Source organism: Ailuropoda melanoleuca, chromosome 2 (genome assembly GCF_002007445.2).
Source record: "Ailuropoda melanoleuca isolate Jingjing chromosome 2, ASM200744v2, whole genome shotgun sequence".
In the NCBI taxonomy this organism is placed as follows: domain Eukaryota; kingdom Metazoa; phylum Chordata; class Mammalia; order Carnivora; family Ursidae; genus Ailuropoda; species Ailuropoda melanoleuca.
In genome coordinates, this window is record NC_048219.1 from 150,583,387 (window position 1) to 150,655,115 (window position 71,729).

The window sequence follows — 71,729 nt, forward strand, 5'->3', positions numbered from 1 at the left end:
CTGAACTCGTCATGGCAAGCAAACTTGATTATATTGGACCACTCAGAGCCATCTCGGAAATTGTGAGTGTGATCTAATGTAGTTCATGAGCTATATGGTCTAGGGATGGGTGCTTGAACAGATGCTAGAAATTAGGAAAGGGAAAGCAGGTGTAACCAACAATGTCCTCTGAACAAGTTACCTGAGGGAAATTAAATCTTTTTATTAGGAATTTAACATTCTGGATTCATTTATTAGTTACAAGAGTCTGTTTTGGATTTGCGTTCAGAGCAGTCATGATATTTGGCAGATTTTAATGTTAGGTAAAAATAAATCAGAAAATAATGCCATAATAACTATCTGCATTGTAGTCTTCTGACTTCATAAACATTTAACATGATGGATAGGCTGATGGGGTTGAATATTTGCAATTGAAGCCGTGTAGTTTTGTTTCTACTCATTCTCCTAATACTTTTCTAAATAGAGGTAAAAATCATTGACTCTCAATCAAAATGTGTTGATTTGCAAAACTTTTCTCAAAATCAGAAGAAACCATTATTAATTTTTTGGTGGGCAGAGCGTGGATGGGAATAAGTTGAAACAAGAGTGTGATTACTGCAGTGCTAGTGCTAAAAGTTTTGGATTTAAAGTATGTCCCAAGGTCAAAGGTGCTGTTACTTTGGTGGGTAAGATCTTACATAATAAGGTGCCTGTCCCTTGTTTTCTCTCTATCTCTCTCTCCCTCTCTCTCTCTCACACACACACACACCCCAGTAATTTGAACCATGATCTCGAGGAGACTAATTTTTAAATATTATTTTTTTCTCCAGAGAATCTATGGGATTTTAAATAATGTGAATGCTATTACCTAGAGATGGAGGGTAAAATTAACACTGAAAAACTATTTTAAAATAAAAATGGATCAATCGATGATAATAATTATTTATCCTTGCTTCTCTGAATTTGACTATACTACCTGGTCTTTTCTTTTGCCCAGTCTTTGAGGACAGTGTCTACATTAAGACAACAGCTCCTAATTTTCTGGCTCTGCTTTGCTTCAAGATAATTCTTTTCTTTATAGAGAGTGGTTGTGGCAGGTAAATCAGTTCCCGTAAGTACAGTCTCCTGAAATGAAGGCAGGTTCATTGTCCTCTCTGGGGGCAGCACCAGCCAGTATTTTATTATCTTTTCCAAATCATGACACGCAATGAAGTGTGGAACTGATAAAAGATGAATTTACTTTAAGGTCCAAGAGAGAAAACATAACAGAAAATGAGAAGTTTCATCATAAATGCATCAATGAAGTTGCCCAGGGAGACTTGGTGATGGTGAAACTATCTCATAGCCACAGAAATTGCATCTCACCTTATTCATGACTGACACTCTAATGGAATCTCTGACTCTCTCAGCATAGTGTCTGGACCTGCTTCATTTTCTCTTTCAGGTGCAAAGAGGTGTTTCTGGTTTGACCCATTGTCCCAAGATAGGCAGAGAGTTTCTTTGGCACTGGCCCAAAGGACAATAGGGAAGCGATCTAGCTAAAATTACATATTGATCTCCCCTTCAACCAGCATCATTTCCAGTTAAATTACCCTGCTTCTTCCTGAAGGGATGGCTATGAGTTTTCAAAATGCACTCACCCAGCTTCTTAGGTGATAATTTTTCCTCTTACAGTCTTCTGATTTAAATTCTGATATATTTAAATAACTGTTATTTTCACAAAAAGAATACCAATTTTAGAGTGTTGTAAGCACAGACATTTGATAAAAAAAACAATCCTATAAGTAGGACAAATTAAATATTTGCTAATATAAACCTTTGGGAAAAAATTTCATTAGTATGGGAAGCTTGAGTCTTCTTCCTTTTTATTCTTCTCTCCTAGCACATTTACCTACAGTTTTTCATGCTGCTGAAAAATTCTCCTTCTTTATGAATTTTTACTAATTTTTAAACCTCTTGAGGCAGGAAGCAATGTTTATGCTTGTTTTCTTCTTCTTCTTTTTCTTTTTTTTAACTTCAGATGCACAAATTTGAATTAATCACATTCTTTGGTTACTGGCACACTTTCATTAGTCTTCCCTGATTGATACAGTAGGTGGTCAACAAATAGTGTTTATCATTTGAATAAAGTCTTACTGCTTCAGAAGCTTCTCCAATGTAGGACATGGATAAGAGGATTGAAAATTGATCATAACAATTTCCTTTACCACACACATCAGAGGTGATTGACATTTCCTTAGTGAGTTAAAATTGGAGTCTGACATTAAAAAAATTGGAGTTTGACATGAGAACCATTGTATATTCTTTATATTTTATTGTAAGTGAATATTAAAGGGCATATCATTGAATGCGATTCAAGTTTTGCAGTTCTATAGCAAATTAACTAACTACTTTAAGTGTTATTATAGATAAATGCCTGATCTGATGAGCCCTATCCACCTATCCTAGTCAAGATTCAGATGTTTGGAATGTGTACCTTCAGGAACCCTTTACAGAATTCTGTTTTAACAAGGCTCAATTCTGTCTGTATTCTATAAATTTAATCATCATTTACTAAATCTTACTTGATAGTGTACTTGATGTCTCACCATGCACTGAGTGGCCAGGCTGTGCAGCAAAGGTTAAAAGACAGGGAAGAAACCAGTGCATGATTTGAGGTTTCTGACAACAGACAATATACATACCAGGCTCAAGTGGTACAGTACTTACTTAAAGCAGGAGGAGAGAAAGCTCTAGTATCTAGCCCTTTGTAATGTGTGGGCAAGATCCACTCTAGAGCCAGCAAATGCAGGCAGTGTAGCCTGCACACCCCACTTCCTGCTGCAGTAGAAGTGCCCTGACCCCTCCCCTTTGGGGTCTGGGATGCAGAAAGCAGGGACAGGCCTAAGGGCATTGACACATGCACTTAGGCATGAACAAAGGAATACACATTGGGTCTGAAACAGGGAAAGATAATCCCACAGTTGGTGATAAGCCTAGCACAGGTTGTGAAGACTCTATTTCTTAGTAAGGAAGAGTTCCAGGCCCAAGGGTCATGCTTAAGTGGCCTAGTGGTGTGCAAAAAGACTGCAACCCATGAGACTGCATTTTCCAACACTTGATAATGATGATGAAACTGTTTCTATTGCCGACAGATTCAGCCATATATACTTTAGGAAAAATACTCCCCTGGCAGTGTTATTGACTTTTTTTATGCATACAATTTCTAGAACAGTGTTTCTCTTATGTTTTTTTGACTTTGACAGTAACTAAGAAATGCATTTTCCATATTGACCCTTGACATGTGTGTATGACTAAAACAAAATCTTTAGAAACAACACTTTCCATTATTATGGGTAATGCACTCTAACGTTTTTTGGTTTGATTCTATTCTATTACATTGAAAAAATTGATCCACTTAATTGATTTCATTAATGAGTCCAAACTACTGTTGGAAAAATACTGTTCTAGGAAATGGGCCATACAGAAACTATAAAGTTTACAAGAACATTCAGTGGTTTGAAAAACAAAGGGGAGGGGTGATAAAGAGGAGCAAGAACTGCAAAGCAGAGAGTAATTTCATTAGTGTGGATGTTACATAAATCACATCTGTCTTTCCTGCTACAATAAACATGTGGCTGAAAAACTTTTGGAAGAAGCAACTTAAATCTTATGCATGAAGCGATGCATAGATTCTCAGAATCTGCTTATATAATTATTCTGGTAGAGAAAGGGTTTATTATTTTAGCAATTCTTAAGAAGAATTGGCAAAATTAACTTAAAATTGTATTATATGTATAAAATATATCATTATATTATTGTATGTATACTATATAGGAATAAAGATAAAATTACTTTTTATGATAGTATATCCTTTTTTAAAGATTTTATTTATTTATTTGAGGGAAAGAGTGAGTGAGAGAAAGAGTGGGAGAAGGAAGTGGGGGAGGGGCAGAGGGAGAAGCCAGCTCCCCACTGAGCAGGGAGCCCCGATGCAGGGCTTGATCCCAGGACCTGGAGATCATGACCTGAGATGCAGGCAGATGCTTAACCAACTGAGCCACCCAGGTTCCCAATGATATATCCTTTTAAAGTTATATTACATATATATGAAATACACACACACACATAACTACAAAGTTATATACATAATAAATATTTCAATCACATATGTACATATAATCCACCAGGCATTAAACAGCTTACATTACCATAATCAGGCATTAAACAATTTGCATTTTACCTGTGTTCTGGGTTCCACTTGACTTCCTTTCTATTTCTTTAAAGGGCAAAACCAAGGGCTTTGGGCGCATTGTTTGCTCTGCTCAGTATGCTCTCTTCCTTGCCTTTCTCCTGCTTCTCTCTCTACATCATTTAATTTTCATTTCCTTTAAATCTCATCACAGTTGTTATATTCCCAGGTTTGTCTTTGCCAAGATTAGTCAGGTCTACATTTACTCAGTTTTTACAACATATCTTTCCTCAGAACCTTTACAACGTCATGCTCATTTTGGCTCATCAGTGTTTCCCAAGTGCCTGGTGCAGTGCCTGATACATAGCAGGGACTTGACTATTTGCTGCATGACTAAATGCATTCTAAGAATTAAAATGCCAGTTACTTTAAAAAAGGGAGGCATGAGTCAGCATTTACAACATACTGAATACTTTCCAGATCTCATAACTTTCTGCTTGGATCATTGTTTTTGTATAGGGATACGTATATTCCTCTTGCATGTGCTTATCCATTGGATTTGGTACTGACTTGCATGTGGTAAATGCTAGATAAATGTTTGTTGAATTAATTCTTTTAGGTAAAACATATATAGATGTTATTCATGTAATGAAGCCTGTAGAGAGGAGAATATATTTCATATTAGAGCAAATTTACATAATCATTACAATTGTGTTTATTGATTTCCATCTTTTAGATTCATTCTAATGAGAAGCATAAAAAATATGTCTCAGTGTTAATACATTTACGTACAAAGTGTGTTCAAGGGGTCCTGTGGAAAGTCAATGTAATGAGAAGTATGTGTTTGGTATGTTATTTATAGTTAATGGTTAACCAATATAAAACCTAAAAATAACAATGTGAATATACAACACTGGAAAGAGGAGAAGGGGAGGAGGGAACAAAGTAAATGAACTCAATTCTCACATTTCTTATGATGGCAGTCAATAAATATTGTCTAAAGCTAGTAAGTCAAGATAATGAAAAGAAACAAACTTCTTATTTAGACTTATAGAAATAACCACCCAAACCCCTAGAAACAGAAAAATTTAAGAGATACTATCCTTGGAGAGTGTCTGTAGGAGGGGAGGAATTGGATAAGAGATTGTTGCTTTTCATCATAGATCTTTGGAACTAACAAGACAAAAATCTAGGAGAAAGGTGTTATATAGAATTCTCCTTAAAGTTATTTGTGAGACCCATGCATTTTCCTTGCCCCTGGCTGTTCCTTAATATCTTACTATGAACTGATTATAATGATTTTTTTTTAAAGCAAGTGTTGAATTGCCATGTTGGAAAATGTTGAGGTTTTCACACAAAAACACTATTATGGGTAGAAATCTAGATCCCTGTAGAATTGACATTCACATACTATACTAGAGGTTAGAATTTCTATGAAACAGAAAAGCATTACTACTTCCCAAACTTTCTTTTATACAGCAGCATTATTAAACCCATTTAGTAGTTTATTATATAATGATGTAAATAAACTGAGGAAAAAGAACAGACAGAAATTGAACAGTATAGAACTTTTCCATTTACTGTTTCCCTCAACATATGCAGTCTCCCCAATTATGAACATTCCTCATCCGTGTGGTGCATTTGTTAGAATTGATGAACCTACATCATTGTCACTCAAAGTCCATAGTTTACATTAGGGTTCACTTTTGTGTGTATATTCTATAGGTTTAGACACATTTATCTTGGCGTGTATTTATCATTATAATATTATACAGAGTGCTTTCACTACCGGAAAACTCTCTGTGCTCAGCCTTTTCATTCTTCCCTTCCTCTTAATGCCCGGAAACCACTGATTTTTTTTTTTTTACTGTCTTCATACTTTTGCCTTTTCCAGAATGCCCTATGATGACATATGATGGGTAGCATCTTTTCATATGCTTATTTGCCATCTGTATACCTTCTTTGATGAGGGACCTGTCAAGGTCTTTGGTCCATTTTTTAATTGGGTTGTTTGTTCTCTTATTGTTGAGTTTAAAAATTCTTTGTGTATTCTGGATAACAGTTCTTTACCAGATTTGTCTTTTGCAAACGTCTTCTCCCAGTCTGGGGCTTGTGTTTTCATTCTCCTGAGATTGTCTTTCACAGAGCAGAAGTTTTTAATTTTAATGAAGTCCAGTTTATCAATTATTTCTTTCTTGGATCATGTCTTTGGTGTTGTATCTAAAAAGGCATCATCACCATACCCCAGGTTATCTAGGTTTTGTACTATATTACCTTCTAGGAGTTTTAAAGTTTTGCATTTTACATGTAGGCCTGTGACCCATTTTGAGTTAATTTTTGTGAGGGTTGTAAGGTCTTTATATAAATTCATATATTTTTTGCACGTATATATCCAGTTATTTCAGCACTATTTAGTGGCCTTTTTATAGTGTTAAATTCTGACTGATTTAAAGGAAACTTCACTTAGAAGATTAGAGAAAAGAACATTAGGTCAAGTATAAGGAACTGGCTTAGGCTAACAAGTTCTTAACAAGCTAAGAATTTTTCCTCTTGTGCAAGAATTCCAGAGGTAGGCAGTCCAGTGTCTATACAGTACCATTATGCCAGGCTCCTTTAAGTTTTCTGCTCCCCCTTCTTTAATACATGTTTTCTATCCTTGGTTTCTATCTTCATTGGCTTCTCTTTTTATGGTTACAGAATTGCCACTTTGTTCCAGGTAAGAAGGAGAAGGAGAATAAGGGCATTTGCCAGATGAGTAATCACCTTCAGGGAATTTTCCCAGCAGCTCTACCTCAAGACTTTAGCTTATGTCACATTTGGTATCCTTTCTGCAAGGGAAGATTGGAAATTTAGGGTTTTAGGTGGAATCATTACTACCCCAATCACATAGGAGTAGAGAAAAAGGGGAGGCAGAATTTTCGCAGGCAACTTGTCACCTCTTCCAAAGCTTCATTTATTTCAAAGTTTCGGCTTTAAGCTATTTACCCGGTGCAGTAGAGGAACAAGATATGGGTCTGCAAAATGCCACAGATTTGTTTTAATAAATTATCTTAGTTGTCTAGACAATAGGTATAGAACTTTCCTAAGCAATACCCATGATATTATATAATAGAATAAGTTGTTACAGGGTCATAAAAGGGGACTTGTAGAGAGGGAAATGTATCCCTAGCATGTCTACCTAATTCGTTATCTCTAGCACCCAACAGAGCTCTTGCCATATTGGTAATAGTATTAAGCTTTTTTTTTTAAGGATTTTATTTATCTGAGAGATAGAGTAAGAGAGAGAGAGAGGGAGAGAGAGAGAGAGAGGATGAGTAGGGGGAGAGGCAGAGGGAGTAGCAGCCTCCCCTGCTCAGCAGGGCACCTGACTTAGGGCTTGATCCCAGGACCCTGGTGTCATGACCTGAGCTGAAGACAGATGCTAAATGGACTGAGCCACCCAGGTGCTTCTCGTATTAGTTTTCTATTGTTGCTCTAACAGATTACCTCAAATGTAGTGTCTTAAGGCAACCGAAATTTACTATCGTAGAGTTCTGTAGGTTAGAAGTCTGACACTGGTCTCAGTGGGCTGAAGTCATGGTGTTGGCAGGGCGGCATTCCTTTCTGGAGACTCTAGAGGACAATCCTTGCCTGTCCCTTTCCACCTTCAAGATGCAGCCCACATTTCTTGGCTCATGGCCCCCTCATTTATTTTCAAAGCCAGCAATATTGAATTTCTATGGCTACTCTTCCACAGTCATATCTCCCTTTGACTCCATCAATCCTCCCTCCCTTCTCCATTTCTGAGGACCCTTGTGATTCCATTAAGTCCACCTAGAAAATCAGGACCTTCATATTTTAAGGTCAGTTGATTGTCAACTTTAATTCCACCTGTAACATTAATTTACCCTTTGCCATGTAAGGTGACATATTTATGAATTTGGGGATTAGGAAGGACATCTTTGGGGGCCATTATTTTGCCTACCGTAGTGATGCTGGCTAAAATTTATGGTCAGAATTAAAAATTAGAAACAGTTAACACACTGTGCTTCATTTTTTCCTTCAACAAATCCATGAAGTGAGGAAACTGGGGTTGAGAAATTTGGATTAACTTGCACAAAATCGCATGACATGGAAACCCATCTTTGTAAACACTGTGCTACACTCTACCTCCTACTTCCTGAATCATGAAAGTATGTGGCAAACCTGATTCTGTGACAGGGCTCCATGGTTTTGCATGAAGACTAGTGCTAAATCAAGCTAAATATATTTTAGAGTCTCAATCTAGGCTGGTCACTTTCTTTTTTTTAATATTTTATTTATTTGAAAGAGGGAGAGAGAGCATGAGTGTGTGCAAACAGGGGAGGGGCAGAGGGAGAGGGAGAAGCAGGCTCCTCGCTGAGCAGGAAGCACGATGTGGGTCTCAGTCCCAGGACCGTGAGATCATGACCTGAGCCGAAGGCAGACACTTAACTGACTGACCCACCCAGGCACTCCTAGGCTGGTCACCTTTTAAATGTATGATTGTGAGATGAAATAAAAAATTTATTTTGTATTATGGTTTAGAATTTTTCTCACCATTTGCAGTCTGTGAAACCCCAAACTTACACAGAACCTGCTAATAAGAATTATTGGCATTTTCATCTGTGCTTAGTCATATTATGTAGACTTGATAGTTATATTTTAATTAGTAGTTTTTTTTCTCCTTGCTTTTTCTTTTTTAAGCATTGTTATTCCTATAAACCAGAGGAAGCTCAGATATTTTCAGCATTGGATATACTTTAATACCTTTTATACCATAAAGAAACCATACTAATCAGGAATGGCATGAGGCTTTCTTAATGTATTTTCACTCACCTCATCCTTACTTAATTTAACATTCACATAATGCAAACCATTATGCTCAATGTAGGTTGAAAATATTTAAGGCTGTGAAAACCTGTGCAAGTTTATTACTGTAATTGAATACTAAAGTACAATATTGGAGAAGTTCATATTATTTTCAATCTTTTTCATGACATGTTATATTTTGAGTTGCTAACATGTAACAAAAAACATTTATTTTTATGAGTATTCATGGAAAAACCATATTTTTTTGAATATGGAAGTCTAATAAAACTGTTGATTGAAATTTGAATTTAGCAATATTGAGAAATGAACTTATTAAAAAAGAAATTTTCTCACTATAGGCATGGTCTTTAGCAACAAAACTTTATGGTGCTAAGTTCTGAGTCCTTATTGATATGGTAAATCATTTTATTCAATAATTGAAATGGCCTTCTTTGAAAGAGTATAACAAATATTTGTGGGTTTAAGTAATGTTTTGTTTGGGTTGTGCTGAAATAATTCTTCTAGGTATTGGTTTTATTTAAGCCTCAAATTCTCCTTTCTTACAAAGTGTTTAGAATGCTCCATGATTTGTTATAATAAATTCTATAAAGAATGTATGAATTAGGAAGATCTTCTAATTAAACTAATTTCATATAAGGATCATCTTTCTACATGATGACATTCTGTGAATAAATGGTATGGTTTTAGAGGCTCATTTGTTTTACAGATGGAAGAGAAAAACCTGAGTATAATTAAGTTAGATTTGTTTTCTTCAGGATTCTAGGAAATCTGGAAATGTATATCCTGAGCTTCAATATTTATAGTATATGTACACAAGAAAATTGTAGGCTTTGGTTTGATTCTCATTGCTTTGCATATGGTGATACATAAATGTGGGATAAGAAGGATAGAAAAAGAAAACAAGTGGAAGAGGTTTTATTATTAAACATTTTTCCATCATAAGTATTCTCAAAAAAGTTACCATATAGTGGCAGTGTTTACCAACATTCTCCCTTTAAAGAATCATTTTCTTTGTGCCATTTGGCTAGAATTCTCAAGTGGTATTAACACAGTAGTTTCAAGATATACCTAACAATCAGTTTTTGAAATATAATAATTATTAGTACATTTCAACTATGGTCCTCGTAGGCAGGACTATGTCTTATTTATTGTTTTATCCCCTACTGGTTATCCTGGTGCCTGTCATGGGGGAGTACTCAATACATGTTGAATGAGGGAAGGAGTGAATTGAATTCTTTTATCTTCTAGTAACATAAAATGTTTTATTTAATCTTACTGAGCTGTGTTACCTCATTTATCAATTGGGAACCTGGATTAGATTGTCTCTAAGGCGCCTCCAGCATCAACATTTTGTGTCTCTATGATTCTTTTCTTCATTTGGTTGTGGTAGATAATGGGGTCTTCCTTCGTTCCCCCTCAGTTGTTACCTCTGCCTAGAAGACAAGACAGAGACTTCTGGTAGTAAGGTCTCTTCAGTCTAGCAGGTTACTTGCTGATCCTAATGGTTGACGGTAGCAGTCAGAGGTGGATTTTGGTGGATGGTAAAGGCTTCGAGCAGCTTCCACTCTCCAAATTTCATGGTGATTGGATTGCTCAACACAGTGTTCTGAGCACTTTCTCTTTTCCTGCTGAGCCTTCTAGAGGCAGTGGAATGATGCATGGTTCTTTCAATAGGTAGCTTTGTCAGGGGATTTATTCTAAACTATCTAGAGCTGCTTTAGAATTACAGCAGATTTTCTCCTGCTGTGCCCTGAGGTTTCAGGTTCACCGACTTTTTTGTAGGGTTGTCCTCCGCTCCAGTTTGCCTGGAACAGTTGCAGTTAAAACCTGCTGCCTGGTGTAATTTTTAATGGTGCCTCTTTCACTCTCAGAGTGACCTGCTTTGGACAATAAATTATAGGGTTACCTCCTACCTTGGCTTTTTTTACTCCTGAAGGGTTTTCTCTCCTTGTGTTGTGGTGTACTCACTCCTGGCAGTGCTGAATCGTAGGTATCGGGAACAGTCCTACCTCCTCCTACACCTCTTGTGAGACCTCTCGCATAGAGACAACTGAGTCTACTCATTTTCCTATTTCTTGAAAAAAAAAAAAGAGTCAATTGAATTTTTCTGAGTTAAATATGACCTTTTTATTTTCTCCAAGAGCTACTAAGATAGAGCAAAATAGCAACAACAATAATCAGATACGTAGTTTAAAAAAATTTTTTTTTAAAAACCCACTAGGTTCTAAATATGAAAGGGCATCAGTGCAGTACAAATGAGGGCACAATACCGTACTTGAGATCCTTTTTATCTTCTTGGAACCATCTTTTTCACACGTTTCCAAGTGTCCTGCCTTCATGGCTGTGGCCTCTACAACCCTCAGTTCAGGGCCATTGTGCTCTGTGTGCTTCTGGGATGCAGAGGTAAAATAGAAACTGAAGTCTGTTATGGAAAGATGTGTCAAGTGAACACATAACACATTTGAAAGAGGAAGAGGACAAGGAACATGTCAGAAAAAGGACACAAGCTAAGTGTTACAGTCTTTCCAAGGGATTTGTAATTGGAGCTAGGCACTGAAGAATGGGTAGTATTTCTGCAGGTAGAGATGGGGGCAAAATGTTGGGAGGTGTGTTGTCTTCCAGGGAGCCTGCCCATTTTAAACACGGAGAGAGAAAAGTGAGAGGTAAGATGCCTGGGTCAGAAAGAGAGTTTGAGATTCTGGAGCTGAAGTAGTTTGAACCTTCAGGTATTCTTTCCATGACATGCACCTTTATTTGGAGTCTGAATATTACCTCAAAACCTTTATTTCTGTAGAGAAGTTTTACCGTAAAGACAGGCATGGGTAGAACTGAAAGTAAAAAGCAGTTTAATGGTTTTCCAAGTAGCTTTATTACTGTCTCTTCTCCTTTTACCTCTTTAGCATATAGAGCATGAAGGAGTGACGAGAGAAAGTAGAGTCTATGATTTGATTGCCGCTGGCTTGCTTGTGTTGGCTGTGTGTCCACAAGCAAACTCCAGGCTTCATTTTGACAGGAGTGAGGTATCAGCTTTGGGTGCACAGCTCTGGGTTTCTATTTTGGAAACTGAGCATTCTGCGGGGACATTCCTTACAGCGCATGGGAGGGGCTGGTGTGAGGGAATGGAAGTTGTCCCTGCGTTTGCTCTTTTTTAGAGGAGCCTGTTGGAAGCTTTTATTCATTCAACCGAATGTGGCCTGAAGGCGTTAATGACAGAATGTTGGACCATCAGTCCCAGCAGACATACCCTTCACTGAAGGCAGATATCCTGTTTTCTGTTTTCTCTGCCTTTTCTCCCATGTACCTCTTCTGGACTCTCACTACGATAGGTTCTACAGGTAATTTTCCTCTGGGCATTCTCTCAGAATATAATTTACTTTTTGACTTCAGAGGATTTTTAGCTTATGTCCTCTCTGTGCATCCTAAGTAGTTTTACAGACATGAATTTATGTTTATATGCATATTTGGGTTAGTAAAAGTCATCCGTTTATTCATTTAGCAAATGTTTATGGAGTTTCTACTTATTTGGCCATCACTGTTCTATGTACTAGGATGATGCACTGAACAAAAAAGATAACTTCATGGAGCTTATATTCATGGGGGTTGGGGAGGGAGAAGTGTGGAGTCGAGTGATAAGCAGTAAATATAACAAGTGTATTAAATAGTGTGTTAGAACCAGATAAATGCTGTAGTAAAAGGACAAATTAGATCAGGGTAAGGGGGACTGGGAGAGCAGATGAAAGGGGACAGTGGCAGTTGTCATTAAGAGTGATCAGGAGAGGGGCACCTGGCTGACTTAGTCAGTAGAGCATGCAACTCTTGATCTCAGGGTTGTGAGTTCAAGTCCCACAATGGGTGTAGAGATTACTTAAAAAAAAAAAAAAGAAGAAGAAGAAAGAGTGATCAGGAGATGCCTCATTGACAACATGACATTTGAGCAAAGATTGCAAGGAGACAACTGGCCAAGCCGTTATCTCGAAGAAGAACGATCAGCAGAGGGAAGAGCAGGAGTAACTGGTGGGAGCAGGGGCATACCCGGCATGTTCAAATAGCAGCAAGGAGGCCAGAAAGTCTGAGCGAAGTAACTAAAAGGAGGAGTAATAGTAGAGGAGATCAGAGAGGTTCATGGGGCCAGTCAAAGGCCCTTGGGGGCCTTTGCAGGGATTTTGGCTGTTATTCTGCATGAAATTGTCGGTCATTTCAGAATTTGTGGCACAAGAGTGTCATAATGTAAATTATGCTTGAAAGGATCACTTTGTCTTTGTGTTGAGGCTAGACCATGAGTGGGAAGTGGGTAAGTAAGGACAACAACAGAAAGACCTGTAATGAGGCTCTTGCAGTGCTCCAGGCAGGAGATGATGTGGGTTGGATTAAAGTAGTGCAGAGTCGTCAGATTCTTAAGATGTATTTTGGAGCTAAAGCTTTTCTGGTGGATTAGATGTGAGGTGTGAGAGACAGAGAGACAGAGAGGAATCCGGAATGACTCTCAGGTTTTTGCCTTGAGTATCTGAAGTACTGGAGTTTCCAAAGCAGTTAAGTATATATAATCACTAAATCTATTAATTCACAATATACAAACATTCCCATGTTTTTCCTATAGTTCTGAAATGGAGATTGGGTCAGAATACAAAGGATATGGGATAGGTGAGGTAAAGTGTGTGGCTTAGTGACGGTTGTCCTGATAACCCCTTCCTACCACATCCCACTGAAAATCCACAATGGGACCAGGAATATTTCTCAAATATAGGGGCCATGAATTATTTTTCTTTGTACTTTTGGTACCTACCATAGTAACTGTCATATATCTTATTTCATCAAGTATATTGTTACTGATTTTAGATGAAACATGATTTTATGTTACTACTAACAAATGACACTTATTTAAAGTGATTTATTATTACCGTAATTGGAATTATAATTTAATCTTATTGACATGATACTTTTTGAAAGTTACTTTGGACTATTTAGATATACATGTTTATCATTCAGTGTTACTCTCTTCAGGGACATTTCTTAGCATGTGAAAGGCAATACTTTTCATGTATATCAATAAAAATTGTAAAAACATAATATGGGTTTATCTACTTGTAGGTTTCATCCTTTCTTAGGTGTTAAAAAAGCATGGGTGTTATTTTGCAAGCAAATATGCAATTGCAATCATTCTCCCAGCCATGAATATGTGCTTCATTAATATTAAACGTATGCCCTGTCACATGGATTCCTTTCTTGCATATGTAATGACATTTGGTTTTAATGGTGGATCATAGTTTGAAGATATTTTAAACAAAAGTTGAAGTCTACAAATGTAGTATAAACAATGCGCACCTAGTTGAAGAGATGAAAATGTGAAGAATTATGACTGAGTTCTGTGCGGACTTTGAAAACTATATCACAGATGTCTCCCTGGCCAAGAGCAATTATAGGTTGTCATTCATTGTCAGAATGACATTTTGATATCTCAATTTTTAAAATGTGGAAAATGTGCATCTTAGAATCAGCGAAATATGGTAGTAGATATTTCATAAATGTTTAACTGCTTGAAGTGTGGTTCCCCACCCCCTGATGCACCATGTGGGTCTCTGGCTCTAGGCTGCGCTGTGTTGAACCTGTATGTGCACTGCAAGGCCTGTTGCAGTCTTTGAGGTATTACTTCTCTCCCCACCTATGCTCTGTTGCTGTATTTGGCTGGGCTTGTTTCAACCATTTCTCTCCCCAAAGCAGATTCAGGGGAAGACACACAATGACTCCATCAGGATCTGTTCCGTTGGGCCGCAGTGACTGGTTCAGGGATGGTCACACGATTGAGGCCAGGCCAGACCCCGACTTTTGTCAGAGCTATCAAGAAACAAGCTTTCTCTGTCTTTGGAATTATGATCTCTTAGGGCCTTGAAAGCTTCTGGTGGCCGCCTGGTTATTATAGGGACTGTCTATACGCAAGGATGAAACCTACACAGAGGAAAGTAGAATTGAGATGGAAAGTTCTCTGGTAACCTCTGATTGCCTCTGTCTAGCCATAACTAAAATTAGATTTATTCTCAGAATTTTTACTTATGTGGCCAGTATTTATATGTATTTTCCCCTAAGGTGGGGTGGTTTAGTTTTTTTGGCTTAAAACTAAAAATGTATTTACTAGTATAGAAACATTTTCCTCTCTGCTGCTTCCTATCCTTTTCACAGTGAAAGTCCCCTGTAGAGTATGGGCTGATACTCAGTGACTATCTTCACTCCTGATGGCTCCAGGACCTGGAATGCTTACTCTCACCTCTGACCCATTTCTCTCTGAATTATTCTAAATCTGAATTAGTCTAAATTGATTTTATAGTTAATTGTCAAAACCAGGTGTAAGTTAGTATCTTCACTTCTTCTAGGCCAGGTTTCAGTTCAGTCTTCTTAATGATTGAATGGTAGATAGCGACTTCTTGCTCTCAGATACTTTTGACACACTGGGACTTTTGCTTTTGATAGTAGTCAACTCCTGTTCTCTTTTTCAAAAACTGCATATGTCTTTGTGCCTCCCACAAAGCTCTGGCCTCTTTTGGTGATGAATACCTGGGGTTTCCAGCTCACTTGCCCAGCACAGCGGCCTCTGATGCCCCTAAACTTACTTCAAGGTTAAAACTTGTCCAGGTCAGGTTATCAACTCCAGCCACTTTCCACAATTCTTCTTGGTGACTCAGATATCCCCAGTGCAGAGATTCAAATATTGCCCAGATTTCCTGATTAGACAGTTATACCATGTAAGACAATATTGTATTATGGGGATAAGGATAAATTTTGGAGCTAGAGAGACCTGGGTTCAAACCCTTGCTCTGGGATTTTTAGTTTTATAGCCCTAGGTAAACTATAACTTGTCAAGCCTTAATTTATAAAATCGGGATAGAAAAATTATTCCTAGCTCAAATAATTGTTGTGAGGCTTAATGTAGCTATATATTATCTATATTCTATTTATCTATCTTTCTGAACCTTAGTAAGTTTTTGTAAATGGTAGCTATTATTAGAAAAATGCATGTCAGATTATTTCTGAGTGGTTTGGTGTCTGACCTGTGTTTTGCATTAAATTTTTTATCACACATGTAATTGTTCTTATTTTTCTCTTTCTTTTACATATGCATAAGCCAGAACAGTCACACTTAATCTAAGGTGGCAAACTTTGGATCCTTGTAAACCAAAAATCCTTTTAATATTGCAGACAAATCCACATATCTTGCCCTAAAATAAAAATAGAGAAAACTGAAAGGAGAGTCAGGATGGTAGTAGAATTTATTACCTAAAAGACAGAACTTGGCCAGGTTCTGCCATCTCTTACAGGTTCAATATGTCTCTACAGAATTCTTAGCTGCAGATAAAGTAATCCTGTTTGATTAATATGGCCCCAGCTTAAGAAATCTACAGAAGGGAAGTCTATACCAATTCTTTATCTTAGGCACTTCATTGGCAGTGGCTTTGTGTCCAAACAGATATGGGGTAAAAATATATATAGGACTGTTCTCTTTATGCAGTTTTCATTTGCTTATTTCCTTCCTCAATATGTAGTGATATTTGCTGAGTTATATTAATTAGGGATTAAAAACAGAAGTTTTCCTAGGACCTGAGAAAGGTGCCATATTGATTTCCGGGAAGTTTGTGTCCTCTTCATGTATCACTCTCTTTGTTGATTACTTCTTATACCTATCAGAATTACACAGCCTTAGGAAGAATTGCTGTCAAATGTGAAAAAGCAATTCTTGCATTCCTCAATACTCTGAAAGAGAAAAAAAAAGGTGATTAAAGAGTTAGACCTATGGTAAAATTATTAAGAATTATTTATTATAGAGCTTGGTTCTTAACCTTTATGGGTTATATGCCCCTTAGAGAAATTTATGAAAGGCGTGGACACTCCACAAAAATGCAAAAATAGGAAAGAATTCCGTACCTAATTTCCAAGATATTATGAATCTTTTGAAGCTCATCCAGGTTTTAAGAATGTCAGTGTGATTTCTTGTAATCATAGAATTTTAGAATAGTACAGGACATTAGAATCCATTTAACTTGGAGTTGTTCATACTCAGCACTGTGAGCATCTAGACCAGACAATCTGTGTGTCTGGGGTGTGTTCCATGTACTATGGGCTAGTTAGGAGCCTCACTTTCCTCTCTGCTCCCTAGATGCCAAAGTGGGGGTGGGGGGGTGCCATGGTAATAAAAAATATCCCTTAGGGTACAAAATCAGTTGAGAACCACTAGTCTAACTTAAAAATCCCTTCCATTTTGATAGTAAGGGATCATCTGGTCCGGACAGGCAATTTCATTAACTCCAGGTTGGCACATCTGTTTTGAGTCCACGGAAAGTAGAATCTGAGATAAGTCCTTGAGGGCAAGTAGTTTATTTGGGATGTGATCCTCGGAAGTACAAACGAGAGTTGAAAAATGTGAGATATTGACAGGGCAAAGCCAATATAGTTTGCATTAATTGAGGCAACTGGAGCACAGTTACAATGGGGTTTCTATGATGGACAGTATAGAACCTACCATAGAATTGTTCCATCAAGGGGAGGAAGCCAAGGTATTTATTCCCTGTCTCCTATCCCTTATTGGTTGAGATTATTCCAGGTAGAATTTAATCCCCAGCACTCTCAGGCTGCCCTGCAGGTAGGCTGGGCTACCTCCTCTAATGCTGGACAAAGTCCTCAGGCAGAGAAGCAGAGTAGAGGGTATTTAAAATGGACAGCTATCAGTTTTCAGAGGAACTGGCTGTGGAATTCAGAGTGGGCCAAGGGATATAGGACATTTTATCAGTAGCATCTGTACAGCATTTTATGTTTCAATGATTAAAATAATGTTTTGTTTTTATTTTTTTTAACTGGTATTTTCTGTCTTATCAGTAGGACCCAACATCTTGGATTGTTATCTATAGCAGAGGTTGACATGCTTGACATGTGGGCCAAATTTGGCCTACTGCCTATTTTTGTATGGCCAGTGAATTAATGTTTTTCACAATTTTAAATTGTTGAAACAAATAGAGGAATAATACTTGTGACTTGTGAAAATTATATGAAATTCAAATTTGAAGGTTCCATAAGCACAGTTTTATTGGACATCCATGCACATGAATTAATGTGTCATCTAAGACTGTTTTCCTTTTATAGTGGTAAAATTGAATGGTTGCAACACACTACAGGCCCCAAATACTTACTTTCTAACTGGTGTATTACAGAAAAAGTTGGCCCACCCTTGGACCTACATGTGGTCAACCCTACACCTAAAGCAGCAGTGAATAAATCTATTTCCTAGGAATGGCAGCCTGAAAACATTTCCAGACATTTATCATGTTTCCCTTCCTTTCTTTCCTTTTTCTTTTCTAAGACAAACTTTCCAAATTCCTTTACATGTTTATCACGCAGCATTATTCAAAGCTCCAGTCAAAGACCCTTCATTCTCTTGGTCATTTTTCTCTAGACACATTCCATTTTATCAATACTTAAAATGTGGCTTTTAAATGACACATATTTTATAATATGTAGTTTGAACAGTCAAAAGAATAGGACAATATCCCCTGTATTGGGTATTCTGCTTTCTAAATGCAGCCTGACTCCCATTAGGTTTTTGGAAGGCTCATTATAATGTCAGCTCATAATGAGCATTGAATCAACTAAAATCCACTTTCATGTAAATTGGTGTTCAGTATAGGTGCATGATTTCTTGACATTAGGTGCTCCTCCTTTTTTTTAAATTTAAATTCAGTTAGCCAGCATATAGTACATCATCAGTTTCAGATGTAGTGTTCAACAATTCATCAGTTGTGTATAACCTCCAGTGCTCATCACATCATGTGCCTTCCTTAATGCCCATCACCCAATTACCACAACCCCCCACCCACCTCCCTTCCAGCAACCCTTAGTTTGTTTCCTGTAGTTAAGAGTCTCTCATGGTTTTTCTCTCTTTCTGATGACTCTGGGTAGAATAGACATTTTAACAATATTTATTCTTCCAATTCATGAGCCTTCTATTTCTTTGTGTCTTTCTCAATTTCTTTCACAAGTGTTCTGTAGTTTTTAGAGTACAGATCCTTTGCCTCTTTGGTTAGGTTTATACCTAGGTATCTTATGGTTTGTGGTACAGTTTTAAATGGGATTGATTCCTTAATTTCTGTCTTCGGTCTCATTTTCAATATATAGAAATGCAACTGATTTCTATGCATTGATTTTATATCCTGCCAGGTTGCTGAATTCCTGTATGAGTTCTAGCAATTTTGGGGTGGAGTCTTTAGGGTTTCCACATAAAGTATCATGTCATCTGTGAAGAGAGAGAGTTTGACTTCTTCTTTGCTAATTTGAATTCCTTTTATTACTTTTTGTTGTCTGATTGCTGAGGCTAGGACTTTAGTACTATGTTGAACAACAGTGGTGAGAGTGGGCATCCCTGTTGTGTTCTTTACCTTAGGGGAAAAGCTCTCAGTTTTTCCCCATTGAGAATGATATTCAGTGTGTGTGGGCTTTTTGTAGATGGCTTTTGTGATATTGAGGTATTTCCCTTTTTCCCTACACTCTGAAAAGCTTTAATCAAGAAAGGATGTTGTATTTTGTCAAATGCTTTTTCTGCATCAATTGAGAGGATCATATAGTTTTTGTCCTTTCTTTTATTAATGCTATGTATCATGTTGATTGATTTGTGAATGTTGAACCACTCTTACAGCCCAGGAATAAATCCCACTTTGGTCGTGGTGAATAATCCTTTTAATGGACTGTTGGATCCTATTGACTAGTATCTTGGTAAGAATTTTGGCGTCAGGGATATTGGTCTGTAATTCTCCTTGTTGGTGGGGCCTTTGTCTGGTTTTGGATAAGGTAATGCAGGCCTCATAGAACAAGTTTGGAAGTTTTCCTTCCCTTTCTATTTTTTTTAAACAGCTTCAGAAAAATAGGTGTTAGTTCTTTAAATGTTTGGTAGAATTCCCCTGGGAAGCCATCCGACCCTGGACTCTTGTTTTTTGGGAGATTTTTGATTACTGCTTCAATTTCCTTGCTGGTTATGGGTCTGTTCAGGTTTTCTATTTCTTCCTGTTTCAGTTTTGGTAGTTTGTATGTGTCTAGGAATGCATCCGTTTCTTCCAGATTGCCTAATTTGTTGGCATATAGTTGCTCATTATATAGTCTTAATATTGTTTGTATTTCCCTGGTGTTGGTCATGATCTCTCCTCTTTCATTCATGATTTTATTGATTTGGGTCCTTTCCCTTTTCTTTTTGATAGTCTGGCTAGGGGTTTATTGATATTACAAATTCTTTCAAAGAACCAGCTTCTAGTTTCAATCATCTGTTCTAGTGTTCTTTTTGTTTCTATTTCATTGATTTCTGCTCTAATCTTTATTATTTCTCTTCTCCTGCTGGGTTTTGCTATTCTTTCTCAAGCTCCTTTAGGTGTAAGGTTAGGTTGTGTATTTGAGATCTTTCTTGTTTCTTGAGAAAGGCTTATATTGCTATATACTTCCCTCTTAGGACTGCCTTTGTTGCATCCCAAAGGTTTTGAACAGTTGTGTTTTCATTTTCATTTGTTTCCATGAAGTTTTAAAAATTCTTCTTTAATTTCCTGGTTGATCCATTCATTCTTTAGTAGGATGCTCTTTAGCCTCCATGTATTTGATTTCTTTCCAAATTTCCTCTTGTGATTGAGTTCCAGTTTCAAAGCATTGTGGTCTGAAACTATTCAGGGAATGATCCCAGTCTTTTGGTACCGGTTGAGACCTGATTTGTGACCCAGTATGTGATCTGTTCTGGAGAATGTTCCATGTGTACTTGAGAAGAAAGTGTATTCTGTTGCTTTAGGATGGAATACTCTGTATATATCTGTGAAGTCCATCTGGTCCAGTATGTCATTCAAAGCCCTTGTTTCCTTATTGATCTTCTGCTTAGATGATCTATCCATTGCTGTGAGTGGGGTGTTGAAGTCTCCTACTATAGTTGTGTTATTATCAATGTGTTTCTTTAATTTTGTTATTAATTGGTTTATATAATTGCCACTCCCAAGTTAGGAGCATAAATATTTATAACCATTAGATCTTCTTGTTGGATAGACCCTTTAAGTATGATATATTGTCCCTCTTTTTCCCTTTCTACAGTCTTTGGTTTAAAATCTAGTTTGTCTTATATTAAAATTGCTACCCCATCTTTCTTTTGATGTCTGTTAGCATGATAAATGGTTCTCCACTCCCTCCCTTTCAATCTGGAGGTGTCTTTAGGTCTGAAATGAGTCTCTTATAGACAGCATATAGACAGGTCTTGTCTTTTGATTGGAGCCTTTAGGCCATTTACATTCAAAGTAACTATTGGAACAATATGAACTTAGTGCCATTGTATTACGGGTAAAGTCCCTGTTTCTATAAATTGTCTCTGTTTCTTTCTGATCTATATTACTTTTGGGTTCTCTCTTTGATTATAGGAATCTCTTTAATATTTCTTGCAGGGTTGGTTTAGTGATCACGAATTCTTTTAGCGTCTTTTTGTTCGTGGGAGTTTTTTTTGTTTTGTTTTGTTTTTTTTTTTTATATATCTCTCCTTCCATTCTGAATGACAGCCTTGCTGGATAAAGTATTCTTGGCTGCATTTTTTTTTATTTAGTACCCTGAATATATCATGCCAGCCTTCTCTGGCCTAATGTAGGGTGAAGTTCATGTCCCCACTCTGGACTTTGGACTATATGTCTTTTGACTTGCCTTGGCCAATGGGACTCTTAGCACATATGATGTGAGCAAAGGCTAGGAAACTGTTCAGGAGTTTGGATTTGACCCCTGGGGCCACCCCCACCCCAATTTTTAAAACTTTAAATTTTGAAATATAACACATATGCTGAAAAATGCACAAAACAAACACTCATAGCTTGATGATTCATTACAAAGCAGACAGGTATATGGCTAATCATCCAGGTCAAGAAAGGAATATTGTCACAACTTTAGAAGACTGTTGTGCCTCTTTTCTACCCCTGAAGGTGGTATCCAATCCAATATGTATCACTGACTTTCCAAAGTCAAATAATCAGTATTTTCCCTTTCTTCCTGGGCAATGTAAAGACCTTAGAATTCTTTCATTCAGTGTAGTGCCTCCAGACTCATTTCATTTTTGTCTTTGTTCTATACATATTTTAAACTTGATACATTATTATGTTTTACATTTAAGATTCATTTGAATTTATCTACATATTTGTAATTTTTACTGATTTTTATTTCTTTCCACATCTCTGAGCTTCTTCCTAGTTTCATTTTTCTTTTGATATTAAAATTACCTATTAGCATAGGTCTGCTGATGATGAGTCCTTAGCCTGTTTCTGAAAATATTTTTATTTTTCCTAAATTTTTGATGAGCATTTTTCAGAGTCCTAGGTTAGCAGTAATTTATTCATATTCTTGACTTTCTCTGTTTCTATTGTAAAGGCAGAAATAGGTTTTTTTCCTTAAACAAAATAGTTTATATTGAGATAAAATAGTTGTATTGAGATAAAATTGACAGTAAAATGTACATGTCTAAAATGTGCCGTTTGGTAAGTTTTGATATACTTATACTTCCATGAAATTATGATCACAATCAAGATAATGGATATAACCATCAACCCCCCCGTTTCTTAATACCTCTTTATTCTCTTTCCTTCTGTTGCTCTCTCTGCTCTCCTTCGTATCCAGGCAAAAGGGATCTTTTTTCTTTCTTATAGATTAGTTTGCATTTTAATAAATTTTATGTAAATGGAATAATACAGAATGTACCATTTTTTGGGGGGGTCCGGTTTCTTTCACTTATCATGATTATTTTTGAGTTCATGTATATTTTAGTAATATTAAAACTTTATTCCTTTTTATTTCGCTCTGTATGGATATAGCACAATGTATTTATCCATTCACCTGTTGTTGACATTTGCATAGTTCTTAGTTTTTGATCCTCACAAATAATGCTGTTAGGAACATATGTGTATGAGTCTTTATGTGAACATTTGTTTTCTTTTCTCTTGGGTAAATTCCTAGGAGTGGAATGGCTAGATCTTATGGTAGCTGTATATTTAACTCTTTAAGAAACTGCCAAACTGTTTTCCAAAGTAGTTGTGACATACATTTCCACCATCAGAGCATGAGAATTCTGTTTTCTTCATATCCTTCTCAACACTTGGTATTGTCAATTTTTAAAATTTTAGCCATTCCCATGGGATTTAGTAGTATCTTAACCAGTTTTAATTTGCATTTCCCTAATGGCAAATGATGTCGAACATCTTTTTATGGTTTTATCTGCTATACATATATTTCCTTTGATGAAATGTCTATTCAAATCAAGTCTAATTTACTGATTTGTTCTTTTCCGAATTGTGCAGTTGCTATGTGTATGAGGCTCTATTCCTGGTCTGTTTGTCAATTTTTTGTGCAAAAACAACACTGTCGTGATTACTGTAGTTTTAAATAAGTCTTGAAATCTGGTAGTATAAATTCTTTAAATGTGTTTTTGTTTTGCTGAGTAGTTTTGGCCATTCTAGGTCCTTTGTTTTTTCATATGAATTGTGGGATAAATGTAACAATTTCACAAAAATGTTTACAGAAAATGTCTGTTGTGGTTTTATTTGCAAATACATTGTAGATTAATTTGGGGAGAACTGACATCTTAAAAATGTCTGGTCTTTTGCTGTTGGTATGTTGGCATATTTATTCATTTATTTTGGTCTTTAATTTCTTTCAGCATTTTTTTAAAGTTTTCTGTATACTGGTGGTCCTGCACATCTTTTGTCAGGTTCGTTTAGTCCTGAGTATTTCTTATTTTTTATGTGATTATAATTGGGATTGTCTTTTATGTCACTTTTTGGTTGTTTCTAGTGTATAAATACTCAGTTGATTTGTGCACATTGATGTTATATCCTGGAACTTTGCTACACTAATTTATTTATCCTATTGTTGTAGATGATGTTTCATTTCCTCAAGTTAGGGAGTTGGCTGGGCTTTGCCCAGGTTCTTCATCCTCACTCTGCAACCTGAAACACACTCAAGGCAATTGTATGGCTAAGCTTCTTTGAATTCTATTTAGCAGGCATTGCTATCCTTCATTTCCTGATGTTTGGTGTTTTGAAAACCATTGTGTCACAATTTGTCCATTTTTTGGTTGTTTCAAGCAGATGGGTAAATCCAGTCCCCGTTACTCCATCTTGTCTGGAAGAGGAAAGTTCTGGGAGTTATTCCTCTGAACCCTGAGGTGCTCTAGATAGCTACTGCTCTTCTAGCCTGGGCCCCAACAAGAGATACATGGAGTAGGACCACCTCAGCCAATTTGTTGATATGCTCCCCGCAGTGGAGCCACCTCTGCTGACCTACAGTCCTGTGAACATGTGAAGTAGAATGATAAAATTATTTCCCTAACTCACCCACAGAGATTCAGATTCGATTGGTCAGATGGTGTTTGTTGATTGGTATAGAAAATAAACACACATAAGAACAAATAAATGAAGGGACAAAAATTTCCTAGGCAATTTTAATGTGTTCTAGGCTCTGTGATGAAACACTGTTCAAAGAAAGTAAAGCAGATGTGGTTTTTATAAAGTTATAGGCATAATACAGACTATGAGCAGATATGCCACTATTTCTTTCAGAGAGGTATTATGAAGGAATACAGTTTGCACCTAGGAGAGGCTGCTTACCCAGGCCTGAGAGTCTTGTAGGATGAGGTGCTCTAGGTGAGTCTTGATGAGTTCAGCTCTTTATCTTTCTGAAAACTTGATTGGTTCAAAGTGGGTGGAACTTTTATTTTTAAAGCTTCCTCTAGTTTATTTTTCCAGTTGTTCTATAGGCAAAATTAGAATTCTACATTTGGGAACAGATTGCTTCACATTGCCTCCCCCCCTTCCCCCCAAGAAAAAAAGCACTTTAGTGTGACTTTTCGTTATGCAAAGTTAAAGCCAAGATTCTGTTCTGGAATGGAAAAGTTCAAGACAATGAAGAGGTAAACCACTTTCTGTGAACATGTAAAAGTTTTCCTTTTTTGAAAGTGAGTTTTTTGAAGTGAGTTTATCCTCATCAGATTATTCTAACTGTTGGAATTTGGGCAAGAGACTGGGGATAAGTTGAAAACATTTTTTTCTCCCCCATCCTGGTCCCAGTTTGCCTAAGACAAGGGGTGCTGGATTCTGGAGGTTGAGAAATACTCAAAGACCCTCCTTGGAGGCTGGGTAGATTGGTCTTACTGCAACGTGGTCTACTGCAGAAGGCTAAGCCTTTGAATTCTAGGGGCATTCATGGTTAGATTCAGTTTTAAGTGTTCTTTCCTAAGTTGCTATTCCTTTGGCTATACTCAACAATTTGTTAATGTTTTCTTTTAAATACCATAGCCAGCTCCTGTCTGTACTTTGTTAAACTAAGGGAATTTTCTCTTTCCAGGTATGGTTGGCAAAATTCAAAGATGTCTTCCAAGATCCTGCCGTCTGGTGTTCATACCTGTACAATGCCTTTCCCTTGAGTGTGGGTGGGACCTGTAGATATTATAGTATATAACTCCTGTGATTTTTATTTCATAAAGCAAAGGATTTCACAGATGTAATGAACATTGCTAATCAGTTGACTTTGAGTTAATCAAAAGGAAGGGTACATGAGCAATCCTGACCTGTTCAGGTGAGCCCTGACTAGTGACAGTAAGCAGCAGCAGACAGTCTCCTGGTGGTCTTGAGGAAGTAAGCTGCCCTATTGTGACAAGAAGGGGCCATGTATCAAGGACCTAAGGGCAGCCTCCAGGAGCTGAGAGTTGTTTTTGGCCAACAGTTAGCAAGAAAATAAGTATCTCAGACATATGGCTAAGAACTAGTGAGGTGGCAAGAGGATCTCAATCCTCAAATGAGATGGCAGCCCCAGCTGACACCTTAATCATGGCCTGAGGCAACACTGAGCAAAGGGAGGGACCAGATATCTGTATTCAGAAGCCTAATCCACAGAAACTGTGGTATAATAAATGATGTTGTTTCAAGCTGTCAAGTTTGTGGTACTTTGTTAAGCAGCAATAGAGAACGAATATACCAGTAGAGAGCCAAATGATATGGAACAGCAGCCTCCAAAAGTAGATATGGAGCAACAAAGGCAGAAGAATGATGATCTGGGGAGAAAACAGGCTGAGGGGAGATGGAAGACAACTGGAGCAGGTTTATGGGATGTTTCTTTGGAGACTCATACAAATACTTGGGGAGAAAACCCAAGTAGATTTTGAATTTTCTGCAATTACAGAAGATAGAGAATCTGACTGATTTGTTTACTGAAGAGAAGTTTTAGTATCTGAATTTTGGAGAACTTGGTGATTTCCATATCAGCTTTTATGTGGCTGGCCTGATACTAAAAGCTAGGTGTTTATTGGTGATCAGGACAGACAATTTCTCTGCCCTCATAGACTTACAATGTAGTGGGGGAACACAGTCCATTAACTTAGCACCCCCAATAGACCATAATTGCTGTGTTGGAGGCAGGTTGCTATAGGAGCATGTAGCAATGGCACAGAATCTGAGTTTAGAAATCCAAGTACGCTTCCTATAAGAGGTGAAATATTACTTGATCCTACAGAGAAGCTGGAGGTGGCTAAGTGAACTGGGGATGGTGGCGCTGTTTCCTTGACAGAAGGAATATCATGTGCAAATGTCGAGAAGTGAGTGATAGCATCAGCATCACTTTTGAGGAATTGAAGGTGATTCAATATGGGGGAGCAGGGAACAGGGGGAGGATGGAGTAGCTAGAGATGAGCTGGGCTCAGATCATGGATACTGTGATAAGACTTATCAAATGATTTAACTTTCCACTGACAGCAAAGGGAGCCACTAAAAATTTTAAATGGAGATGGACATAAAAACATCTTGTGATTTAAAAAAATCATTTTGATTGTAGGACACAGAATGATTAGAAGTAGGGCATGTCTAGAGCCAGAAGGACTAAAAATGTTAAGTTTCTAAAGTCCTTTCAAGGTAAAGCTAAGATAAAACAAAATAGAGTCTATTGTCATGTCAGTGATTCAGTTGATTTTTATTTTAAGGTAGGGTGGATACCTTTCTGTCTTAGCTGGTTCGTGTGCTTGATACTACCTCCCCCAAATCAGATCAAGTTGTGGCTGAAGCCCTCCCCAATAGCATTAAGCACATGTTCTCTTCCTAGTGTAATTAAACAGGTCATTCTATGTATGCCAATAGGTTGGATATGACTTCTTTAGGAGTCTGATCCTGGCTTGTCTTGTCTTGATAGGGAGCCAGAAATTCTGTTGCAGTACATTCCGAAATGCACTGCTTTTATTTAGGGCTAGCTCATTAGGAGAAGAGATAAGGGGAGCGAAGGGACACCCTGCTGTTACTTTGTGAGCAAAGAGCAGCATCTGTCTTCTTTCTCACCCACAGACAGGCACTGGTGTAGATTCATGCTTACTCTCAAACCTCTGGAACTCGTGAATCATTTTTATTATTCAGAGTGGTCCAAACAGAAAGCAGATACTGTCCACTTACAATCAATTGTAATATGGATGAAGAGTCAAGATATGTTTGGAAAAATACAAATAAAATTTTATTTAGAAAGTTACTATAACAAAAATCACTTTAACAGCTACACAGTTCAACTTCAAGGAAGAAAGTTGGGTTAGACCTGGAATGCCAAACATCTGAATTAAAAAGAAATTTTGGTCTATTAAGAGTAATTGATTGGAGTGATCCATGAGAAAGATTGATGCTCTTCAGGAAAGATGGTTGTAATAAGTTAGTGATGTCCGCCTAGGCTAGATCCTTTCCAAAGCAGCCTTCAAGATCTGAATTCTATGCTATATATCTAAATAAGAACAGATTTATGCTACTGCGACAAAGTTGAGGGTTGCATGAATTTTAGTATTCAAGACAAAAATTCCAGCTTTCTTCAGATTCGTAGGGCTTACATATGTGCAACTGGAGAACAATTTCCTACTGCAGCAGGAAGGTCCTGGTCAAGAGAAATTTGCTGGTGACACTTAGGGCAAGATGTTGATGAATCGTAAGAGTTCAGTATTAAGTATACAGTAATTGCCTTATACATACACTGATTACATCACGGTGAGTCTCTATCCTTATCATCTGGCTTAGTTAACATTATTCTGTGAACTCCATATTAAGTCAGAATATATGTTTTCACTTTGCCAGAGAGTCCTAAATTGGGGAAGACAGAAAAGAACTATTTTGTAGCCAAGAAATATTCTATATACCAACACGTAGGCTAGGACTGACCCATATTCCCTTCTGATTCAGGGTCATTAGCCACATTCTTTCCTGTGCTTGGGATGCCCTTGAACTTAATTGGATTTCTCCCTCCTTTCTCTATTTTCTCCCTCTCTCCTTTCCCCCTACTCTTCCCCTTTAAAAGTTGTTCAAAATTGCTTTCCTCAGGGAGGCCTTCCTCCACTTTGAAGACTTGATCAGGTCCTCCTGCTCAGGTTCTGGTAATTGTATTTATTGTTCTTTCATTATAATTACTGCAGTTGTAATTATATACTTTTATGACTGTTTGGTTCAGGTCTGTCTTCCCGCACTAAACTGTAAACCCCATTAGATTGAGTTTACGTTTGTTTTTCTTACTCTTGGTGTTCAGGCACATCTATGGTGCTCTGGAACAGAGAAGGGACTCAATAAATATTTGTTGAATGAATGAAATTTATAAATTGTAATATGGTGGGATAAGAGCAAACAAAGATTGTACCAAAGATAGAGAAGTCTTCACCAGGGATTTAAAATTTGAGCTATCTTGAGGGATGAAAACGGGTTCACTAGGCTAGAGAATGGAGACACATCCTGTAAAGTGAGAGCTGCGGTGTTGACAGAGACAGGATGTATGACAGAGAAGAGGGGGAGTAATTGTATGGCTGATGCCACCAAGGGCACAGAGGGGTAAGGCTGGAATGACCTGTGAGTCAGTTAATGAAGGCCCTGTGATTCCACTGTAAGAAGTTTCAGCATTATCTTCCAGAAGGTTATGGGGAATGATTGAAGGATTTTAAGCAGAGCCAATTTGATCACATTTTTACTTTAAAAAATTCACGGAAGGAATGAGATTGGAGTCTGGGACTGTGGTTAGAAAAATACTGCAGGCTTCTAGGCCAGAGATGAAAATAGCATTAACTAAAGATATGAAGTGGAACTAGAGAAAAGGAGATAAAATTGAGAAATATTTCACAGACTCAATCTACAGGACGTGGTGGCTGATGGAATGGAAATGGGGAGGTGTGTGCGGATAGACATGCACTCTGGCTGGGGCAGCCCAGAGGACGGAGGTGGGTGGGTGTTGGGAAAAGCCGGGCAGGGGAGGCATAGAATGCTGCATTGGGATCCTTTTACATTCTATTAATGTTCACCACCCCCTTTCTGTATTTTCATGTGGCTTTGAGGCGTGCAAGAAAAGTTATAAAATTTAGATGAGGAAGGTTTTTAGTTGGGAAGAAACCACTAAAATTAAATTTTACTTAGGCCTTTGACCAGGGCTTTTCCTTTATCAGGGAAGAATATTTAATCAGAGATCTAGCCAATGTCTCTGCCTATGGTTTTCTCTGATTATAAATTCTCTGAGAAGAATGAATAAATTATGGAAAACAATTGAGATGTGACAATATATGCTAAGTTGCATAAAAGGCTGAGGGTGTGGTAGGGTGGATGGGAATGATGTGCTTTTGACTTTGGTGCATGTATTAGAATAGCATGTTGTTCTAAGTATCTAAAATTTGTTGGATGGTTTATTATATTTTAAGCGTCATATGAGACTTAAAATAGTCCTAAAAGACTATATGAATGATTGACTGTTGTATCTCTGTCCATGGAAGACCTAAATATCATGTCGCCAATTTGAAATAACAGGTACAACAAATTAACTCAATTTGTCGATTCCAAAGTCTGCAGAGAGCCCTAGTCCTAGAGAATGTAAAAGTTAAGCTATTTCTTCCCTTATGCTACAGGCAACGCATGTACTATCTAATAGCCTTCCTTCATTTCTAATTCAAATCCTTCAAATTGATATAAAAGCATTTAATGGATTTTTAAAGGAGTATCCCCTTTAAAACAAGCTCTCTAATGAGTAACAAAGCTAGCCCTCTATTTATCAGAACACAGATTTTCCTAAGACGTGAAAGACCCAAATTATTTCCCCAGCTCTCTGGGGACAAGGAATATAAAAACCTTGCTCTCTTCTCTGGGCTTTGTTTGCCATTACTGGTGTATAAAATCGGATGATCGTCCTCCCACTGGTATCCCTCATGGGAACGTTGTGCACACAGATGTTATCATATATGAAAAATGCTGTAAAAGAAAATCTCTTCATGAATATGAAGGAGTAATGCTGCTGCCTTGGTCCTAAGTGCTCTAATTTCATACTGTTTGATGCAATATGATTTCAGCACATTCTGTCCCTAGTGCTTAAAAACATCTAGTTGAAGATCACAACCAAGGGGTACTTGTTTCTGGGATGGCTTTATGAGGGTAGGTGTCATGGCAGCCTCTGAAAAGAAATGAAGGCAAGCTGATGTTAGAAGAAGTCATGGAGCTTTAGTGAAAAGGCTGTGCTGGTGCCTGTCCAAGTGTATGCATAGAGAAGCAAGACTTCACCTGTCTACTACCAGAGCAGATTCTGAGTGATTGTCCATAATGATACATCCATATACCAGCTGTGCTCAGCTTTGAGCTAAGCCATCTGACTGTTTTAAGCATTCCTGTCTTGAATTTATATCCATATCAAACCTTTTGGACAATGACAAATTGAAGTAGACCTCCGTAGGATTAACTGATGCTGGCCTGTCAGGCAGCTATAAGCACTGTTGCAAAGGCTGGCAATAATCAGTCCTTCTAATGGTAAGTGAAAGCATTTAATTGGATACTGAGATGTGATTGGGATGAGATGTCAAGGGGAAAGTGAGAAATTCAAGGGTATTGGTCTGCCCAGTCTTATTTTAAAAGAGACATATGCTGGCAAGATCTGTGGTTTAGCATTCTGGATTTGGCATTAAAGAGGAGTTTCAGGGCTTAATAGTTTTAGCCATGGTCCCCAAACTATATCAAATTTAATTACTTCCTTTTCTTGGCTGGATTAAGAGAAAAACTCTAGCAAACAAAAACTTGCTCTGGGAAACATTACAGTTATACTTATCTCAGTTGTTTGGAATATGAATCATCCAGTAAAATTGAGAAAGAAAAATTTCTGTGTCTTGAATTGATATGCTATTTAGTTTTTACAACCCTACAAGTATCATATATGTCCATTAAGATTATCTTTAAGCCTCTTTAAGCCAGTTGTTTCTAACTGATGGCACAGTCATGGACCTTGCATTATGGGGAAACTGCTGAAATGTGAAAATAGAGCTTTTTCTTCTTTCTTCTTTCTTTCTTTCTTTCTTTCTTTCTTTCTTTCTTTCTTTCTTTCTTTCTTTCTTCTTTCTTTCTTCTTTCTTCTTTCCCTTTCTTCCTTTCTTTAATAGAAAACACTGAGAGTTTTCATTCTTATGCCTGTAGTAATGCTTAAGTTAGTTGTGATAAGAGAGAGAGCCTTTCCATTTGCACTTGATTTTAGAGCCCCATTAGTATTATGTGACATTTGGGTGTAGAGCAGTGATTCTTGGGTGCTTCAGGGGGAAAAAAAATCTCTAGTAAAGTGTTCAACAATGGTGTTAGAGATTAAGTAACCAAAAGGCAAGTTGTTCATTTTGCTTTCTAGAAATTCATGGCTCAGGGGAACTACCAAATAAAGAGCTCATGACAACCTTTGAGTGGGCACTGGAGGTACAGACTGATGACGCTAACTTATATTCCCCTCTGTCCAGGGAAAATTCCCCTAGCATAGACTGGTGAAAAAGTGGATGGCTCTGGGATGAAAGGAGCTGGATTTCTGCTTCAGCTCTGTCTTTCATAGCTGATCCCCTGGGTAAGTGATCTTGTTTTCTCATCTGTAAAATAAGTCTAGTCTTACCTTTCTTACAAGGTCATTCTAAACCTTGAGTTAGGCAGCTTTTTATGGATTAAGACAGTCTTAGTATAGACCCGACATACAGTATTTGCTAAATAAATGAAACTTCCCTTCTCCTTCATTTCCCCTTTCAGCTTTAACGTGTGAAGTTTAGTTTAGTATAGTTTAGGGTGGTATCCAACTCCCTCCTCCCATTCCCAAGTGTGGCTGTTGGTTGCTTGGTCAGGAGCTCTGTTGCAGTTATTTTTTAGTCCAAGCTTAGTGACATTGTGTAGGGCTCTGAGGGTGACCATTTTTTTTTTTCAGTTTTTCTGTAACTTACTCTATTATAAACCCAAAATGTATTATGTATATGATTATCACAGTGATTATAATAGTTGGCCTTCCCCTTGCCCCCCAAATACTAGACCCAACGTTCCAGGGGTCTTTGTTTTCAGTTTGACAGACTGCCTAGAACCAAAGCCAATTAAATGGCAGATGAACAGGTGAAACAAGATAACATAGATCTTTCTCTAAACTGGCTTTTTAGGATGATACTTAGAATGGTTTATTTACATTACTAGGTTATGTTCGTTGGTCTAGAATAGTTCCAACTATAACATTAATCGACAGCTCAGTTAGTGTCCATTTCTACAAAGGGGTAAGATTGGAACAACTGTATGTACTGTAGTGTAAATAGTCTCAGATGTTTGGTTGATTAAACTTTAGAGCAAAATTATTTCAGAATGATTTTGTTTGTGAATCAATCCAACTGTCAGGTACTAATAGTATTATTTTAATGCAGTAGATACACAAGTGGTTATAGATCAAAGTTAGTCTAAGTAGAATTGGAAAGAATATTTTTTATTAAGAAAGCTGAGTGCTGAATTCTGATAGAGTTTCTAATTGGACATTGAGGCTGCACATGAGTTTGGGAAAGCTTCTGGGGAGTTGAATTTACTTGTTAAATTAACTTTCAGTGTTCAGTATATAAGATTAATATTCTTAAAGTTCTATGAAAGAATTTTATATCAATGAGTAATGTTTCAGTCTTTTTCCTTCAACTTCAGCTACCTTTATGCATTTGGAAGCTAAGAATTCTAAAATAGCACATTTTAGCATATACTAGCAATTATTATCTTTGTTTTGGCAATAAATACCTTCCTAAATGTCTGTATCTTATTTACTGAAAACTCAACAAATGGTATTCTAGGAGGGAGAATTTTCAGGATGCTATCGTGGGTCACAGCATGAGATTTTATATTATCACACAGTACCACATAAAGACTTCTCCTGCAAAGGAAGGAGCAATAATTACTTCATTAGTTACATAAGAGAGTCATAGGTCTTCAGCATAAATTGAGTCTGATTCATCAAGGATATTATTAAGCTGTCAAAATCTGTCAATATGGAGTGTGACAACAACATGTAAAATTCCATTAAAGGGTCATTAGCAAGGACTTCAAGCTCATGCTTAGCATTTTCTCTGAGCTCCTAATGGAACTTTTCTCAAAACAGGATGTAAGTCAGATGTCTCATAAACTTTAATGCTGTTAAAAGTTGGCTGTTGGAAGGAAGTATTAGTCTTTTCTGAGTTTTTTAGTTCTTATGTCAGCCAAAATGAAACAGCAAGCAGTTAGGTACAACCATAGTAATTTTCTAGCCTTGACATTTACACCCATTATTTTTTAAATCTGGTAAGCTCTGAAGATGGGCTTCAGTTTATGACATATTAGTTTGTATGTAGAGACTTAAACATTCCTCTGCCACCCACTGATCCTTATTGAATTTTTGCCATTTTTTTTGATATTTTTTTTCTGTAGAAGAAAAAGAAGTACAGTTTGTGATGAAAACTTATTTTTTCTTTCATTACACTGTCAATTGCTAGATGGGTGGTATTTGCAAATGACAGTGTCCAACATGAGAGTTAGTGCAATATTTTTTTCTTTCTATAGAAATATCTGACAACCACAGAAAAAAGAAGTGAGTCATTACCACTTTTTCTTATTGCCATAAATATAACTCAAAATGCCAAATTGATCGAGTCTCAGCATTGTAGGTGATGGCAGATATGATCCAAATAACTTAGTTCTTCATTTAAATGGCAGACAGGCAGAGATTAGAGCTAGTCTATCATTTTAATGAACACTAAGAAAAAATTATCTGTGATGCATAGAGTAACAAGTTGAATTCTTTGAAAACAATAATAAAAATTGAAGCTGTCAAAAAACTTTATAAAACTTTGAATAACTAAACAAAATTTCTTATGCTTCCTTCCTAATATTTTTAAATAGATAATTAAGATATAGTTTGGATAAAAGATAAACACCTGATGAAAATACATTTTGAAAATTTGGGATCAGATGATGCATATAGAAATGCATAGGTATAATTTATTAGATAAGATCCTGGAACTTGAGGCCATATTCACCTGATGGAAGGGGAAAGTGGGAGTCTAAGTACAATTGTCAAGCAAAGATTAATTATAAGTGTGAGTGCTGAGCCAAATAGAGGAGTGGAAGTTGCAGGATAACTTTGAAAATCAGAGTGAGAAGAGCTGGAAGGTAAGAGACCATAATATAAGAGTAATAACAGGAAGAGATTTAAAGCAATTAATAAGATATTTGGGGTGCCTTGGTGGCTCAGTCGGTTAAGTATCTGACTCTTGATTTCAGCTCAGGTCATGATTTCTGGGTCTAGAGATCGAGCCCTGTGTGGAGCTCGGTGCTGGGCTTGGAGCCTCCTGAAGATTCACTCTCTCTCTCTCCCTTTGCTCCCCCCCCAAGGGAAATTTATAAATACAGTTGAATCGAAATAATAATAATATTTCAAAATAAAAAAAATTTAATGTGCAATAATATTTTGAGGATTAAGACTAGAAAGCAGTTTCTCATGGAGAGAAGAAGGAAAAGGTGAAAAAAAAACACAGTAGACAACATCCATGTAACTAAGGGACTTGAAAGATCATTATGATTATGGAGAAAAGTTTTTGAGTTCCTCTAAGTCAGAGTTTTAGGAAAATGGTTTCTGCAAAGCTGCTGGGATTTATTTTTTTGAACTAGTGATTTCATTTGCCAAATCCTCTATCTGTTTTGAAGGCCATTAAGGTCTCTCAGGGATTTTCTTACAGGTTATTACAATGACTCTTTGGAGGAGCTTATCTCCTTTTAATTTCTTTGAACTGACTTCGCAGACTTTTAAAACTCATTACTCACTTGTGTTTGACGACCTATCGTCCAGGCGTGGCTGTTTTTCCAGCGAGAGTGATCGAGAGGTCCAACGAAGGCAGTTTCCCCCACAGCGGCTGCCGCGGCAGACAGCTCAGGGAGTGCACGGCTTACATCACTGGGCTAAGAATGTCCAGGACACCTCTCATTACAAATAGAGGATGAGAAATTTCATGTGTGTAGTAAATCACAGTTTATAAAACTCTTTCAAATGAGATATTCAAAGGTTACCTTGTGAAGGCTTTGTTTTTTTCTTTCTTTAGGTTAACTCCAATAATTTATGTATACCATTTTTATGGAATTTCTTCTCTTTTACTATATTCACAGGTATCTTCACCTCCTCTTGGCTATAATAAAAGGGTACAGATCATCTTTTCTTCATTTTTGTACTATGTATCTAGTTTGGTGCTTGGTACAGTAGGTACCTTATGACTTTTGTTTTGTTTTTTGAACAAAGAACATAAACTTTGGAATAGGTAGGGCCATTTTTCATGGACCTATTTGCCCACTTAGACACTAATGAAACTTAAGGAGTCTTAACGAGTCTTATTGTATATGATGATTTTTAGCTGGGTAATCAAAATGTAACTGTGTCATGTTCGAAGACAGTTGTTTCATATTTTTAATTACATGTTTTCCTTAATTTGTGCTCATTTCTAAGTTTTTGAACTGTGTTTTTGATTGTTCTTTTAAAGTTTTCACTGTAATTTTTGTAACTCTTGTTTCTTCCCAAATATACAGAAATATGTGACGGCTATCTTCTGGTTTTATTGAAAATTTTAATTAGTTAAAATGAGATTCATATTTAAAGTAGATAAACATGAAAAGAAATACTGCAAATGGTAGGAAAATAGCATCACACTGAGTTATTGAGAAAGAGGAGGTATTTTTATGTTATGAGATTCTAGGTGTTAGCTGTATTTAGCAAGGTCAGTAAGGGCACTGACAATTGGTAAAAGGTCAGAAATAAAGGTTTTAACATTGTGTTTAAGTTCAAAGTGTTGTCAAAAGTTGAATAAATTTATGAGAACATTAAGAACTGCCGTCGGGTATTTAGTTAAATGCACAATGAAAGATCAGTTTCAGGAAAAATCAGAGCTGCGTCTTACATTGAACAGCGTAAGTGGACTGGTGAAACTATTAATTGATACCTTGGGTAGAAGTGCCATATTAGAGATTGGGGTGTCTTAATGCCTGAGTTGAGTATAAACCTTGATTTTTTTTATTATGATATGCTAGTCACCATACAGTACATCATTAGTTTTTGATGTAGTGTTCCATGATTCATTGTTTGCGTGTAACACGCAGTGTTCCATGCAATACATGCCCTCCTTAATACCCGTCACTGGGATAGCCCATCCCCCAACCTCCTCTCCCCTCTAAAACCCTCAGTTTCCCAGAGTCCATAGTCTTTCATGGTTCATTTCCCCTTCTGTTTACCCCCCCTTCATTTTTCCCTTCCTTCTACCGATCTCCCTGCTATTCCTTATGTTCCACAAATGAGTGAAACCATATGATAATTGTCTTTCTCTGCTTGACTTATTTCACTTAGCATAATCTCCTCCAGTCCCATCCATGTTGCTGCAAATGTTGTGAAATCGTTCTTTTTGGTGGCTGAGTAATATCCATAGTATATATGGACCACAACTTCTTAATCCAGTCATCTGTTGAAGGGCATCTTGGCTCCTTCCACAATTTAGCTATTGTGGACAATGCTACTATGAACATTGGGGTGCATATGGCCCTTCTCTTCACTACGTCTGTATCTTTGGGGTAAATACCCAGTAGTGCAATGGCTGGGTCATAGGGTAGCTCTATTTTTAACCCTGATTTTTAAGCAGAGGAGCAGCAAAAGGACACAGCACGACTGGGCTTTATCACCCGGCTGGACTCCCAATAGGGAGGGTGTTGGTGCCACAGGGTGAGTACCTTGTCAGCCTAAAGGCCATACCTCTGGCTACTGATATGTAGATGGCAAAGGACTAAAACTGTGGATGCAGAGTACCCTCTTTTCCCCATCTTCTATGGAGAGTCTTCCAGATGGGTGTGGTGCTTGCTCTTCACAGGGAGATATGTCTCCATTGGCTATTGGCATGTGTTGTGAGCTAATTTAGGTTCCCTGAGCATACCTGAAAATCTCAGTAGTTAAGCCCCTCATTACTGTGTTTGAGACTTTTTATTTTGTGATGTGGATACAGTAAGCAGGAGGAATAAAACATTGCTCAGATAGTATTTCTACTCAGAAGCTTTTTCAAAGGAGGCCATGAATTATAATGCAAGAGGCCATTGCGCTCACTGCATGGTGATCTGGTTGTGAAAGCAAAGTCTTTCTTTGATAGCTGGAGAACAACTAATTCTAAAGATCAAAATACTTGTTATCATAATAAGAAACCCAAATGTATGCCTGCGTATGTATTCTTTCCCAAAATATGTCACCTCAAAGTTCAAAAGCTAAAATAAAATGGGGATTGTGATATCGTTCCTAGCCATTCTGGGCAACCAGGTGAATTTTTTTAAGGCCTCCAAACTTTTCCCTCACTGCTGCTCTGTTATCTCTTTTTGAGGTAACTCTTCAGGTTCCTCTTTCTCTTTCTAGTGCCTGGAGTTTCTGGCAGTATAGAGAGAAACAATTGACTACAGCAGGGGTTGGCAAACTGAGGCCTAAGGGTCCTCTAGCCCCTGACCTGTTTTTGTACTGCCTGCAAGCTAAGAATGGTTTTCATACTTTGAAACAATTGTAAAAAAGCAAAAAAACGAAGGCTATTTGATAGAGACCATGAGGTGTCCTGCAATGCCTAAAATACCCACTAATCTGGCTTTTTTTTGGGGGGGGGAGAAGACAGAGCTCGGACTTCGGGGGCGGGAAGGCAAGGGGTTCGGCGGTACGAACTCCTGGAATAAGGGGAAGGGGGCGTGTTCCGGGATTCGGGACTAAGAAGGTGGGGGGTACTCAGGGGTGGGCAGATGGCTGGGAGCTCGGGGGAGCCAAAGGAGGGGCGTGCGAAGGGTGAGCTCTGGGTTAGGGTTCCCAGAGGTCGTGGAATCATGCAAAGGGGAGAAAAAGACTGAGCTCAGGGATACCAGGGGACGCGCGTGGGCAGCGACCACTTCTCAAGACACTGAGGGGGAGGAAGAGCCACTAATCTGGCTTTTGACAGAAAAATTTGCCAACCCCTTCACTACAGAGTGAAAGTCAAATGCCTTCACCTGCCATTCCTTCTTTCTTTCATAGCTTCCTCTCACCTCTTCTTACTACTTCCCTTGCACATCTTGGCTTCTATATTTGCATCAGATGTTTGTCAGTTCCTGCAAGGCTGAATTCTAGGTGCAACCCCCCCNGGCCCTGAGCCGAAGGCAGACGCTCAACCGCTGTGCCACCCAGGCGCCCCTAATTCATTTTTTAAAGATTTTATTTATTTATTTGACAGAGAGACTGCCAGCGAGAGAGGGAGCACAAGCAGGGCGAGTGGGAGAGGAAGAAGCAGGCTCCTAGCGGAGGAGCCTGATGTGGGGCTCCATCCCACAACGCCGGGATCACGCCCTGAGCGGAAGGCAGACACTTAATGACTGAGCCACCCAGGTGCCCCTATAATTTATTTATTTTGTCTTCAGTTCTCTGAAAATGGAAATGTACACAATATGGTATCTAATGAATATTGCCTACTAATTAAGTTAATCTTATTAAATAAATAATATCTAGCCAAAGAGAAAATTACAGATACTAGATGGAAATCTAGTGAAAAATTTGTGGTTCCTGTTGTTATTGGTCATGCTGCTGTTGTTGACAGCTCTCTTCTCACCCTGCCTAGGTTATTTACTATCAGCATAAATAATGTAATGTTTATTTTTTGATCTTTCTTTTCTCATTTGTGTTTTATTGATAAAATTTTTTCAAGGCGTAGAAAAAAATGAAGGTCAGGATTTTAAAGATTAGTCACCCAGTGCTTTAAGCAATGGTGAGGAAGGAAGATAACATTTTAAGAGAGAAAAAGCAACTTGTAACAGCAAGTGATTTTGCAGGGAAGATATATGCATCAGATAGTGTGTTTGTTAAGGAAAAGAATTAATATTATTAGCCACAGTCAGTCATTTTAAAGCCTTGGGTCTTATTGGGGCTACATTGAAGAACCTGTCATGATCACCCTTGTAGTATACATAATGATAAAGGGAATTTAATGCATTTAGATACAAATTTGAATAATCAAAAGTTTGTTTTCAAATCTAAAGCGAGGAAGTGAAAATGGATTTGTTTGGCAGCCTCCCAGCTATGGGAATTAGAGGTTGTAATGAAACTAAGATAATTGGTATATGGGAAGGTTACAATAAAGATGTGGTAATTTAGCACTGATCCTAAAAACATGATAAAATATTCTATTGTGAAATCTTGACAAGAGAAGGAAAAGGGAGTAGGGAATGAAGCATACCTAGTACCATAAGGTAAGCAACACAGACGTTCTTTTTTTTTTTTAAATGTCATTTATTTATTTGAAAGAGAGAGAGAGTGCGTATGTGAGCATGAGTGTGTGTGTGGGGCGGGGTGCAGAGGGAGAGGGAGAAGCCATCTCCCTGCTGAGTAGGGAGCCCAACTTGGGGCTCTATCCCAGGACCATGAGTTGAGCTGAAGGCAGACACTTAACTGACTGAGCCATCCAGGCGCCCCAACAATACAAAAATTCTTAAATGATGGTTTAGAAATAATAAAATAAAAAAGGTAACTTGTTCTTTCCCATTTTTAATTTTTAGGTTTGGAGCATGCTTGTAATTTTAAGCTGTTCAAAAGCAGTTTTTGATCATTGCCTGCTTTCCCATGACCTTTAAGGAATCTGTGATTAAAACTCCACCTCCATATTTTCCCATTTTAGAGCTACCCAGCAGAGCTGTTCTTTAATCAATATAATGCCTTCGTTTCTTATTCTGACTTGTCCTGAATTTTTTTTTTTTTGGTGATACTTTTCCCCTGGAAAAACCTGTTTCAATCTTTGGCATCAAACTCACTCCTTCTGTGGGCAAGTAAAATAGTGACAAAGTGTCAGATTCCATTCACTTTAATTCCCTTGAGAATCCAGCTATCTCATTTATCCATCATCCTTCTGGTAGGAAGTAATTGCTACTGTCATTTTTATTAAGATTCACTTTTCGTTGTCATTTACAGAACATTCAAATGAATGTGTCACCAGCCTTTTGAGATGTGAGGTCAACAAGTTATTATGTGGCTGACACTGTATATTTTATTTTATTTACCTGATCTGGGAAACTTTTGGTCTCACTTAGAGAATGAGAAAAAGCCTTAAAAAGTCCTTGTAGAACTCATTTTACTCAATATTTTGGTTCATACATTCACCAAATTGATATTATCTAATTCAAAAGGACATGATTCAAGTGGACATGATTATGTCCGCTTTTCTAGTTTAAGTCCAATGGACCGTTATTGGGTACTAATCTTATTTATTTTTGCTCTAAGTAATTTCATGTGTTTTGAAACTTCAGACTTTGCATTTAAATGTGATTCTAAAGTTCCTAGTGGAACTTGGAGAAGAAAATTTCAAACATTAGCTATCATATCTAACTACCTATCTACCTTTGGTAACTATTATTGTTCACAGTATCAGGATTAGACTTGGTGTGACTGGTGATACTGCTCTTTCTTTTACACAACCTTTCAATGGTGTGTAGATCACAGTCAGCGAGCTTGTCAGCACACAGGACCATGGCCGTGGTATGGTGTAGACCATTAATCCTTCCCTCCCTAGTCACTCTGTTTCAGCCAGCTGATTTAGAGCAGTCACCATGACCCAAGGTCAGCCAGTGTAGGTAATAACCTTTGCATCGCACTGGCAGGAGGAGATGAGTTGGAACATCAGGTTATACCTTAGTAATTGTCATTAGAAAACATGGGTAATCCTTGCAATTAAAAATGGAGGGCAATGGAATATTAGTCAGCCAGAACAAAGGATGAAATCTTGCCATTTGCTATAATCTGCATGGACCTAGAGAGTATTATGCAGTGAAATGAGTCAGATAGAGAAAGACAAATACTGTGTGATTTCATTTATATGTGGAATCTAAAAAACAAGCAAACAAGCAAAACAAGCAAAAAGGAGAAACAGCCCATAAACACAGAGAACAAACTAATGGTTGCCAGGGGAGTAGGGGTAGAGGGATGAGCAAAATGGGTGAAGGGAAGTGGGAGATACAGGCTTCCAGTTACGGAATGAGTAAGTCACAGGAATAAAGGTACAACATAAGGAATATTAATGGTGTTGTAATAATGTGTGGTGACAGCTGTACTTGTAGTGAACATAGCGTAGTCGAATCACTATGCCATACACCTAAAACTAATGTAACATTGTGTGTCAACTCTACTTCAATTGAAAAAATGGAGGATGAGATGAAAACAATGCACAGAGGGAAACTACATGGTAGGGCTGGGGCCATGAGGATTTATGGAGAACTGAAAATATAATCTAACACATTTTCCCAGAGATGGAATATGAGACCATATGACCTTTGGGTATGACTGAAAGGTCAATTCCCTGAGTTGTCTCCATGTTTGACTATAGTTCAATTCTGATTTCAGTTTATATAGCTTTATAATCCTATCTTCCCAGACATTCCCCTTCCCCCGAGTTAACTTGAGTTCCTTAACGGTCAAAAGAATTAATGAGAAACAAATGAACTTACTGTCATTTAGACCTTCCTCCCTGAGCAGGGTATCAGTACTCTCCATCTAACACTCCTGCTCTGTGCGTGCAGTCAGTGTGCTCTGTGCACATTGATCTGACAGGCAGCCATTATCCATTCAGGGAATGTCATGCTCTTACTGCTTTCCCTTGGACAGCTGGGAATTGTAGAACTGTCAAAATAAACATGGCCCAGCTCTCCTTAAATGTGCCTATGTGAGGAACATATGGTATCTTTGGACTTTATAGGTGATCTAAGTATTTCTGGATTGAATTGAGTTGTTTGTGTATTTCATACTTAGTTTTTCCTGTGCGAGGAAAATACTACTAGCTGAGTTTGCTTTTGGGGTAATTGAAGGGCAAAGGTCCTACTCTGTCTCCATTCTGACCTTAAACTTTACTTTTATACCTTGCTTGCTTGAAAGGTATAAGCCCATATAGCACAAAACACTTGGAATTGTTTGGAGAAAGGTGTCTTCTACTAAGCTACGCTCTAGGATATTGACTTGCTGTTCCTTCCTGTCTCCTCACATTCCCTGGCTCTTCCTTAGGGCTGGTGCTGTGATATTATTATGTAATAAAGGTGTATTCATTTTGTCTTTGTCTCTGTTCCTGGCACAGAGCTCCTAAAGCCCTTGTAATTTCCTAAAAGATAGGAGTATCTTTTTGTGCTAATGAGATGACTGATGGTTTCAATTTCCTGGGTAGCTGCAGGATGGAGGCTGGTCACCAAAATGACCGAAGTATGTTTAGAGGGTTGGAACTTTCAGTTCCACCTCTTGACCTCTGGGGAGGGGAAAGGGGTTGGTGATTGAGTTAATCACCAATGGTCAGTGATTTGATCAAGCATGCCTAAGTAATGGAACCTCCTTAAAAACCCTAAACAACAGGGTTCAGAGAGAGTCCAGGTTGGTAAACACATCCACAGGCCAGGGAGGTGGCCCATGCCAACTACCTTGGCACAGAAGTTTCTGTGCTCTATACCTTTCTGGACCTTGTCCAATGTACTTATTCATCTGCCTGTTTATTTTTATCCTTTATGGTATCTTTCCTAATAAACTGGTAAATGTAAGTAAATGTTTCTCTGACTTTTGTGAGCCATTCTAGCAATTTATCATAACTGAGGGGTGATTATGGGAACCCCCAATTTGGTAGCCAAGTTGGACAGAAGTGTGGGTACCCTGGGGACCCATTAGTTGCAGTTGGCATCTGAAAGTGAGGGCAGTCTTGTGGGACTGAGCCCTTAAACCTGTAGAGTTAGACACTTACTCCAGGTAGTTAGTGTTAGAGTTGAATTAAATTATAGAACACCTGCTTGGTGTTCAGAGAATTGGAAAATTGGTTGATCCCCACCCCCCAATTTGATGTCAGAAATGATGTGACTAGAGAAATAGTTTTCCTTTAATAGTAAATATTTATAATATATAATTATAAAATATTTATAATATACTATTATAATAGTAAATATAATATGATATATTCTGGGCACATGGCAGATAATACTGAACATGAAGAGTAAATCAGGTATGATTATGTAATGAGAAATTTCATTAAATATAGTTTCACTCAATCTTGTGAGCTTTTTTTTTTTTAATTTAGAGGTAACCCATTTTCTAGGTACATTTATTTCGTGGAGAGTGGCACCTTGTAAATATGTATGGGGATATAAATGATGGCCTTAAGTAAACATTGTACTTTATCTCATTTAATCCTTCTAAGAATACTACAGGTATGTATTTTATGGATGAAGAAATTGAGGCTTAGACTCATTAATGGACATTGCCCAAGGTCCACTAAGAGACAGATCTGAACCCATTGATCTGATTTATTTCAAAACCTGTAATCTTCCCAACTTAACATAAAGATAGTTGGAATACAAATGAATTATCCTAGTATTAGTGTGAAGTGACTTTAAAACTTCCATTTAGTTTTTTTTCTTTTTTTGGTAAAATTGATAAAAAATTTAAAAACTCATCTTTAGCTGCAACATTTCATTTCTTTAAAAAAAAAACCTTCTGAACTTGGAGGCTTTGACTGAGTAACAGCAGTTTCTAAGGGCATAACTTATTGTGTTTCCTCATCAGGTGGTAGAAAGGATTTTTTCTTTTGCCTTGGCTCAAAGTAATTGCATATCTATCTATTTATCTGAGCAATTAATCAGAGACCTAAGTAATCAAAGCAGCAGCCAGAATTCCCATGTTGGACTTCCATGCTACATTCAACCATTCTCAGCACTTTAAATGATTTCTTACCCAAGCAGTGCAAAACCACATGAATCATATGACCAAGTACTAGCTATAGTAGGGGATGATTTACCCATCCCAAAGAATGCATTTCAGATGACTTTGCAGGAAGTATAAAGAAAAATGATTACAGTAAAGATATTTTTCTGAAAAGCATTCAATAGTTTATATTCCTAGAATGACACTACTGTGGGTTTTACATTTGTAATCTAAACATTATGTTTTACAGAAGCCAAGGGTGTAATATTCAATTAATTTAATAAAAAAGAAAGCTTCTGTGAAATATCTTTGTTTAAAAATGTGCATTTTTACACAGCTCAGCATCTACATAATGGCCATTTTCCTTAGTTGTCTGTGAATGGGTAGGAATAAAAGGACAGACCTGTGGTTTCCACTAACCAAGTTTCAAAAAACAGAACTGCCTCTGACCGAAATGCTGAATGGCAGGTTTATGTTCAATGAGAAACTGTTTCTATAAGATTCAAAATCAATTACAACATTAACCAGTAATGAAAATTTCAGTTACTGTTGAGCTGCCTAAAGCATCTCTCAAAACCAAATTGACTGAGGCTCAAGGAACTTGAATTTTGGAAGCTGGGTGCAAGGCTTGCAAGGCTTCCATAAAGCTTCTTCTTATAGGTATATGGTGTTAGGTCTGCACAATGTTTTATAAATTAAAATTGTCAGTGGGAGGATATCACATAAAAATCAGGAATTTTGCTTTCTCTTGAAAAAAAAATGTGGCAACACAGGGCCTTTCTGTTGAGGTGTCCGCTTTCCAGTTTTCCTCATTCCCTTCCACATAAAGTGAGCAGATTCTATTCCACAGCTGACTCAACTCATTTAACACTACCTGTGTAGTCCCGCAGACATTGGAGTTTCAACCCGTATTCTAAGGCCTGCTTCCTGGTAGTTCCCAGCACACTTGGCCGTACATGACTTTTGTCTTTTGAGACACTTTCTCAGTGTTCCAGAGATGATGATTATTACGTTTGCAGTTTGGCCCTATTATTATTTTTATTTAAATTCAATTAGCCAACATATAGAACATCTTTAGTTTCAGATGTAGAGTTCAGTGATTCATCAGTTGCATATAACACCCAGTGCTCATCACATCATGTGCCCTCTTTAATGCCCATCACCAATTATCCCATCCTCCCACCCACCTTTCCTCCAGTAGCCCTCAGTTTAGAAACTGTCTTTCAATGAACATCTTCTTTCAGGAAGATAGAAACGTTTCTAAATGTATGTGTGAAAGCATAAGGAAAGTCCCATATATTTAACTCTAAGAAAGAACACTATAAAAACCGTCTTTTAACTAACATCTTTCAGGAAGATAGAAACGTTGTCAAATGTATGTGTGAAAGCATAAGGAAAGTGGCAATTTGGCCCTATTATTAAGATCTCAGAGACTTTTTGAAATCATACAGACCTTAAAAGGAAAAAGTCATTGGCATGAAGAAAATAGAAAACAGTGACATTAAAATTACGAAATTTGGTAGCATTATTTGTTGTGAGGTATTTATGTGTTAAGAAAGGTTTGGAACAAACCATAACAAAATGAGGAGAATCCAAGACAATCTCAGTTATACGAAGAAATTAGCTCCTGTAAGGTTGGGAATGCAACAGGAAACTCTGTGCTTTAGCTTTGTCTTCCTTACCTGCCACATGCTCCCCCTGCCAGTGAATAAGGCCAAAGAAAAACAGAATTCATCATGATGATATTCTAAAGTGAATGTCCATCCCACTATAATTTAGCCTGTTAGAACTGGATATAGATGAGTGTAGAGTGGTCAGATTTAGCAAATAACAATACAGGATGCCTCGTTAAATTTAAATTTCAGATAAACAGCAAATACTTTTATAGTATAAATATGTTCCATACAGTATTTAGGGTATATATTATGGTCTAAATATGCCCCCCCATTCAGATATGTTGAAATCCTAAAGCCCAATATGAGGTATTAGGATGTGGGGCTTTTGGGAAGTGATTGGATCTTGAAGGTACAGCCCTCATGCACGGCATTAATGCCTTTATAAGAGAGGCTCCAGAGAGCTAACAAACCTGTGAGGTGGATACTATATTATTTCCTTTTTGTATAGGTAAGGAAGCTGAGTACCAAAAAGAAAATGAATTTGCCCAAATGACGGAAATGGCAGAGCCTGGGTTTGTATTTCAGTACCTACATATTAAGTAAGTGGAGTATTAGGTAAATCATAATTATTTATTGAATACTAAGTACTTTATAAATATGTCATGTAATTTTTACAGTAATCTCATGAAGTAGACATTATTACCAAAAATTTAAAAAAATCTGTATGTTCTTTATAGGGGTAGAAATTGTTAGAAGCACTTTTAGTAATACAAGCTCTTTACAAATCACTGCAGTGGTGAGAAACTCCGAGTATATTACTTTCAAACACCAGAAATTACATCAGGTTTTATACTTTCAGAGAAAAGAAGACAGAGAGAAGTGGGAAAAGGAAAAGTTTTCAATTAGCAATAATCGTGCCTCGGATAAACTTCATTGGCTACTATAGTGCCCCTGCGCAAAGCTTAGAAGTGGGAAAAGGAGAAAGAAACAAACAGAGCAAGTTCATTTATATGGTAAATGATTTGCAATTTGCATCAGGTACAAATTTATATTCTATCAGTATTTCCAACAGCAGTCATGTCTGTCTTACGATTCCATATTTTACAAAGCTCAAAGTCTGTATAACACAGCTGTTATATAAATACACACATATATACATACTTTTACATATTTATAAAGTTTTATGTATTTTATTATGTATTATATATGTATATATTCTGATACAAAGATAGCTCTGTGCAAATCTGAGAGTGCTCAATCTAGTTGGTCTTGATGCCAAGAAACCTGGGGAGGGGTGAACACCCATGAGAAAGAAAAAAACAGAGAAGTGAGACTAGCTCACTGATAGTAATTCAGCTTGCCATTGAGCTTGAAAACCCAAAATGGTATTGTCAGTTTCTGGGCCGGAGACAATATACTCCACTGCCTCTGGATAAACAAAACTTCATGTGGCCCCTAGAGTCTACTTTTATTAAAGTGTACTTATTTCTTGGGGTGCCTGAATGGTTCAGTCAGTTAAGCGTCTGCCTTTGGGTCAGGTCATGATCTCAAGGTCCTGGTATTGAGCCTGACATCTGGCTCCCCACTCAGTGAGGAGTCTGTTTCTCCCTCTCCTTCTCCCTCTACCCCCTCCCCCTACCCTGCTCGTGCTTTCTCTGTCTCTTTCTCTCGAATAAATAAAGTTTAGAAATCTTCAAAAAAAGCTTACTTATTTCTTAAAGACAGAATCTTTTTTTTTTGCCTTTTGAATTAGTGTTTTTTTAAATAATTTTTATTTTGTTATATTAGTCTCCGTACAGTACATCCCCAGTTTTTGATGCAATGTTCCATGATTAATTATTTGCATATAACACCCAGTGCACCATGCAATATGTACCCTCCTTAATACCCATCACTGGCCTATCCCAACCCCCACCCCCCTCCCCTCTTCTCAGCTTGTTTCCCAGAGTCCACAGTCTTTCATGGTTCATTCCCCCTTCTGTTTACCCCCCACTTCATTCTTCCCTTCCTTTTCCCACCGATCTTCCTGTTTCTTATGTTCCATGAATGAATGAAACCATATAATAATTGTCTTTCCCTGCTGGACTTATTTCACTTAGCATAATCTCCTCCATTCCCATCCATGTTGCTGCAAATGTTGTGTAATCATTCTTTCTGATGGCTGAGTAATATTCCATTGTATATATGGACCACCTTCTTAATCCAGTCATCTATTGAAGGGCATCTCAGCTCCTTCCACAATTTAGCTGTTGTGGACACTGCTGCTATGAAAATTGGGGTGCATATGCCCCTTCTCTTCACTACATCTGTATCTTTGGGGTAAACACCCAGTAGCACAATTGCTGGATTGTAGGGTAGCTCAATTTTTAACTTTTTAAGGGACCTCCACACTGTTTTCCAAAGTGGCTGTACCAACTTGCATTCCCACCAACAGTGTAAGAGGGATCCCCTTTCTCCACATCCTCTCCAACGTTTGTTGTTTCCTGCCTTGTCAAATTTTGCCATTCTAACTAGTGTTAAGGTGGTATCTCAAGTTGGTTTTGATTTGAATTTCCCTGATGGCTAATGATTTTGAACACTTTTTCATGTGTCTGTTAGCCATTTGTATGTCTTCATTGGAAAAGTGTCTGTTCATATCTTCTGCCCATTTTTGGATTTGATTATTTATTTCACGTGTTTTGAGTTTGGGAAGTTCTTTGTAAATCTTGGATATTAGTCTTTTATCTGTAGTGTCATTTGCAAATATCTTCTCCCATTCCATGGGCTGTCTTTTAGTTTTTTTGACTGTTTCCTTGGCTGTGCAGAAGCTTTTTATCTTGATGAAGTCCCACAAGTTCATTNTTGTAGATCATGTATCCCAATCTTTTATCTGTAGCATCATTTGCAAATATATTCTCCAATTCCGTGGCCTGCCTCCTAGTTTTTTGATTGTTTCCTTGGCTGTGCAGAAGCTTTTTATCTTAATGAAGTCCCACATGTTCATTTTATCTTTTGTTTCTCTTGCCTTTGGAGATGTGTCATGAAAAAGGTTGCTTTGGCCGATGTCGTATAGGTTGCTGCCTATGTTCTCCTCTAGGATTTTGATGGATTCCTGTCTCACATTGAGGTCTTTCATCCATTTGGGGTTTATCTTTGTGTATGGTGTGAGAAAGCAGTCAAGTTTCATTCTTTTGCATATACCTGTCCAATTTTCCCAGCACCATTTATTGAAGAGACTGTCTTTTTTCCACCGGATGTTTTCTCCTGCTTTGTCAAAGATTATTTCCCCAAAGAGCTGAGGGTCCATTTCTGGGTTCTTTATTCTGTTCCATTGGTCTGTGTGTCTATTTTTGTGCCAGTACCATGCTGTCTTTGTGATCATAGCTTTGTAGTACAGCTTGAAATCCGGCAACGTGATGCCCCCAACTTTGTTTTTCCTTTCCAACAATTCCTTGGTGATTCGGGGCCTTTTCTGGTTCCACACAAATTTAAGGGGTGTTTGTTCCAGTTCTTTGAAAAATGTCATTGGTATTTTGATTGGGATGGCATTGAAAGTGTAGCTTGCTTTGGGGAGCGTAGACATTTTAGCTATGTTTATTCTTCCGATTCATGAGCATGGAATATTTTTCCATCCTTTTGTGCCTTCTTCAATGTCTTTTAAGTTTCTAGAATATAGATCCTTTACCTCTCTGGTTAAGTTAATTCCGAGATAACGTATGATTTTTGGTGCTATTGTAAATGGAATGGATTCCCTAATTTCTCTTTCTTCAGTCCCATTGTTCGTGTATAGAAGTGCAACTGATTTCTGAGCATTGATTTTGTATCCCGCCACGCTACTGAATTGCTCTATAAGTTCCAGTAGTTTGAGGATGGAGTCTTTTGGGTTTTCTATATAGAGTGTCATGTCATCTGCGAAGAGAGACAGTTTGACCTCTTCTTTGCCAATTTGGATACCTTTTAAACCTTTTTGTGGTCTGATTGCTGTTGCAAGGACTTCTAGTACTATGTTGAATAATAATGGTGAGAGTGGGCATCCTTGTCGTGTTCCTGATCTTAAGGGAAAGGCTTTCAGCTTTTCCCCATTGAGAATGATAGTCACTGTAGGCTTTTCATAGATGGTTTTTATGAAATTGAGGAATGTGCTGTCCAATTCTTCTTTCTTGGCTCTAATCACTGTCTACACAACAACTGGTGGAGCTGACCAGGTCCCTGATTTGCTTAGAAATTGTTAATGGGTTTCTGTCACTTTCAGGATCAAGTTCCCCATGTAAGNCCTCTTGTTGATATGATCTATCACACTGATCAATTTGCGAATGTTGAACCGGCCTTTCATCCCAGGGATGAATCCCACTTGGTCTTGATGGATAATCCTTTTAATGTACTGTTGGATCCTATTAGCTAGGATCTTGTTGAGAATTTTGGCGTCCATATTCATCAGGGATATCAGTCTGTAATTCTTCTTTTTGATGGGGTCTTTGTCTGGTTTGGGGATCAAGGTAATATTGGCCTCATAGAATGAGTTTGGTAGTTTTCCTTCTGTTTCTATTTTTTGAAACAGCTTCAGGAGAATAGGTATTATTTCTTCTTTGAATATTTGGTAGATTTTCCTGGGAATCCATCAGGCCCTGAACTCTTGTTTTTGGGGAGGTTTTTGATCACTGCTTCAATCTCTCCATAATTAATTGGTCTGTTTAAATAATCAATTTCTTCCTGTTTCAGTCTTGGTAGTTTATAGGTTTCCAGGAAAACATCCATTTCTTCCAGGTTGTTTAATTTATTGGCATAAAGCTGTTGATAAAAGTTTCTAATGATCCTTCCTATTTCATTGATGTTGGTTGTGATCTCTCCCCTTTCATTCATAATTTTATTGATTTGGGTCCTTTCTCCTATTCTTTTGAATAAGTCTGGCCAGTGGCTTAGCAATCTTACTTATTCTTTCAAAGAACCAGCTTCTAGTTCTGGTGATCTGCTGTACTGCGCTCCTGGTTACTAATTCATTGATCTCTGCTCTAATCTTGATCAACTCCCTTCTCATGTGTGGGTTAGGCCTGTTCTTCTGTTCCAGCTCCTGCTTCTTGAGGTGAGAATATAAAAACTGCATTTTAGATTTTTCTATTCTCTTGAGTGAGGCTTGGATGGCTCTGTATTTTCCCCTTAGGACCACCTTTGCAGTGTCCCATAGGTTTTGGCCCAATCTGTTTTCATTTCATTGCTCTCCAAAAATTGTTTAAACTGATTTTTAATTTCCTGGTTTACCCAATCATTCTTGAGCAGGATGGTTCTTAGTTTCCAAGTGTTTGAGTTTCTTCCAAATTTTTGCTTGTGATTGAGTTCCAGTTTCAAAGCATTGTGGTCTGTGGATATGCAGGGAATAATCTCAGTCTTTTGGTATCTGTTAAGACCTGTTTTGTGACCCAGTATATGGTCTATTCTGGAGAAAGTTGCATGTGCATTCGAAAAGAATGAGTATTCTGTTGTTCTGGGGTGTAGTGCTCTGTATATATCTATGAGGTCCATCTGGTCTAGTATGTCATTCAAAGCTCTTGTTTCTTTGTTGATTTTCTACTTAGGTGATCTGTCTGTTGCTGAGAGTGGAGTGTTGAGGTCCCCTACTATTAAGGTATTATTATCTATATGTCTCTTTATTCTGGTTAAGAGTTGGCTTGTGTATCTAGCTGCTCCCCTGTTGGGAGCATAGATATGTATAATTGTAATATCCACTTGTTGAATACATCCTTTAAGAATAATATAGTGTCCTTCTGTATCTCAAATACAGTCTTTAGTTCAAAATCTAATCTGTCTGATATGGGAATTGCTATCCCAGCTTTCTTTTGAGGTTCATTGGCATGAAAAATAGTTTTTCATCCCTTCACTTTCAGTCTGGATGTATCTTTAAGTTCACGATGAGTCTCTTGTAGACAGCAAATGGATGGGTCATGTCTTTTTATCCAATCTGCAACCCTGTGGCGTTTTATGGGAGCATTTAGCCATTCCCATTGAGGGTGATTTTTGAGAGATATGATTTTAATGATGTCATGTTGCCTGTGAAGTCTTTGTTTCTATAGATTGTAAATTTCTGTTCTGTATCACTCTTTGGGACTTTTTACTTTTATAGACCCCCCTCCCCCAACATCTCATGTAAGGCTGGTTTGGTGATTATGAATTCCTGCAGTTTCTGCCGATCCTGGAAGGTCCTTATCTCTCCATCCATTCTGAATGACAACTTTGCTGGATAAAGGATCCTTGGCTGCATGTTCTTCTCAGATAGAGCTTTGAAAATACGCTGCCAACCCTTCCTAGCCTGCCAGGTCTTTGTGGACAGGTCTTACATTATTCTGATATTTTTCCCTCTGTATGTAAGGATTTTCTTCCCCCTGGCCACTTTCAATACTGTATCCTTGGATCTAATATTTGTGAATTGCACTATGATGTGATGTGTTGTAGGTCTGTTGTCATTGACCTTGGGAGGGTTTCTCTCTGCTTCTTGGACACGAATGCTTGTTTCCTTCCCAGATTAGGGAAGTTCTCAGCTACAATTTGTTCAAATATCTCTTCTAGACCTCTCTCTTTCTCCACCCCCTTGGGGATGCCGGTGATTCTGACATTGGAACATTTCATTGAGTCAGTAATCTCCTGTAATCTACATTCTTGAGATTGGACTTTTTTGAGCCAAGTTTCTGTTTTAACTTTCTCTTCTACTATCCCATCGTTCAATTCACTAATTCATTCTGCCTCATTTACCCTGGCTGTCAGAGCATCTAGTTTAGACTGCATTTGATTCATAGTATTTTTAATTTCTGCCAGATTCACTCTCATTTCTGCCCTTAGAGATTCTACATTCTCATTAATATTTTTGTTAATATTTTTTTCAATCCTAAACTCATCTTGACCATTGTTACTCTGAACTCCGTTTCTGACAATTTGGTTATATCCTTATCCATCATTTCTGTGTCAGAGGCCACAGACTCATTATCTTTTCCTTCCTGGGGGGTGATTTCTCTGCCTCGTCATTCTGATGAGGAGAGGTTGCATGGATGCCCAGAGCCAAAATTATTGACCAGGACCCGGTCAGTGTGCACTTGTTTTATTAGGGACCTTAGGGATGTGGGCTTCTTGATTTTTCAGCCTGCCTTCTGGGGGAGGGCCTGCTGCACTGATACTCAGGCAACCCTGTTTGGGTAGAGTCGCCCTGTCCCCTGCAAGGGGGGATGGGGATGGGCACACTGTGAGCTGGTATTTCCGGGCTTTTGTTCTCTGGCAGCTTTCCCTGGCCGTTTTCTGTGCCTTTTCTGAGAGTCAGAGCAGCAGGGGCCATATCCTAGCCTCTGTTTCAGAGCAGAGAGATCTCATTCTGCTCTCCACTGAGCTCTCTTGGCCACTTCAGTTCTCTTTCTGTTGGTGCTGCTAAAAGCTCTGCAGTGTCCTGGGTTGTGTGTCCCACAGCTGGTATCCCAGCCTTTACTTCCGGGGCCGGCGCGTCTCTGTCCTTTGGCTCCTAACACTGCCAGCTACCCCCGGTTCCCGTGCGTGCTCCTGAGCTCCCTGTTTCAGTGTGATTCCCACGCGCTCCAGAGCACCGGTTTTCAGTCTGGTCGTGTGCACGCTCGCGAGCTCCCAGTATCAGTCCGGTTCCAGTGAGCAATCCGCAGCTCCTGTTTTCAGTCTGGTCGTGTGCGTGCATGCTCCTGAGCTCTCAGTTTCAGTCTAGTTTGAGTTTGTGCTCCGGAGCTCTGGTTTTCAGTCCGGTCGCACACGCACTCCCGAGCTCCCGGTTTTAGTCCGGTTCCAGTGAGTGCTCCCGAGCTCTGGTTTTCAGTCTGGTCACTCGTGCATTCCCAGGCTCACGGTCTCAGTCGGCTTTCTTGTGGGTGCTGGTCCGGGAGTCCGGCCAGCTCCCCAGTGCAAGTGGCTGCTGCTTCCCGGTGCCCAAGCGCGTCAGCTCCCTCCCTCTTCCGTTTATCTTTAGCTATCACAGCTCCCTGCTTTGTACCTCAATATTCAGTGCTGGAGATGTTTGTTTGTAGAGACCCAGATGTATCTTCCTGCATCTCAGGCTGATTCCGTGGGTTTTCAGGATGGTCTGGTAGATATCCAGCTCGACTCAGGGGACCAGCTGAAAAAGGGGTCCCGTACTCCTCCATCATCTTTTCTCCTTGCAGAAAGTGGTCACTTTTCTGTTCATAGAGTTTCTGCTACTCTTTTCTTCATTCTTAGTTGAATTCATAGGTATTCAGAATGGTTTGGTAGCTGTCTCTTAAAGACAGAATCTTATTTCTGAATATATATATATCTCAAATATATATCTCAAAGAGCAGGTTTTTATTATTTTTGTGTGCCCTTTGTTTTAGGATCTCAGAAATTAAGGGTGTCCCCCTTCTCTTGGCTAGACTCTGGTTCTTTTAATTGCATAGGTAAGTAAGTGTGAGGACAGTAACAGAGAGAAAATAGAAGTTTTCATGTGACCTTTATTCCCTATTTTTAATGTAGTTCTCAAAGCTTTCAGCTCCCTTCTAGAAAGTAAACGATTTCAAGTGTCTGAGGATCTTGTTTCAAGCTTGTGTTAAATGCTAATGTTTGCAGTGGAAAATCAGAGGGCAATGCAAAAATTTACTGCCGGACTATTGTGGAAAATTTTTGGATCATCCTTCTCTAGCTACTTATAAGTTTCCTACCGTCCATAAGGCAGAGGCTGTGACTGAGGAAGAAATTTTATTGAGACTCTCTAGGTTTTAATCCTACTGCTCTTTTGCTCAGCTTAAACAAGGATAAAATATAATACCTTAAAAAAAAGAGAGAAAAGCATTTGCTTAAGTAGATTGGGGCAACTGATATGTTATAGGATGAAGTATGCCTAAAATAGGATGTGGGATGCACGTATTCATTCTCCCTGAGAGAAACATATAGGAATCTCACATGAAAGAATGCAGTAGTTGGGGCACCTAATGGCTCAGTCAGTTAAGCATCTGACTCTTGGTTTCAGCTCAGGTCATGATCTCATGATCCTGGGATTGAGCCCCAAGTTGGGCTCCGTGCTCAGCGGGAGTCAGCTCTAGATTTCCCTCTCTCTGCCTCTGCCCCTCCTTCCTGCCGCATGTGAGCGCATACACCTGCATGCTCTCTCTCAAATAAATAAATAAATAAATAAATAAATAAATTTTTATTAAAAATAAAAAAGATTGCAGTGATGTGGCATGGCCGTAGAAGGTTCATCTCCATAGGGTACATCTCCTTTCCCCAAATTCCCCATTATATTTTATTATTTCTATTTTATTATTGAGAAACTTAGGCTTAGAGAGGTCAAGTAAAATTGCTTAGGATCATATACCTAGCTAATGATAGAACTCCTCAGATTCATTTAACTCCAAGGCCATGTGCTTTTCCCATATATCCTCTCTTAGCACAAACTGCTCAGCCCTCCCAGCTTCAGTTTCTTCACCAGTGAAACTGTGATGCTATTACCTGCCTTGGTGGGCTGTGGTGAGGATTAGAGATAACTGATGTAAAGTTTTAAGTACAGTGACTGGGCTATAGTTACACTTGCTAAATCCAAGTTTTTATTATTGTTAAGCAGGTAACAGGTTAAGTGGTCAGAACATAGTGTCAAGAGAGTCTAGTAGGAAGCACTGAACAGGTCCAGGTAGATAAGTAATAGGTTTCACGGAATTCTGAAGACCAGCACTAGGAGCAGTTGGCTCAGGGGAGGGATAGACTAAGAACGAACAAGGGAATGGCCTTTTGCAGAAAATGAAGGCAGGAGTCTAGAAAGGAGATAACTAAACTCACTCCATCCAGAATGAATTTGACCTTGAATGAATTTTCTTGGGAACAGTGGAGCTTAGCACTATAATTCCATTGGTATTGTTCAAGTGTTCACTTGCAAAATAATTGAAATGATTGCATTTAAGAGAATGTGTGTGCTAATAAAAGAATCCAATCACTTTTTTAAGCCACAAGCATGAGAACAACAGAAGTCACTGTTGGTTTTCTTTTTCCTTCCTTCCTTCTTTCTTCTTCTTCTTCTTCTCCTTCTTCTTCTTTTCTATCATGATCTAGATTTGGGATTGAAATAATTTTTAATTTGTTATTTCACATGTAATCAGGACTAAAATTTTCTTTAGCTTTTTTATGCAGTGTAATACAAGTTTGACATTTAAAAAAAATGATGATTTGTGACAGCAGCAAGAGTACTTTTGTATGTGGCTATATAACCTGCCAAAGAATTTGCATCAGGCCTTTCTGAAGTGCTGCCATTCTCATTCACAATAAAGGCCCTCAAGCCCCTCACTGTCCTGCAGTAAAGGCTGTCACCCAGTCAGCACCAATTTCATCTGTGTATGAGTCGGCAGCGATACTGCTGATGCATGTCAAGCTCTTGTTAAATTCACTGTGGGTCAGCTACCTAAATGTTTCTTTTAAATGATTCAATCATAAAGCACAGGCCCTGAAATACCCAGAGAAGTGTGGCAACTGGTGTCTTTATGATGGATGCATTAGGAGCCTGATGAATGAGGGTAGGAGCTGAATTTAACACAAGTACCTGTGAAAATGGAGTAGTGGAAATTTCTATAAATGTATTTTGTGTATTTATGTTATTCCAAAGACATTTGGTTTGACAGTTTACTGACTCTCTCCTATAAAAAAGTGGGATGGTTTTGAGTCTTATTGAAAGGATTCAGATTGTTATTCACTCATTCATTTGTTCATCCAGCCATTTATTGATTGATGATTGATTGATTCATTTATTCATCAAACTTTCCTTGAGCTAAGTGCTATACTAAGCACTGAAGATACAAAGACAACTCAGACTTGGCTTCTGTCTTCTTGGGTGTCACAAATTATTAGAAAAAGAAATTTCATTGGATTAATGAAATTCAGGATTATTCTGTTTTTGAAATTTCCCCTTTTCTTGATCCCATAAAGCAACTTCCCTGGCTTTGCTCCAAAGGCATAATAGACCAAATGTGGAGTGCTTTGGAAGGCGCGGAAGAACAGGAAGGCAAGGACAATACTTGTTCTCTTCTGCTCTGTTTCTAGTCTGTATCACACATTTCCTTGCTACTCTGAGTTTTACTATGTTTCTTAGTAGGAGACAGAGGTGGAGGCTCTGTCTGTGTAAGGATGAGGGTTATTGGCTTTTGAATTTTTTTTTCCAGTAGAGATTGTTTCTTCTCATTGTCTGCCTTCTTCACTTTGAATAAGAGTCTCCTTTTATTAGTTCCTAACTGTAGGGTCTCAGGAAATGCATCTGAAGTTAACTCTTGCCTCCCTGGACCCATTGAATAATATAGAAAAGACTTAAAACTGTGATCAAGTCTTCTTGACACTTGCATGTGTTTTTACTCCAATGCCCTTTTAATTGTTATCTAAGTGTATTTTATTTTCTGTATTACAGGATTAGTATCTATTTATCAGAGAAAATTCCAAAGAAAACAGAGAAGAAAAAAACAGAAAATAAAATTTTATCCACTGCCTCAACATCCAGACAGAATCACTGTCCATATTTTGTAGACTGTTCTTTCAGGCATCCTTAAAGCACTTATATGTTTTTCGTTTAAACAAAATTGGGATTTTGATAGAAAAAAATTCTGAAGTGAAAATGCATGGTCAAAAAACCCGAACATTCTTAAACCTTTAAAGAGTATCATCACTAAATTACTCTTATGAATCAGTGTAGCAATTTGTACTTCCCTCAGCACTGTGTATAAGTGGTCATGTTTCTGAATTTGCCAAAATGAGATATTATTTTAAAAATATGTCAATATGATAGTGAGCTCTTTCTTTTTTTACTGTTTCTTGGTATAATCCTTGGGCTTCTCATTGCCCCTTGGTCCTCTTTTAGCTCAAGATTCTTTATCTGTGATGCTTTTCTTCCTGCTTGCAACCCCTTTCCTTATCCAAACTTGTTCTGGCTCCTTGAGATCTATTTGTTGTTGCTAGTTGTTGGTTGGCTTTGTCTTATGCGTGCACTAGATTTTTCTGTGACTTGCTCCTTTTTCTACTCAGAAAGAGGCCTGCTCCTAGGAAGGCTGCCATACTTAGGCTAGATTTCTACTCTTTCCTTTTATTAATCTATAAAAAGTCAGTTTTGAATGCTCACTAATGTATGCACAACTTTCTAGGAAAGTAAAATCCTTTCCATACAATCATTCAGTTGACTGTTATTAGGCTCTCTGAATAAGAAAAGTGAAATACAATTATTTGGATCAGGAAAATAGAAATCATTTTAAGTATTTTTGGCAGGATGAGATTTAATTCAGGGACTTCCAAGTTTGCACGACTGTTATGTTTAGAGGAGGGGAGGTCAGTGGCCATATGGAATATGTAGAAACCATGTTTTCTTTTTCTTTCTTTTTCTTTCTTTCTTTCTTTCTTTCTTTCTTTCTTTCTTTCTTTCTTTCTCTCTCTCTCTCTTTCTTTCTTTCTTTCTTTCTTCTTTTTGACTTAAAACAATTTTATTTATTTATTTTTTTTATAATAATATTGCTTTATTATATTATGTTAGTCACATAACCATGTTTTCTATGCAGAGTATTCATATTTGATGATACACTTGTTTGGACTAAGGTCATTTCCATAGTGGGTTTTCATCTCCATCTCTTTTTTTGCATTTTAGGTGATGGTTAGTTCTTTTTATGAGTCACCATTTTCTCTTAGATGTTATAAACATTTCTGTAAAAAAAATAGCCGCTTCCCCTCTGTGGGCACACTAAGCTTGGCCTATCTGCTGCTACTGCTATTTTCTGACGGGCAGTGGCAATATTACATTTCTTGAAGTTGTCTCTGTGTACTTTTATGCCACTCCTCCAGTCCTCCTTGTTTGCTGTCACCCTGATTCAAGTTGCTGAGCCACAGCTTCTTGATATCTGGCTCGAGTCCATCTTCCTCTAATATACACCCTCTGATGGTGAGTTTCAGTGAGCAAAGCTTCAGTGCGCGAACTGGCTGGGCTCCAGGCCTCAGCTGCTGATAAATCTGCCTTGGCATTTGATGTTAAGTATAGCTCTCAGATGATGACTACATTTTTTGAAGCTGCATGCAACATTTTGATAGGTTGTTATTATAAACCAGCACCTAAGACTAGAAGCAGGAATGGGAAGGAATTTTCCATGCAGAGAAGCCCGTTAGCAGTGGTTGTCCTTTTCTGCACTCATCAGTGTAGTGTCTAAAGATTTTTAACAGAATGTGATCCCCCAAATCAAAAAAAGCAGGCTAGGGCATAGTCACCCTCAGGGTGACTTCAATTTGAGGGCCTTTGCAAGCAGTATTATCAGTAACCTCAGACAGCCTTTGACCTAGGATGTCCTTGAAAATGTGAATAGAGTTCTATAAGTATCCTTTCAAGAGAAAGTAGTGCCTGATACAGACGTATAGGAAATGAAGATGCCAGTTGACTCCAGCAGTTATTGATATCCTTCAGTTTTATTAACTTCAGGTCAGTGTTTCTCAAAGTGCTTTTCAAACTTGGAGCCTTGAGAGGTACTCCAAAAAAGATTTTCATGGTCAAAGCAATTTGAGAAATAATGTGATTTTTACTCCTATCTTGAAAGTTACAACTGCATTTTAAAACTCAGGACAAATCCCATGGTAACAAAATCTACTTAATTTTGTTTAACCCAGCATTCCTCCCCACCAACCCACCCTACTTTTGTTTTGATCACTGATGTGTTTTCCATTGCAGCACTTTGATAAAAACATGTTGAAAACTGGGATTTTCTTTCACCCCCTCTCATTATCTCCTATGGCCAGTTAATTTATTCTGGATGACTATACCTGAGATTCTTCAGCTTGCTGAGTCTGTGGCCCCTGTGGCAATCTGGTGCCTGAACTCCTCAAAATGAATTTTCCTGTTGCTGATTTCAAGATTTTCTTCTGTCTTTGACTTTCAGCACTTCTACTGTAATGTGTTTTTGGGTCTCTCTCTGTGGGCTTTCCTGCTTAGAGTGCATTTAGCTTCCTAGATGTACTGTGTATTACATTATTGTTTTTCAATAGATTTGGGAAGTGTTCAGCCATTATTTCTTTTAATATTTTTTCTTTTCTCCTTCTCCTGTCCTGGTATTTCCATCTGTATGTTTAATGGTGCCCACACTTATTTGAGGCTCCATTTTTCTTTATTCTTTTTTCTCTCTGTTCTTCGTCTTGCATCATCTGTTAACAGCCATCTTCAACTTCACTCATTATTTCCTCTGCCGGTTCAAATCTACTGTTGAGCCCCTGTTGTGAATTTTAAATTTCAGTTATTACACTTTTTGATTTCAGAATTTCCATTTGTCACTTTTTCCTAATTTCCATCTCCTTATAGGTATTCTCTGTTTAGTGCAACATTACCATCATATTTTCTTTTATTTTAGTCATATTTTCCTTTAGTTCTGTGAATATATTTATAATGGCTTCTTTGAAATCTTTTAAATTTTAAATCTGACATCTGGTCACTCTCACTGGCAAGTTCTGTTGCCTGCTTTTTTTCCTGGTGTAATACTTTCTATGACTCATAATTTTTTTTTTGGAACCTGGATATTTTTGATATATTACAGCATATCTAGGTACAGCCCCCTCTCATCACCCCCAACTCTTGTTATTTGTTTATTTTTTTAGTGATTGGCTGAATTATTTTAATGAGGCATGTTTTCCTCCCTATTCCTGCCCCACTCACACTGTCAAATCTTGGACATCATACTACAGGGGGGTGTGGCTTTGGGTGGGCCAAGAGTCCTTCCGGGATGATGGTGGTCCTGGTAGGGCTTGTGTTCATTCCCTAACCACACTCAGCTGTTAAGTTTCACTAATTGATGACTGATGGCTCTATAATTTCCAGCAATGCTCTGGGGCATAAATTCCTAACAAACTAACCCAATCAAATCATGGCTCCTTCATAGTTCCTAAGGTCGATGTTTGCTAGTTCCTGATCCTCGTTCTTTTTCTACTGCAAGTTAGCCAGTTTACAATCTAGATTCTATCTTCATTAGATCCACAGACATATCTCTTCCCACAGCTTTTCACTCTCTGTTCTTCTTGAGAGTCTCCTTGGGAAACTTCTCCATATTCCACCGCAAGTTAAGTTTGTTCCTTTGGGAAGGAATTAGAAGCTGTGTCTTATAGTCTGCTTCTCACCACAAGCAAAATCTCTGAACTAGGGCTCTAGAGCTTGGGTTGGGGCAATGGCAAGGTTCTTTCTGTGACATCCCTGCCCTGGGAGCTGAGGCTCAGTGAAGGGGGTTCATCATCCCTAGGTCCTCTGGGCTTATTTTTGCTAGAATGGAACCATCACCTCCTGAGTTGAGAAAAGGCTATTGGAGTAACACTATTTTCAGTGTACCATGCCTGATGCAGATCCTCATTCCATGAGTGGGGTTTGGACAAAAAAGGGAACCCTCACTTCTCACTACTACTCACTCACCTCACGGTGAACCTCAGCAACAGGCTGCTGGAGGTAGGAGGAGAAACACTGAAGTTCTGCTTCTTCTGGGAAGAAAGCCCTCTGCCTGGGGCTGAGGCCTGGGGAGAGTGGGAGCCCCATGCTCTTGGCTGCAGCAGTCTGGAGTAGAGTCTCTACCTTGCTGAGCAGAGAGAAGGGAGAGAAGGAAACTGTCTTGGTTCAAATACCATACTCTTGCCTTTCTTACTGAATTTTCATAGAGTTTATTAAATTGGTGTTTCTTTATTTTCTGTTTGCACTTAGGACTGTTTCCAGAGTCTTCAGATGATTGCTTTTTTAAAATAATTTTCAACAGTTTCACTGGGGAGCAGCTCAACAAAGCTCCACCTGTTGTCATGCTAGAAGTTGATTTCCATAGAATAAATTGTAAATGCATAAAGTAAAACACGTAGAATTACAAAATAAATCATTTATATTGAAATACAGTCATCAAAAGATTTAGAGATTGTGGGTGCAATAATAAAAACTACCATACTTTAATGTAGAGATGAGCACGAATGAGGTATATATTTTGGGATATTTGCAACAATCAAAATGTGTTATGAAAGTATCTATGATTGCTGTTGGTGGCAAAGTCATAAGGAATTTAATACCCCTGTGATTTGTTGTCTGCACTCATAATTTCAGGAAATGCTCAGTTTCAGTTAAAGGTCAGTGAAAAATAAAATTAGTACTTCTTTTCATCTACATTCACTGATCCCTTGAATTTTATTTTGGGGGTGCATGTACCCAGGTGAAGATTGCACATAAGGTTCTAGACCATAAAAGAATCTAGAGAAGACCCTTGAAAAACCTGTGTGTACTGTGACCGAAGAATTCCTCTGTTCCTTTCAATGACAAATGAAATGGCCCTTAGGAATTTTGAAGTCCTCTGAAGTCTTGTGTGAACTTTTCCTGGAAAGCCATGGCCTCTATCTGTCACCAGCTTTGTCACTTCTCTGCATCCTTTGACCAGAGTAACCTTGGAAATGATGGTACAAGCATGGACAGGGACTTTTAATAAAAAAGTATATTATTTCTGTTGTAACAAGAAGACTATTGATGATTTTAGAAAAATAGTACTAATTCTAGAATGTGCAGATCTGGGAACTTCAAACTGTAAATATCAGGCAATATGAACTCCAAGAGATTTAAAGTTAAGAAAAAGTATTTAAGTAATTGCCTACTAGAATTTTCATGTCTCTAGAAAACATCTTTGTGAAAACACAATATTCCTTTTAGAAACTATGATTCACTTACATAACCCCTTTAAAAGGAGAAATTGTCCAAGTCTTACATGATGGAGAAAAAATTATTCTTTAATCACTGTTCACTCAGTTCAATCTTTTATTTAAATTAATTCAGATTTTGCTTCTACCACTAAATATAACTATTTCTAAGATACAAAGTTGTCTTTAGAATTACTTCCTCCAGGTTTTATGTAACAGTATGTTGTGTGGGAAGCTTATAGTTCATGCTGTTTGTTTATATCACCTTAACCAATGATCTGTTATTTTTAAGAGGCAGTATTAAATATTTGGAAATATAAAGCTATATAAATTGTGAATTACATAAATTATACATATGCAATTTTACTTTCTACACCATAGTCATCAAATACATCATTAAACATTAGCAATATGTTATAAAATAAAACAAAACTCTCATGCTGTTGTGCCATTGCACCTTAAGACATTTAGGTTAGATATAAAGGATTTTTTTTTCTTTTTAAAATATCAGCATTATTAAATACTAGAAGGTAGATGTCTCTTTCTTTAAAGGTCATTAAAAACTTCTGTCTGAGGTGATTTGAGTGTCCTCCTCTTGCCTGAAGGTAGTGGGTTGGACTACATCACTTCTCAGTGCCTTGCTGGCCATTTGATTTATGATGCTATGTCGTGATGTGCAAATGCAGTTTGGTACGCTGAAGTGCAAATGATCTGGCTGGACTAAATCACATCAAAGTATTCTCCCTGTTTCAGTATTTTTCTCTCTTACAAAAAAAAAAGGATTCTATTTTTAGATAGAGAATAAGGGACAATTATTAGTGTTTGCAGAATATTTCACAAGATGAAAAGAAATAAAAGCAAATTTCATTCTTATGTTGAAACATTTTGTGGTCGTATTGGCATATTATTTTGTTTTTCCCTCTATTGTGGAGTTTTATTCCTTCAAAAGCATTAAAGTTACCAAAAGAGTAATTTTGGTGCTAGGACTGGAGAAATACATCTGTTCTTCTGGGACCAGAACTCTAGGGTGATTAGTGCTCTAGGGATGTATGAAACCATATATCCTATGGTTTGCCTTAACATGAGAAATCAACTCCTTCTTTAAAACCTGAAAATCCCTACAGAGTTATGACTAACCTAGCCCACTGTCTACTGAGAGGGCTGTGGAGAGGATGGCATCACACTGAGAAGGAGGGATAATTGTGAGAGCCAAAGAGGTTTTAGAAGACAGACTGCTTGGGTGGAAAAAGAAACATTAAAAAGAAATACAATACAATGTAAGTACAATCAAAATACCTCTAAAACTGGAGAGTAAAATAATCATGGTCTAAAGGCTCAGGTCTCAGAAATGGACTGAAAATTCAGGGATGGTACATTCTGATCCTGGCACTCTGATTATCTCACTGTGTGTGTCTGTACAGCAGATCCCTTCCCATCTAAAGTTCAGCCTCTGCAGGTGCATAAGTTCAGAAGATGCTAGCATACCTAATGGGCCCAGACATATTTTGCTTTCCTCCTATGGAGTCTCCCTCGTAATTGGGAGATCAGAAGCATCATTACTTCCTTACACCTTTTTCTGTTCATTGCTACCACTCCCCCAACACCATTCACATTTGAGATTATAGGAACTGAAACTAGAGACATTTTATATAAAATTATGTAAAAATTATTTTGCTGAAGTCTGTTTACTAGAGAAGTTGGAATGGCTACCTTCAGCCATTTTGACCTTACACAAAACTGCTGGACATCAAGATAGACCCTATCTTCAAATCTTCCAAGAGATAGGCTCTCACCATGTGGTTACTTTGGGGCCAGGTCAACACTTGGCAGGCACAGTGGTGCCTTTGTTCCACTTTTTCTAAAATTCTAAAAATGCGGCTTCCAAATGATGCCGTAGAACAACCTGGAAACTCATGTGATTTGAGGTATAGATTTCCATACCCTAGCTTCTTTATTCTTATGTGGTCAGAAATACTTGGGGGGTGGAGGGGTCAGGAAAGCAAAGTGGGCAGTGGCAATGCTATAGAGGTGGTGAACATTCACTTGAGTTTTGTCTATAGCTTCTGTGCGTTTGGCTTTCCTTCTCCTTCCTGTTCATCAAATGTTTCTCAGATTTCCCAGCTTTTCCTCCTGGAGCCTAGGTTAATTTTTCTTGCTTTGACTTTCACATTTATTTGTTTATAATTAAAAATATTATTTATGATCACGTAATCTTTTTTGAATGGATGCTTCAGAACTGAAAACAGAACATGACGTGTTTCTTCTCGTACATTGACAACTCTTTAGAGCACCAGGGTTCTACTTTGGAAGGAATATATACGCTTGTATAGGATTAGTATTTATTTTCTATATCAACAGTCTTTATAATGTAACTCTTTTAACTCTTCAGATAAACCACTGGTGATATTTAGATAGTAAACCACTGTTATCACCCAAGGTTAACCCTTCATCCTGTTCCTGATTCTAATCGTTGACCCATCCTCCAGGACCTTGCTATACCAATTTAATCTTCCCTCATAACCATTTTTAAACCTTTTCTGGAATCTTAAAATATTTGTGTTGCATGTCTTCTGTATGTTAGCCAGTGGGTTAGCTGCTGGTGAATGACACAACATCTGCCCTTAATTAACTTACAGTCTAGTGCGGAGGAATGAGAAGTCAATAGGCATTGTAAGACAGAGGAATGAATACTTTGAGAGTTTGTGATATTGGCACAAGGAAAAGAGCCCTAATTCTTTCTGCTATGACAAAAGAATGGTCAGGATTCCCCTCTCCTCAGTAACTGCCACTCAAGTTTACTACTGTACCCCTTTAGCTACTAGACCTTTCCATAGGACATTGGCTTTTTCTCCTATTTTATAGTTTAATTTATTATCTCTACTATTCAGGCTCTTGCTCTTACCATTCTACTGCTACTGATATTTATCATTGAAGGACATCTAAAGGTCAAATCCAGGGTCTTTTTCTTAACTTATGTCTTTTGGGTGAAGCACTCATCATTGCTGACCAGCCCAAGCTCATTGATTGGGTCTATGAACAGCTGCCTAATGTGTTTTACATTTGTCTTTGTCCCTATTCACTCCCAAGATGTTAATCATCGTCCCCAGCTCCAACTCCTCTCCTGAGTGCCATCTTTCATTTTCAGCTGTGCATTTTCTCCTGGATATTCTGCCAAACCTTAAATTCATGGATATAAATACTAACTCATCACATTCAAACTTCAAAAAGCATATCTTTGACATAATATATTTTCTCTTTAAAAAAAAATATCGAATTGTTCCTTGTTGCCTACTAAATTATATACAAGGTCTCCAATATAATATTCAAGGCTCTACACAATATATCCTCAAACCATATTTCCAGCCTTTTCTTTTTCATTACTTTTCCACACATACCCGCTCCTGAAGACTAACTTTAGATTGCTGCATTTTCAATATTCCCGTATTTTTCTGCTTCCATTTGTTTGCTCATTCTTGATTCTTGGGCTGGAATTCTATCTACTCCCTTATCCTCTGTCAAAATGCTCATACTCTTTCAAGACCCTCATAATACTTACCTGCTTCATGAAATTTCCCCATTCCCCCCATAGAGATATTATCATGTCCTTTTAGATATTGCTTAGTTGTTTTTCCCTGTCATTGTCCTCTGCCATTTTTATATATATGTAATGTGCTTTTCTGGTATGTTGTATAGTATCTTCGAGAGCTGTACCTAGCAAACAGCTTTGCTCATATACCTTAAAAAATTTTTGTTGAGTTGTACACATCTCCTCAAATCATCTTTTCTTGACTTGCTTATTTCTGATGCTGTTCTCTCATTACTCAGATGTGTATTTGTCCCCGTAACTTGTATGTAGAAATAAATGTATGTGCAATAAACTTAAGGATTATGTAAATTTGTGACTGATAACAATACGTCGAAGGACAAAGTAAGGAGCTAAAAAAGCAGGTTTGGTTAAGCAAAAGCAAGATTAATGGTTAACTTTGATCTAAAAGAAACCACTGGCCAGAAATGGAAGAAGGGAAAATGGTTGGTCAGTAGCCTATATAAAAAGAATATTGAGAATTTGACTCTGGGGTGAAATCCAAATGAGTCAATAGTCAACGAGTTGTTCGGTTCCACTATTTAGTAGCTGTCAAATGTGGGGAAGTCACTTAATTTCTTAGAGTGTTTACTTTTTCTTCTATTAAACATTACTGAGTGCTAGAACTATGTGTAAGATATTTCTAGGCTTTGGAGTTACAGCTCTGACAAGGAGTACCTGGTCTCTGTTCTTATGAGCTGATACATTAGTTTAATAATATTTGTTCCACATTATAGAAAAATAATACCCATCTCAAAAGGTTTTAATGCAGAAGATTAAATAAGGGAAGGACAAGAGAATAAAGAGGAGAGAAATAAAAAATATTATGGAGAGATTAAAACATATAAATAATAATACAGGTAAAAATGTCTAATATATTACCTGGATATGTTCTTGATATGTTCTTACTCTTAATGTTATTTCATTTTCACTGTGATGCATCAGGGTGTGAATTTATTTATTATGCTTGGTCCTAGGAGTGCATTTTTTTTTGCCTTTTATTTTTAATTTTTTAATTTTTTTAAATAATTTTTATTTTGTTATATTAGTCACCATACAGTACATCCCCTTTTTTGATGCAATGTTCCATGATTTATTATTTGCGTATAACACCCAGTGCACCATGCAATACGTGCCCTCCTTAATACCCATCACCGGCCTATCCCAATCCCCCAACCCCTCCCCTCTGAAGCCCTCAATTTGTTTCCCAGAGTCCACAGTCTCTCGTGGTTCATTCCCCCTTCTGTTTTAGGAGTGCATTTTTGATCTGAGGATGCATATATTTTTTTCACATTTGAAAATTTCTTAGCTATTGCTTCTTCAAATATTTCTGCTCCTATAGCCTACATTCTTCTCTTTGGGAACTTCTCTTATATGTATGTTGGAGATTCTCAATTTATCTTCCAAATTTCTTGATTGTTCTTTCTTTTAAAAAATGCCTTTGTCCCTTTGTGCAGTATTGTGGGCAATTTATTTAATATTTGTAACTAAAACATAAAGACTCTCAATGGTTGTCCAGTCAAAATTATCTAATCAATGGAATTAAAAATTTTTTTCATGAATCCATATTTTATTTGTAAGATTTCTAACTTATGTATTTTTTAAAGTTTCTAATTTCTAGTTTATATCTGACCATTGTAGTTCCTTTTTCCCTTTTTGTTTTAAAATTTCATTTTTCATGCAAGTTTTTCTTTAATACATCTCCTTGGACTACCTAAACATACTTATTTGAAAGTCTTTGCTATAGTACAACTTAAATACGTACAATTAAGAAAAAAATAAAATATTTTTACTTTATACACTATTTCGTAAAATTAATTTCACGTGAATTTGTCACCTGCTTTTTGACTTTTTTTGGCATTAGATATCTTAATGAGGTTCCGGAATTTTGTTTGGTAAGATCAGTTTTTATAGGAGATTTTGTATTTATTTTTTCCTGTCTCTACTTCTGAATCATTCCTTACAGTCTGTTATCTTTACAGTTGTTTTCTTACCAGCCCTCTGGTGTTCAAGATCTAAGTCTTATAATGGTCCTTAGGGTCACTGTGTAGAAGCAATAATGCAGATACAGCCACTAACCCTAGTAAGCCTTGGCTTGACTTTGATGAGGCTGTGCTGTTCTTCTCCTGCCTTCCTAGGCCTAGAGCTTCTTATAAAGCTGCACTCCTTCGAGAACAAGTTGTATGGGTTACAGCACTCTTGCCCCTAACTTCCAGCAGTAACTGACTTCATTGCATTATCTTACTTGGGGATGGTTTAGTTCCTATTATCCTGCAGGAGCAACATGAAGCCACTAGTGCCTACTTCCGAGTCAAGAGTAGAGCAGGCCTGTGACTGTACCAGCACACATTGTCTTCAGTTTTCAGCTTTTTTTTTTTTTTTGTAAGTCCACAGAGATGTTAAATATTTTTTTGAAGTTTCCTTTGTCTTTGAGTTTGAATAATTTTTTTCACGTACATTCAACATGCATAGTTATTTTTGGAAAGCTTAAATTGGTTAATTTAAAGCCAGAACTAAATCAAGGCAGCAGATGGCCAGTTATTTTAGCAGTCACCTAGAGAGAAATCAGTGAAAAATATTTATCTATTAGTAGAAACTACACCTTCAAATTCTTATATACCTATCACTGTAAATTTCCAACCAGCAGCAAGCTGGGCTGGCCCTTATTTTTTTCAAACACCTTCCTCTGTCTTTGTTTTTGGAGGCCTCTCTTTGAGTTCTCATTGAATAGTCTTTAAAACTTTATATAATTCATATAAAAATACTGGGAGAGGGGAGGGAACTAAGAGCAAGGGGGTAAGATGATTAATCTCAACCTCACATTGCAGAGATGAATCTGTACCCTTAGTCTAACTAGATAAGCCACTGTATACAGTTCAATCCACATCGTATTAGTGGTACTGTAAGTATTCTCTGGCTTTCTTCTTTTTATTAAAGCAAAATTTCTCCACGTTTCCAGCAAAAGGTAAGAAAATCTCCACCCCTTCTCTCTGTGTATCTAATTTCTAATACTTAACATGTATCAGAATTCAGTAAATACTTGTTGAATAAAATTTGCTGTAAGCTTGTGTACTTTCATTGTAGGATTGTAAGAATGAAATACATACATTTTCAATTTTTAAGCACTTACTAGACATTTTATGAAAGAAGTCAGGTAGAGGTGTCTGGGTGGCTCAGTTGGTTAAGCGTCTGATTCTTGATTTTGGTTCAGGTCATGATCTCAGGGTCATGAGCTCCAGCCCGGTGTTGGGCTTCATGCTCAGTGGGGAATCTGCTTGATATTCTCTCTCTCATACCCTTTCCCCCACTCGTGTGCTCTCTCTCTCAAATAAATAAATAAATCTTTTTTTTAAAGCTTTTATTTATTTATTTGACAGAGAGAGAGACAGCCAGTGAGAGAGGGAACACCAGCAGGGGGAGTAGGAGAGGAAGAAGCAGGCTCCCAGCCGGGCAGGGAGCCCGATGTGGGGCTCCATCCCAGGATGCTGGGATAATGCCCTGAGCCAAAGGCAGACGCTTAACGACTGAGCCACCCAGGCGCCCCAAGAAATAAATAAATAAATCTTAAAAGAGAAAGAAGTCAGGTAGTTGGAGAAGTCTGCCACATCTTACTGGAACTAACCATAGGCAGTGACACTGTACAGTATTATGTATTCAGGATAACATTAGACCTAATAACCACTGGTTTTTGGTGTCAAATTTTTGGACTTATTTGTGGAACGTCACTTACTGTATTATTCTTTCCATATCTATTGCCATACCACTAGTTTAGTCCTTTATAACTTTTTTTTCCTGTACAAATTCAATTACCTTTAACTGGGCTCCCTACCTTGAGTCTAATGACACTCAGTGTTCATGAGGCCCTAAAGCTTTCTGAGAATCTGATGAGAACTGTCAAACTACTTTCTTGAAAATTCACTTAAGTTTAAGTTCATGTAGTCCATATTTTATATAACCTTTGGTGGGGTTCATAAGTCCTTGAAGCTGTTATGTAGGCTCGTAAAGGTGCTTCCATTTAAATTTATCGTATGTATTTCATTCATTCATTCATTCATTCATTCATTCAATTATCCATCAAATACAAAGACAAATAGGAAATGATTTTCCTCTTAAGGGACTTTTAGTCCAGATTAGAGGGAAGCCACTAGAGGAAAGCAGTGTGTCCACCATATGCAATAAAATGTTATAGGCATTTGTGGACTACAGAGTAGGTCCAAAGACTGAACATTACGATTCTGTTAGGAGACTATTAAGTAAAAAAGTTCAAGAAACAGATTTAACCCCCCTAAATGAATGCCTTTATTATTTTACTTCTACAATAAACAAACTGCAATGGTGTTCCATGAACAAAGGAAAATTAACAAACTTTTCAGCTCAAAATTTAAGAACCTTGTTAGCCAAATTCCAGTCATTTGTTCTGTCAGTTATCAGCAAAGTCTCTTGGGTTAAGTTAAAAACAAACAACTGATTTTCTCATGTATGATTATACAGTAGTAACACAAACAGAGTAACAAACAAGAACCATCTTATGGAATTTTGGAGACTGATGATATCAACAGCAGCTACGTCTATAGGCATCATAATCAAATCTTGCATTTATTATATCTAGTGTATCAGAATGGCTAAAGATGAGGACTTTGGGGTCAGCAATACCTCTGATCCATCCTGGCTTTGCTAATTTTTGCTTGTATGGTTTGGGTCAAGTGATTTGACCTGCTTATCAATTTTCTCATCTGCACAAAAGGAATAATATGTACCCTGAGGGTAACTGTAAGGATTAAATGAGACAATGTAAATAATCTGATCCTGGTACCTAGCACAATACTAGATATTATTATTACTATTGAAAAAATGATACTTTTTTTAGGAGTTATAATTATCACCATTTACATGTAAGGAAACTGAGGCCCTGATAATTAAATAACCATCTTGAGAATATAATTGGGACTCAAGTCCTCTAACTCCAAAGACCATGGTTAATTTCAAGAGGGAAGGATAAGAGTAGGGGGAGAGGAGAGAAACAAGAGGGAAAGAATAGCAATGGTGCAGTCCTTAGCACGTAGCTATTAGTTTCCTTCTCTTTTCAAAAAATCAATATCTCCAGTTTGAATTTTCCACCTCACCTGGTCTTAGCTAGTTACTGACCCAGAACAATCTTTTCTCTTTGCGATTGTCCATGCCCTGTCCTATTTCTTCCCTTTAGGTACAATTGCTACTCCTGTGGAATGCCCTGGGGAAGACCCATTCACTGCCTTTTGGAGGCTGTGGAGATCTTATCTCTTGAAAGTCATCACCGTATCTCTTGGGAGTCATCTTTTGTAGCCTTAAGCCTTCATACCACTTATTTTCTGTATCACTTACTTCCAGCTTTTTACTGTTACCTTTTAGGCCCTTGTGTTTTTATCACTGCAGAGAGGTCACAACTCCTTAAAAGGAAGAGTCATAGTTTGAACTTGTAGTGCCTGCATTGCTGTCTGACAGGTACTAGCATCCAATGCCTATCTTATTATTGATTATGTTTCATTTTGAAAGATAATTTTAAAGGATGTCTTGCTTCAGTGTGAACAGAACTCTTAAATCACAATTTCAATCATAAGGAAAATATGGTTCTATTTGTACACTGCTTCTTTAGAAATATAGCTAATGTGTATAGTAATGAGCACTTTTATTCTTGTAGCTGGAAGATGGATGACAAGATAATAGTGTCATGGGTTTGTAGAAAATTGTAGCATCAAGGGAAATGAGATAAAATGCAACAGAATTTATCATTTTGATCTCTTTCCTTCCTCCCTCCTTCCTTGTCTCTCTTTCTTCTTCTCTTCTCTTCTCTTCTCTTCTCTTCTCTTCTCTTCTCTTCTCTTCTTCTCTTCTCTTCTCTTCTCTTCTCTTCTCTTCTCTTCTCTTCTCTTCT

At 37.7% G+C, this 71,729-nt stretch overlaps 1 non-coding gene across 1 annotated transcript; it reads right to left on the minus strand.

Annotated features, from left to right (window-relative positions):
• Positions 1-46,427: 46,427 nt before the first annotated feature.
• On the minus strand, positions 46,428-46,575 carry LOC117801356. The gene has a single exon (XR_004623862.1). It is a non-coding gene; the product is annotated as a U4 spliceosomal RNA (small nuclear RNA).
• Between the last annotated feature and the right edge of the window lie 25,154 nt (positions 46,576-71,729).